The sequence below is a fragment of the Hemibagrus wyckioides genome, linkage group LG22, assembly GCF_019097595.1.
Source record: "Hemibagrus wyckioides isolate EC202008001 linkage group LG22, SWU_Hwy_1.0, whole genome shotgun sequence".
In the NCBI taxonomy this organism is placed as follows: Eukaryota; Metazoa; Chordata; class Actinopteri; order Siluriformes; family Bagridae; genus Hemibagrus; species Hemibagrus wyckioides.
Window position 1 is genome coordinate 5,538,670 of NC_080731.1, and position 64,234 is coordinate 5,602,903.

A 64,234-nucleotide genomic window follows, 5' to 3' on the forward strand; every position below is an offset into this window, starting at 1 on the left:
ACATGTTGTCTGCCCATAGATACATAGGTAGAGCTGCATGCTGCCCTCTGCAGGACTGGAGGAGAAGTCCTCATGAAGCACCACAGGATTCCTTTTTATTTTTGAGGGGGTTTATACACTTACATGGGACTGTGATCTCTCAGATGTGGTCCAATTTTCTTTTTCTTTCTCCTTCTTCTTCTTCTTTTTAGAAGTACGGCTTTTTTCTTTGGAGTCGCACATAATACAGGATAATATGGTTTGAAATAGACCACAACATTTCCTTCGTGAAATAGATAAGAACACGCTAGGGTTTTATTTTTGTGACTGAAGACAGCTGAGCTTTGTAGATAACATGTTGAAACTTTATACTGACACATTTTCTATGCATAGGTTTTGTGGATTTTGTGTGTTTGCTTTTCTTAGAATTAAAAAAATCTTTATTTTGTCATCCCATCAGACCAGCCATTGTGTACTGTCCAACCCTAATGAGATGTTTTAGACAATATGATGTGACTCCATTGCTGACTGATTGACCTCATTTCTCTAAATACCCTTTTCATCATTCACTTTACCTATACTACTTTCTCAACCCTTCCATTTTTATATTATTAAAGGCACGTGTAAACTTTAGAAACGTGCTTTATTATGAATTCCTTTCAGAGAATTTAAGTTATGTTCAGTGTGCTGACTGGTCAGGGTGTGAGAAATGTCATGGCAGCAGTTTTTACAAACAGAGAGCTGAAGGTTTTGCCTGAAAATCTGAACTAGTATAGAACATGACATACTGGTGATATTTTGTCATGTAAGTATGCAAATAATACACAGTATGCAAATGAAGCCCATGCCACAGAAATTTACAAGCAAAAAGGGGGCAGACACATGCAGGGTTTCTTTGTGTAATTTCCTTTATTGTTTACCGATATATATTTAAGTTAATAATAAATATCTTCGCTTTGTTATTTTTACAGTACAAAAGGCAGACGGAAGTATTATTTACTTTCATATTCAGTGTTCATAAATTGCCGTGTGTGTGTGTGTGTTTGCAATAATACATGCAAAACCATGTAATATGGACTCAAATGGTTTTTTATGCACTAATTACATGACAGCAAAGTACATACTGTAATCACAAGATGGTCTTTTCCAGCCATCTAACCCTGCTGAAGTGTAAATATATTTAAACCCATTAATATAAAGACAACTGCGAAAGACTAATAGCAAAAGTGTGCGTCTCAATCAAGCTCCCTAGGTAGTGAATCAGTAAATCGTGTACCCGAGTTGAGGCACTGGAGTAACTTTCCATTTAGCAAGATTCTAAATTCATCTTAAAAACAGAACTCTCCTGCAAATTATATTTTCTATTAATGTCTATGTATTTTGTCACATCATATAAAGCACACCAGCCACTTTTTACTCTAACCATCCTGTCGTCTGTGTAAGTTTTGTTCTTCTATCCTTCATTCCATCCTATTATTAAATTCATGTCTTGCCTGAGCTCTACCATGACTAGTTTGTCTTTGCACAGATTAATCAGGGAGGCCTGGTGCCCGAGAAGTACTACGCACGGGATTTTATTAAGCTGCAGTACGACCAGTGTGTGTCTATCAGCCGTGGTTCCTCCCATCAGCTGGAGTATGAGATCCTCGCTCCAGGCTGTGTGCTTAGGTAACACACAACACTTTCTGTAATCTTCCTGTGAACAGTGGACCAGTATAATGGTGTTTAATGATAAGGAAGAAAAAATAATTATTTGTTATGTGTTATTTGATACCGTTTAAAAAAGACATAAGACATTGTTTTACAGTTGTTCATCCCAGGTTGCCAATAAATTACTGCAAAATCTACAGTAAATCTTTTACACTAATATTTTTTAGACATAACCGAGAAAGCAGTATTTCCATGGTGTTTTAATAAACAATTAAATGTTCTAAGAGTTTCCCTAATTTAGAGGGCTAAAAACCTTTGTTATCGCCACACAAGCATTACAGCACAGTGGAATTCTTTTCTTCGCATATCTCAGCTGAGGAAGTTGGAAGTTTATCCTCTTTTCCACAACCCAGAGCCTAAACCTCTTGAACCACCACTGCCCCTATTTTAATCATTTGTAAAGCTCTGGACAGTGGAAATTGGGATAAAAAACAGCCCATATTTTGCTGTTGAGTCAGATTCCTGATCTTGGCTAGCAGCACTAGAAGTGGTCTTCTGTTATTGTAGCCAAATAAGATTCTGAGTTAAGTTAATATAGCCTTCCTGGCAGCATGAAACAAAAAAATTGGCTGTTCTCCTCTGATCTCCCTCATTATCATGTGACACCAACAAGTCATGAGATCCCTTTTTTCCCCCCATTCTGATGTTTAATATGAACATTGAAGCCCTCATCCTGTTTCTGCATGATTGGCTGATTGGAAAAAATACATGAATGAGCATGAAATTGTTGTCAGCTGATTCATTTTTTGATATTCCCCTCTTTGTTCAGGTGGCAGTTCTCCTGTGAAGGTGGTGATGTAGGATTTGGCGTCTTCATGAAGAAGAAGCTTGGTGAATGGATGAAGGCAGGCCAGATGCAGGAAGTCATGGCCAGTCAGCGCTACAACGCACACCTCGTACCCGAGGACGGATCTCTCACCTGCGCTGAGCCTGGAGTGTGTAAGTGTGCAATAAATTCATTGCGCAAATTTTATAGAAAGTTTGACCTCACTTGAACCTTTCCAGAAATAAGCGGATGTAGAAATCACAGACTGCTATAAACCGGTTAGTTTTTTTCCACACAAATGTTTCTATCTTCAAAGTAAATATTGATATCACACCTATTCCTGCTCTCTGAGACGCTCCAAGTGTTTGTTCATTAGCAGCTAAAATCTTCAACCACTAAAATTCTGTGTAAGGTTATCCAACAGAGAGGGACACATGTCTCACACTGAAAGCCAACAGAGACCTGACTCGTTTTATTATATATCCCATTTCCTTTCCTCTGGCAGAAGGAAACCTGAATGTATCGCAAATTACAAAAATCAGTCTAAATTTCAAAGTGTTAATTCTTCTGCTAATGTAATGAAATTAAACCTATATTTACCAATTTTTTTATTTTTTTCTTCTCCAGACGTTCTACGATTTGACAACACCTACAGCATCTTCCAGTCCAAAAAAGTCAGCTTCTCTGTAGAAGTCCTCTTGCCCAGCAACGATAGCCAATCACAGCCTGACTCCAGCAGGTCTCCGGGACGGGATGTGCAGAAAGGTCAATAGTTTGTGATTCTCAACCTGCCTGTTTAGAAGCTGTCCAGCAGGGCAGACCACTACTTGAACACGGTATTTTCCAAAAAAGAAATGTTTTGGAACTGTTCTGTAAAAATGCTGCTTGTGGGAAGAGAAGAATGCCATCTTTCTATTTTTTTTTCTTCTTCTCCGGGTTGAACAGCTGCACAAGACATAGTATTAAAATTCCTTCAGTGTTTACCTTTTCCAGCAGGATCTAGCTCATCAGTTTGGTGTTGTCATGGAGGTTTCTGTACAGCTGAGCTGCAGAAATGGTTTGAAGTAGATACTTGCTTTGGCGCTTTACCCAGAGCTAATTAACTTACTTACACGAATATATCTGAAGAATCACAAAAGCACTTAGTATTATTATTATTTAAGGATTATATAAGCATTAATTGATGATATTGTACTGTGCAAAAGTCTTTCACACCCTTATATAAATAATACAAACTCAAGTTATAGATGTTTATTTTATGAGTTCTGCTTTACTGAATCAATACAAACCCATTTTAGATTTCCATACATGACAAAAACTGTTTATATGTCAGTAAAGAAAGCAACCTATAACATAACAGACCAGTTTTTAGACAGAAATCGTAATGAAGGCTCCTGCAAAAAACACAGGAGCTGTGGCATTATCATTTCCTTTAGAAAACAAAACTACACAAATTGTACCTAAGACTGTTTATCTTTACTTCAGTTCAAGGACTTCATCAGTGAACATTTGATAACTTCAACAAGACAAGCTTCATGTTAAAACTAGTATCAATTTGGCGGCTTAGTGGTTAGCACTGTTGCCTCACAGCAAGAAGGTCCTGGGGCCTATCTGTTTCTCCCCATGCCTGCGTGGGTTTCCTACACTTTCCTCCCACAGTCCAAAAACATGTACATTAGGTTGATTGGTAATCTTAAATTGCCCACAGGAGTGAGTGTGTGTGTGTGTGTGTGTGGTTGTCTGTGTATATGTGTGGCCCTGCAATGGACTGGCGACCTGTCCAGGGTGTACCCCTTCCTTCTCCCAATGTGTGCTAAGATCCCCGTGACCCTAATTAGGAATAAAGCGGGTATAGAAAATGGATTTTGACCATATAGTACACAGTTATAGAATGGAAATGATTTATAATCACACTCTCTGGTGTCACCCAGAAGATGATGAGGTTTCCATATGAGTCTGGTTCCTCACAAGGTTTCTTCCTCATATCGCCTCAGGGAGTCTTTCCTCACAGCCGTCACCCCTGACTTGCTCATTAGGGATCAATTTAAAACATATCATCCTATCTTATCCTGAGTTTAAACGTTTCAGTAAGGCGGCTTTGTGACAAAATCCAATAAAATTGTCTTTAGTTGAATATATATATTTTTAAAGAAGCAAAGGGTTATGTGAACTGTGCTTTATAGTATTTATTTAAGTTTTTCCAGGTTCCTCAGTGTGGATAAAAATCAGAAGGAACCCGGGAACAGGACATGTGTTCGAGAATAACGTCAGTAAAAATGATTAACCAGAGTCTGAATAACATGGATTTGAATTGATAATCACTTTCTTTTGGGTCAGATCATTCATCATCATATGGCGGAAAACAATTTCAATTTCATTCATACATTTCGTTTCTAACCTCTCCGAAAAGAATCACAATGAATGTCGAACGCATTTCAGTGTAAACTTCTCTATGGAAACTAATTTAATAACACTTTCTCAAAGCTTTATTTATACCATAAAAGCCTCTACAGAGTATATGTGTTTGAGTGCAAAAGCTCTCAGACCCTTCAGACAAAATAAAGACAAGGGAATGCTAATTATAACAGCAAGGCATTCAGAGATTTATTTATTCATCATTACAGGGAACAAAAATAGTAAAATAGTGCATGTGAATAGTGGAAAAAAGGATGGTGTTAGTTTAAAGGTCTGCGTCCCATTTTATTAAATCTACTGTAAAACATTCTGTAATAGTTTGTGATTTGTATTTATTTTAATTTCTGACATTTGTTCCAGTTTTGTCTTATTGTTGCAAGACATTTTTCTGAATGAATCAAACGCTTGCACTCCGATGTTGTTTAATAAATCTCTTATATCAGCAAACCTAATATTCACAATTTAATTTATTGTAATGTTCTCTGTATACGGCTGGTGTAATTGGTTATTAAATTATTTTTAGGAGGGATCTGTTGTTTGACCTCAGGAGCTGGTCCTTGTCATTGCATGCATATAATGAGAACACTTATTTTTGAATGAGTTTTTTACTAATGATAGCGTTTCACTGGAATAAGTGGTTGAGTAATGGGACCAGTGATATCAGATCAGTGCCTTTTCTTCTGTAAAACTGTAATGTGTCCAGTGTGTGTGTGTGTGTGTAATTGTGTTCAAGTAATTAGCTGATTAAACTGATATTTCCGTTATGGCAATGGGAGTGTCTGTGTTTCACTTTTTGACAAAGAAATGTTATAGTCACAATATGAAGTAGCTGACTGATGGTATGGGTGGGAATTTGGAAAAGGAGGACTAGACATAGGCATGGGATGATGATGATGATGATGATGATGATGATGATATTGAGGAGTGGACAGAAGACATAAGAAGACAATAGATTGGGCCCATAAAATCAGCTTGCTTTACGCATAAACATAAAATGATTTCAATACGAAGAAGGCGAAGAAGAAAAAAAGAAGAAGAAGAACAATAACCATAGGATTATTTAAAATAAATAAATAAAAATAAATGACAAAAATCCCTGCAATCTCAGAAATATTTTTATTTTAGTGCCAAGTCGAAGGTAAAACGTGCAGTTGGCGCCCTCTGGCGGATATTCACTCCAACTACATGAAGGTTTCCATTATACAGAGTTACCTCATTGCCCAACACAAGAGGGAGCCATAATAATACTCTAAACCGATAACATTCAGCCGTTCATAGATGAGCAAACACCGGAACATGTAAATACATTATGGCAAGAAATACAAACGTGTAGGGAGTACAGCAAGGACCTGCACATCGAAATGAATTATTATCTTGCAGTCTGCCTTAAAAGCAGCGCACCTTACAAACACAAGGGAGGCTCACCCTGGGCTACCGTGTGACGTTCCCGCCGCTGATTGGTGGTATGTTAATCAGGGGGCGGGAGTGGCGAAATGAGTAGGTGACGTCAAGCGTGAGCTCCCAGAGAGAGAGAGCGCATAACAAACATGGCGACAGGATGGTACGGAGGAAAGGGGATTACGCTGACTTTTATTCTGTTGCTGTGGCCCGGAGAGTGCCCGAACGCGGCGGAAACGGCGGCCGAGGCCGGAAGCGAGAGCCGTGTCCTCGGCATGCGCTTGGTGAGAAGCGACAAGCCCGCGGCGACCACCGACGACGGGATCGTCCAGGTGACGGAGGAGAGCAACATCTTGCTCAGGTTGTACGGATTGCACATCAGCAATGACACCTTGTCGCAGGTGAAGTTCATGGAGGTCGGAGACGACGGCGATGAGCGAGAGAGATTTAACAGGACTTGCGACGAGTTCACCAAAGACATCCTCAACAAAGGCGGCGTGAGCGTCAACGGTCAGGGGACCTCGGGGGTCTTGAGCGTAAAGATCAAGCTGCTGAGGAAAAGTGAGGCGCAGAGGGATTACGCGCTGTGCATCAGGAACGACCAGGACTCCACGTGGTACCTGCTGGGAGAGAACGATGGCAGGATACGTGTGGTGGAGGAGAAGAAGTCCCTGCTTCCCCTGTGGCTTCAGGTGATCGTGATCTGCTGCCTTCTGGTCCTGTCCGGCATGTTCAGCGGTCTGAACCTGGGTCTCATGGCTCTGGATCCCATGGAGCTGCGCATCGTCCAGAGCTGTGGCACGGACAAGGAGAAGAAGTACGCACGGAAGATCGAGCCCATCCGAAGGAAAGGTAACTACCTGTTGTGCTCGCTCCTTCTTGGGAACGTCCTGGTCAACACCACTCTCACCATCCTTCTGGACGATCTCATAGGGTCAGGCATCGGCGCTGTAGTGGCTTCCACTATTGGCATTGTCATTTTCGGTGAGATTGTTCCTCAAGCGATGTGTTCTCGCCATGGCCTGGCAGTCGGTGCCAACACCATCCTGCTGACCAAATTCTTCATGCTGGTCACCTTCCCGCTCTCGTATCCCATCAGCAAACTCCTGGACTGCATTTTAGGTCAGGAGATCGGCACCGTGTACAACCGGGAGAAGCTTGTCGAGATGTTGAAGGTCACCGAGCCGTATAACGACCTGGTCAAAGAGGAGCTGAACATGATCCAGGGTGCGCTGGAGCTCAGGACCAAAACAGTCGAGGACGTTATGACGCCGCTTTCGAACTGTTTCATGATTCACAGTGATGCCGTGTTGGACTTCAACACCATGTCGGAGATCATGGAGAGCGGGTATACGCGCATCCCTGTCTATGAGGAGGAGCGCACTAATATCGTGGACATACTGTTCGTGAAGGACTTGGCCTTCGTGGATCCGGATGACTGCACCACATTGAAGACCATCACCAAGTTTTATAACCATCCCGTCCACTTTGTGTTTCATGACACCAAGCTGGATTCCATGCTGGAGGAATTTAAGAAAGGTGTGTTTCCATTCTTCAGGTTAGGTTTTGCTTCATTTAGAGACCCTTTTAAAGGTGTATTTGGGGAAAATCACCGGTAGGTAACCTTTTATATTCCTCTTTTCCCCTGACTGCACACTTCTCTGGTCTCCTGTTCACAATTCTTAACAAAACTTTCCAAAAGTTTCTTCGCGAGAGTCGGAAGCCCTTCAGTGTTGAAAGTTTGGACTTTCTTATTCATCACATTGCTTTTGAAAAACACACACACATCCAACCTACTCCCCTACTCACTGGATCCTGTAAGTCTTATTACCCCACTAATTTAAGTATTATTTCCTCTCACTAATTATAATCCTTGTCCCACAACATCCCCCAAATTCTGTGTGTCTTATATTTCTATAAACAGACCCTGTCTTTGCACAGTCATACATGGCTCAGAAAAGAAAGACCTCTCTAACATTTATCTAAGGCCTCAGGCTGACATTGAGTAACTTCTGGCCTTGTACATAACACATACTTATATTATTAGGAACATCTGTACATCTGCTTGTTCATGCTGTTAACAAATCAGCCAATAAGATATATATTATGGATCGCTAGTTATCAGGAAAAACATCACCTGATCTATTGTCCAGTTTCACTGTAGCCTCAGATTTCTGCTCTACATTGACAGGAGTTGAACCTGATACGGTCCACAAAACGACATTGTTTTGTTTTGACGTGTCGTGATGTCCGAGACGCTTTTCCGCTCGATACGTTTGTAAAGAGTGGATATTTAAGTTTCTATCAGCTCAAGCCTGTTTGGCTGGACTCCTGTGATCTCGCTCATCGACTGTACACAGGACCTCTGCCTAGTGTCTGTTTGTTTTTTTTGGTTTGTTTGTTTTCACACCATTCGAGGGTAGACTCTAGAGACTTGTTGTGTGTGAAAATCTCAGCCGTTTGTGAAAATCTCCAACCGGCTCGTCTGACGCCTGCCACCATGCCTCGGTTAGAGTCAGAGAGATCACACTGAACATGAACTTGAAGCTTTGGCGTGTATCTGCATGATTTTATATGTTGCGCTGGTTCTACATGATTGGGCTGACTGCATGACATGCATGAATGTGCAGGTGTTTCTATTAAAGTGGCCGGCGAGCATATGTTTTACGTGATAATTTTGTACTTTATATTTCTGCAGCCCTGACAGCTTACTCAATCGGTTACATTTTATAGTCTTAGATTATAGAGAGTAGGTTTCAGGACTAGGTTCAGGATTCACCTTCATGCTTCGGTAAATATTCTCACCTGGATTTTGTAGAGATCCGAACATCCCATGAACTTCACCTGAGGTTTAAAGTTGTTGCATGCGACTCAAATTTGTTGTGTCGCTAACATCGCCGAATAGTGAGTCCTGGAAACTGTCCTGTTGTGTTTGTCATGCTTTCTAATACAATCAGAGCAGATTGTAAGGGACTTTTATTTTTCCTAAAACAAAACTCTGTATTGTTTGTTCATGTAGTATGTATGTTCGAAGTTATCATACACACAAGTGGAGTCAAGACGAGGCTTTTTTTCTTCTAGATGGATTTATTATTGTGTATAAAAGCCATGAGAACCGTGTAGGAATAATGGAACCTTCATATTCCTTTAGTGCACTAACAAACTTCACAAACTAGCTCTTTACACTTGGCTTTGGTTTTATCCTAACCAAATTGAACCAAAGAACAGGACTGGCTAGGTTTCCCTAGTTGACTGGGTTATCAGTGTAGGATTTGTCCTCCACAAATGTGTATAGTGATTATTAGAAAGCCTCGTCTTGTGAAACACAAGTGACAGCAGGAGCTGATACAGCAATATAGAGGGTTTTTTTCTTCCTGTTATGTTTGGAGTGTATGTGTAGCACAGTCAGTCGTGTGTTTTGTTATGCCACAGATCCTCAGACTTCTGGGCCTTTAAAATGATCACTGAGCAAAAGAAGTGTACCTGGGTTTAATCAGTTTAGGGTGAAGCAGAATATTTAAGCAGTCGTCTTTCCCTGAGGTCCTGGACCTGGATTTCTGATTTCTTTAAACCTGCTTTGAGATCTAAATAACATTGAAGTGAATTGACGTATTCACACGCTTCCTTATTAGTCCAAAAAAAGCTCCATCGTTTTTATTTTTATTTATGTATTTTTTCAGCACTTGTATCGCTGTCAGCTCCTGTAACGGCTCTTATGCTTGAATTGGATTCTGCCCGAGTCCTAAGTCTCTTTGGATGTTAGTGATTGGCAAAAGAATAAATGTAATGTTATATAAATTTTTACTAAAAAGGCAGTCACGCGAGAGCGAAATAAAAAAAAAAAAAAGGCAGGAAAGCGTCAGGAGCTTCAGCTTTGTGTGGGGGCTTGAGCTTGTTGTTGTGCTCCTAGGCGACAGTGTCAGGTCCTTCTGACTGTGCTTGGACCGGAAGAGCCTTTTTAGACCTAAACTCTTTGTCCTGAGGAAAACTTTAACTGTTAGGACAGTAATAGTAGAAATATTTTGAATAATTATCTCACGACAAGTTGATACACTACAACCTTTTGTGTCCCGGCATCATATTTGTTTTTATAAGACAGCATGTCCATTTAGCCCAAATCGCTGTATAGACACTTTCCTCATTTCTCTCTGTCTCTAGCGCTTATGTAAGAGTTCGCCTTTTCCTGTTTGGCTGTTGGCCAAGTAATGTGCAGTGACAAGCGAAATTGAAGCATTCGCAAGCGTTGTTGCCAAACACTTACAGCAGCCGTCATGTGACGAATGCTTTTAGCTGTTGTTTGGAGTCTTGAAAGCTGCACCTTTATTTTTAATCACCTCGCCCCGGGGGGATCTGACTGATCTGGTCTTAAGCAGTGTGTGAGGAAGTGACCTTCCACCATGGAACGAGTTCACATGGCATCATGAAGCAGTTTCCGGGTCACTTGCAGTGTCTTGAGCGTGTGCTTGTGCTGATTAAGATCTCGGTGTGGTGAAGGAGAAATCTGACGCTGTATCAAAATACATTATGTTTCTAGCAGGCTCAATAATTCCAACAGGACTCTATTGTTCTGCATGTCCTCACCCATCGTCCGGTTTTACCTGATGCCGTCTTGTCCACACCCAGGAATGTGCAAGTCACCGTCTCAATCATCGCGAATGCAATAAAGTATGTGTTTGTTTTATTCTCTGGGCAAATCTAATGACAAAATAAGAGGCATCATAGCAAGGTGTGTCTTGGAGATTGACAGAGAAAACTGCTTGGACCTTATCACACCGTGTTACCGTTCTCTTCCTCATCATCCTCAACTCATCCCAGGCTCCATTTGTAATCATATCTTAATTTCATCTTAACTGCCCCACAGTTGGCCAACAGCAATGATCCAGTACAGACATTTGTTGTTTCAACTCTGCTAAGTGGATTCCTTTTGCTCCATGTTTAGTCCCGTCATGCCATAAGCCTCTCAGAGTGTAATAGGATCAGTCTCTCTCTCTCTCTCTCTCTCTCTGTGGGTTTAAGTCACTGTCTGATAGCAGTGTTTTCTCAAACACGCTGCTCTTCCTCTTTCTTCTTTCCTGTGCTGACTGTGCACTGAGCTTGATCGTGTCTAAACTGTGTAACAGGAAAGACGTGTAGAGAGACGGCAGAAAGCTGAAAGATTGACAGCTGTCTAACAAATAAAGTGCTGGAAAATTTTGGGCATGTCCTCTGCTTGTCCTTGTTTAACCCTGTCACCAACAGATCTTGTGTCGCGTCTTCACACACACACACACACACACTGCATCATTTATCAGCATGCTGTCAGGAGACACACGTGATTTTAGCGTGCTGCTAATCCTTGAACTGTGTCAAATGCATACATACGGGTTGGAGGAAAAGAAGAACACAAACAAAAATGGCTCAATGACTGGATTAATAAAAAATAAAAAATCCAGACTTGCTTTTCTGATTAGAAATTTAGTTATATTAGATTTTACACAATAGCAAATCTGTAATGCAACACTCGGCTGTCGAAATATCGGACAATCACTAGTTCATGTTCTTATTTCCTAGGCTAATTTTTTTGGCATCGGTGTAAAATCCCAATTAAAAGACAAAATATAAAGGATTTCCTAATAATGTGTTTGTTCACTATGTGAGGTGTAACATAAAAGCAGTTCTACCTGGTGCCTTGCAATGCCTTGTGTTTTGCTTATATTTTAATATCCTCTGGACTCAAAAGTGGGTTAAAGTGCCACACTCGGCTCGGCTTCGATCGCTCAGCACGAGAACTTCAATCCAACAAACTTGTTGTATCTCTGTAACTTGTTTTCACTCAGTGACGCAAGCCTTTATATACATACATTTCTTCAAAAACATCAGCTTTTTCCCCCTCGCCTGCTTTTCTGTCTAGATTCTGCTATTCGACGTGGTCTCCGGTGTAAAGGTTTGGCATGTCATCTTTTTCTGAGATGCTTTTCAGCTCAGCACGGTTGTACAGAGTGCTTATTTGAGTTACTGTATACTTCTTTTTGAGCCAGTTCTGTTCAGTCCTTGGTCTCATCTTCGAGGTGTCTGCATACATAGAACAAGGAGATTTTTTTTTGCGTGTGTGTGTAACACATACCCATGAGTCATGGTATTACACAAATTGCTTTTGCAGATTGCTTTGTGCTCGTAGGAAGGCGGAGATTGAGCTACCTGCTCTACCATCCTGCTTCCACGCAGTGATATGTCTGGGTGATGGAGCTGCAGATGTGCGGCCATACTGGAAGTATTTCCATGTCAGTGGGTAACTCATGTATAACAGTCATTTTTTTTTTGTTTAGAATTTTTGTTTCATTGGCATCATAGTCAACAACAAATCCGAAATGTCCCCACACCACAGATTTGAAAGACGACGCTGCTTCCTCGTATTTCTGTCTCACTTCACCGCTCACCAGGGTTAGACTAAATCTGACACCAGGATCGCAAGCATGGTTACCGCCCCTAACTTTAGCGCTCACTGATTGGATATTTACTCGCGGGGAGGCGTGTCTCTTAGCGCGTAGACATACAGTACAGGCAAACAAATAGGCGGTTCAGAGAGTAATAAAACGCATAGTTAACCACATATTGAACCGTGGAGGTCGTACCGAACGGTTCAATATTATATTGAGTATTGTAGCATTCCTAGTGTCCATTGAGGTGGGCATTAAAAAAAATGAAAAAATAAAGAAATCAATTTTTAGTTTTTTCTTATTTGTTTTCTGCTTTCTTTTATATTTTTGATTTATTCACATTTTCTTTTTACATTTTTGTTCATTTTTTTCTCTGTTTTTGTGTTTTTCTTTTTGTGTAATTTTATTTGTAGTATTCTCTCTTTCTATTATTATTTCTGATTTTTTCTTAATTTCTTTTTCCTGTTTTCTATCCTTTCATTTATTTATTTATTCATTCATTCATTTATTTGATTATTTTAATCTTTTTCTTTCTAGCATTTTAAGTTTCACCTTTTATTAAGTGGTCTTTTTCTTTCTTTTTTTTTGCTCAGGGAAATGGAATCAGGTCTGAAGGTGTTAATTCATTTTGTAATTATGAATAGCTGTTCCCAGGAACACAGGACTAGTGGCAGGTTGAATAAGTATGTTACAGGACATTGTGCACACACACTTTCACACAGGCGTGTCTTTGGGAGGTTGGACAACACTGGAGAATCCGGTGGAAACCCACACGGACACGGGTAGAACATGAGAACCTGGACACGGAGAGTAACCGGAGCTCAGGACCGACCCGGGGAGCTGTGATGACTCTTATAACGTAGATTATATTTGTTATAATCTCTCTTCATGCCTAGTCACATGATTGACTTCGACACATAGCACCTTTCCTATTCTGTAGGAAACCCATTCTATTTTGTCCATATGTTGTTTTTTTTACAGACACGATTGACCAGATCTGAATTACGGAGGCTTTTGTACACTGGAAATGCAGCCACGTGTTCTGATATTAAATTATAATAAGTGACCTTCTAAATGATACGCCATTTAAAGATCACTGGAAAGTAATATGAGTCCACTGGTGAATTTCTCAAAACCTTTAGAAATTTCTTTTTATTAACAAGCCATTATGTTCTTTTGCTTTTCTATCCTGCATTAGGATTTGGTCAGGATTTGCATTTCTTGATGACAAAATAGTCCCATTTTTCATTCGGTATGAAAATCACTAGGTTTAGTCTATTTCCATAACATTCATTTCTCATCAGAAATGTTTGGACCTGACTTTTTCCCTACCGTGCATCAGTTTAGGATTATCCGAATCGTGACTCATCTAAAAATCGGGTGGTTTTTCTCTCCCCCATACCTCGTTCAGACAGATTCAAGAGTGTGTGTTGTGCCTTTAAGAAATTGTTTCGAAAATGAAGTAATTTATTAAATGCTAGCTAACTGGATCTTCAGGTTTACCATTTGACCTTCTCACTGCTTTTTAGCGAGTTTAATGAAACAGTGCGGGTTTGCTTGTTTGATTTGCTTCAGTGAGATAACGCATCTAATCCTAATAAAGAGCCAGCTGTCTGCATACGTGCCTAAACACTGAAGAGGATGTGGGTGATGCCTCCTCTCTCTTGCATGTGCAGAGGACATGTAAACTTCATGAAGGCAGACTGCCACTGGAAATATTAAATTATGTAATGCTCGAGCTTACAATTGCTCTATACGTGTGTGAGAAATGTGATTTTAGTGTGTGATTAAGCCCTGAACACACACTGGTCAACGTGTTTGGGTTATGCAGCTGTATAAAGGGTGATGATCTTCAGGTTAATTATGAGCAGTGGAATTCTAATGCACTGAGGCAGGGGAAGTGTGTAAAAGAGCTTATATTCACTTCCCCTGTCCTAGAATATGCAGTCTCTTCTTTTCTGACTCGTGCAGTCACCTTCCATTCTAGTGCATACACACTCTTACATTCTGTTGCATACACACTCTTCCGTTCTAATGCATACACACTCTTCCATTCCACCTAATACACACACTTCCATTCCACCTCATACACACACTTCCGTTCTAGTGCATACACGCTCTTCCGTTCTAGTGCATACACACTCTTGCATTCCATTGCATACACACGCTTACATTTTATTGCATACACACTATTCCATTCTAGTGCATACACACACTTCCATTCTAGTACATAGGCACTCTTCTATTCTGCCTCATACACACACTACTCCATTCTAGTGCATATACACTCTTACGTTCTACAGCATGCATACTTTATCCTGTAAAATAGTGTGCATGCTTTTTCTGCACTGGAGCATGCACACTTCAGGTTTATCAAAGCATGCACACTTCTCTTGTACAGGAGCATGCACACTTTAGATTCCTGTAGCACGCAGACGTCTCCTGTACTAGAGCATACTCCTTTGCACATACCTCCATCAGCATCTTCTACCCTGGAGTATACACTTTTCCCATTCAATCACATGAGAAGTGTTCATTCAGTCATATAGAAAAATTATGCATGCTTTGTGGCAGGGAAAACTGGGCCAAACTTGCATAGGGGTAATTTTGAGGACATTTTGAAGTTCTGAAGATGTGACATTCTTTAGTAGGTTAGGTGCGCATGCTCAGGTATGGGGATGGTGTGTATGCTCCAGTATGGGGATGGTGTTCATGCTCCACTATGGGGATGGTGTGCGTGCTCCACTATGGGGATGGTGTGCGTGCTCCAGCATGGGGATGGTGTGCGTGCTCCAGCATGGGGATGGTGTGCGTGCTCCAGCATGGGGATGGTGTGCGTGCTCCAGCATGGGGAAGGTGTGCGTGCTCCAGCATGGGGAAGGTGTGCGTGCTCCAGCATGGGGAAGGTGTGCGTGCTCCAGCATGGGGAAGGTGTGCGTGCTCCAGCATGGGGATGGTGTGCGTGCTCCAGCATGGGGAAGGTGTGCGTGCTCCAGCATGGGGATGGTGTGCGTGCTCCAGCATGGGGAAGGTGTGCGTGCTCCAGCATGGGGATGGTGTGCGTGCTCCAGCATGGGGAAGGTGTGCGTGCTCCAGCATGGGGAAGGTGTGCGTGCTCCAGCATGGGGAAGGTGTGCGTGCTCCAGCATGGGGAAGGTGTGCGTGCTCCAGCATGGGGAAGGTGTGCGTGCTCCAGCATGGGGAAGGTGTGCGTGCTCCAGCATGGGGAAGGTGTGCGTGCTCCAGCATGGGGAAGGTGTGCGTGCTCCAGCATGGGGAAGGTGTGCGTGCTCCAGCATGGGGAAGGTGTGCGTGCTCCAGCATGGGGAAGGTGTGCGTGCTCCAGCATGGGGATGGTGTGCGTGCTCCAGCATGGGGAAGGTGTGCGTGCTCCAGCATGGGGAAGGTGTGCGTGCTCCAGCATGGGGAAGGTGTGCGTGCTCCAGCATGGGGAAGGTGTGCGTGCTCCAGCATGGGGATGGTGTGCGTGCTCCAGCATGGGGATGGTGTGCGTGCTCCAGCATGGGGAAGGTGTGCGTGCTCCAGCATGGGGAAGGTGTGCGTGCTCCAGCATGGGGAAGGTGTGCGTGCTCCAGCATGGGGAAGGTGTGCGTGCTCCAGCATGGGGAAGGTGTGCGTGCTCCAGCATGGGGAAGGTGTGCGTGCTCCAGCATGGGGATGGTGTGCGTGCTCCAGCATGGGGATGGTGTGCGTGCTCCAGCATGGGGATGGTGTGCATGCTATAGTGCAGAGAAAGTGTGTGTGTGTAGAAGGGAATTTTTCCTGCTCTGCTGCAGGAAAGGATGGAGAAAGAAAGGCCAGCATTGCCCCAGAGGCTACGCTGAGTCGGTGAGTAGTGTGTGTGTGCACGTGAGCTCAGCCATGTCCTCACATCAGTTGCTTCCAAACGGCTGACTCATCCGATTTACAAAAGAGCGAGTGTGTGTAGATGAACTAATGGCTTTGGAATGAGCTATACAGTGGTTGGAAGTCAGCTTGAGCTCACAGCCATGCGGTCATGACGTTACTTTATCTTTTGTAATGGGGCATTAATGAGGGCTATTGCTACACCTAGCGTGTAAGCCCGCTTCACCACAAACACCATTGTGAAACATTTTAGTCACCCAAAACTCGCAGCTAAGATTTTCTGTATTCGTATTTGGAAACAGTAGTCTTATATACTTTTGAAAAGCATCTTTAAAGGGTATTTTTTTTAATCATACCAGATGCTGATCTACCTGCCATAATAAACTGGTGAGGGATTCACGGTTATTAGTTTGCCTATAGAAGCTGCATAGAGATGTCTATTTGCATAGAGTGCATACATTTTAAAAAAAATAAATAAATGCCCCAGGTTGGCATGCTGGACAGTGCTAATTTTTAAAAGTCTTCGGCTGTTCTTTAACGCAGGTTGTGGTGTCCGTCTCACAGCTTTGTGACAGCTTTCACTCTGCATGTGTTTAAATGTTAATCAATGGAGCTCTGAAAACAAGTTAAATTTTAAGAGCAGGTTGAAGCTCTAAACACTGCTTTATACACACACACACACACGCACACACATACTCAACACTAATCTAATTTAGTTAATTTAGGCTAATAAACTGTGAGTGAACGCAATGCCAAAGCATGTTTGTCATAATCTCATTATCCAAAACGGGCGATTCTCAGAGGCTGGTCAGTGTGAACTGAATACATGAATGAATTTTGGGTCTGTTATGAAACAATTGGCCTGCAGATTGAATAAAAATTACAGCTCAGGTTCTTAAATGTTGTTCTTTGGTGCTGAGGGTGCTGAACTCTTGTTTATGCAACACATGATGCTGAATTTTATTTTTGATCTATATTTCTTGGAAAACTGAAAATCTTTAGCTAACTGGTAAACCTTTCACTACTTCCGGCCTTCTGACTACTCTGGTTAAATAACGGTTAAAAAAAAAAAGGGTAGTCCAGATGTTTTTAGACAGAGTGAGATGAAGAAGCAGCTCCGCCCCCTTAATGAGTTAACGTTGACTCGCTTCTACGGACAACTTTCTTTTTTCTTTTTCTTTTGTTTGAATCAGGAAATTCACTTCTGTCTTCATAAAACTAAATCGGTGCCTCCGGAACGTTCCTAACTTTTCTTCTGATCAGTAGAGTTCACTACAGCAAACTCCAAGAGTTCCCTGTCTTAAAAAAAATGTCTATTCTGCAACAGGAACTAGAAAAGCTTAGCAAAGTTCTTGGGTTCCTGGAAATGTTCCTGTGTTGCTAACGGCTGCAAAATTTCATTTAGAATTTCTACGTTTCAAAAACGTGACCAAGAAACCAAGAATAGCCAAAATGTTGGCTCGTGGGAGTAAACATGGACTTGCAAGTTGAGCATGAGCTAATTGTTGCGAAAGTGCAGTGAAGGATGATGGCAGGTTCTGCCTCCTGAAGTCTTATATAGATTAACATTTCGCTAAACATTTAAGGGAGTGGACTTTGTTAGAGAGGATTCGGTCAATGTATCACAGTGACTCTAGCTGTATCAGTTTAAGGCTTTAAATATCTGCCATTTCATATATTTGTATTTGGTTTGAAGTGGAAGAGGTCTAAACTGGAAGTGGGTTCTTTTAAGCGGTGGAGGTGTTTCAAATATCGTGACAGATATACTGCCTGAACAAGTAGTCTATGATTTGGGGAATTTATATAGAATTATCACTAAACTTCAGATAAACTAAACTGTTTAGATTTTGGATTCGATCCAAACAGTGTCAAAGTCACAGCGAGGTCAAATGTCTGAAATTGTTTTTCATGAACAGCTTCCTTCCTGTGCGTCATGCTTACTTACACTTCATGTCCAGGAATTTAAGACTATTGGAATATTTGTAGGATTTATTTACTGATTATTGAACTGATTCAATCTGGAACCAAACAAAGACAAGGTCTCAGCAAGGCCAAATAGTTTTTCTTTCTTACATTGAAGTATATTTAAAGGGTGTTTCTGTCATACAAATAAGCAACAAGAAGGACTAGACTTGTTGGTGGCTGGTCAAAAAACACTGACCAAATAAATGGTGGTTGGGGGAAGAAGAAACCCAGAGGTAGAAAATGCCAGCACTGTCAGCATGCTCTTTAAATTCTGTCATTTCCTAGGAGCCAGTTACTAAGGATGTATGAACAGACAATTATGTTTGTCCTAATTTGAATCTCAGTGTGTGGGGGAAAAAATAGTTCTCAGTCCCGGATAATTTCTCATCCCAGGTCTGATGCCCAGCTCTTGATCCTTTCTGCAAAACTTACTAGAGCTTCCGTTCGTATCTGGATTCATATCCGTTTAAAACTTTATCTTTCGGAATATGTATTTAGTTTCATCCTGACATTCATGTGCGTTGAGCGATCATAGAACGTAAATACACGTTATCACTGCTAGGAGTCTGGTGACCGGCCATACTATATGGTTTAGAGACAGTGTTACTGAGAAAGAGACAGGAGTCAGAGCTGGAGGTAGCAGAGCTGAGGAGGTTGAGGTTCTCTTCGAGAGTGACACGGTTGGACAGGATTAGGAACAAGATCATCAGAGGGACGGCTGGACGTTTGGGGGACAAAGTTAGGGAGGCCAGATTAAGATGTTCAGAGGAGGGTGAGTGAGTATATTGGTAGGAGAATGTTGGACATGGAGCTGTCAGGCAGGAGGCAAAGAGGAAGGTCAAAGAGGAGCTCAATCACAAACTTCTGGACGTAGCATGTGGAATTTTTATGTTGATAGTGTGATTATTTTATTCCATTGTTCATTAGCAGGTACTGTATTGAGACCGTGACAAAGAGTGCCTTCTTGGCCATGTTGGTTTGTTTGGTTATCTCCTACAGGCCTTTTTTTGTGTGTGTGTTTGTTTTATAACCACATTTCATCTAAGACACTTACGGATAGTCAAATCCTCAGCACTATTACATGAATGTGACAAAGTGAACTGGCAAAACCAGCCTCGTCCGGTCTTCTGTTTTTTTGCGAGCTCAGTCAACACAGATGTGGCTGAAGCCTGATCCCGTATAAGCTCTCTTCCTCTTCGATTGTGTATTCGGAGCATCTGTGTGTGTTGTCGTTGTGTTACTCCAGGACGCACTTATTCCCAATAAGCTGAACCCATGCATATTCTGTTTTGTCAGGTGCTCACAGATCATTAAAGCGATCAAAGCAGTCTGACAAATGACTTTAATAAACACGATTTAATGAATGTGTCAAAAGACAGAAAAACAGGAAATTTGAGATGCTTGTAGGTAATTGGTAGCAGCAGACCACACACTGCTTTAATACCTTTTAATGCTATTGTAGCCTACTGCAGCAACATCAGTGCTCTTTACTCTCCGGCTTAATGTCTTTAAGCTGGCCGTATTGCAGAACATTGAATATTAAGGTGGATATAAATATCCTTGCGTCAAAAAGGGTGGGCTAACGTCTGCTTTCCACACAGCATGTATTATTTTTAAACTTGGGTATCATGATAAACAACAAACAACGGTCCAGTGAAATCTGAATAGTGCTTGAATATAGCATAATGTAACAACCATCACTTGCAATGAAGTCATTTAAAAACAATTGATTAGCTAATAGATTACAGCGCATTTTTGTCACAATACTGTAACAAATACACAGTCCACCATTTTGTTATTTCTAATACCAGGTCAGCCGTAATGTGTCTGAGTATCTGTGCTGAATTCGGGTTCATTTCTAGGGATGTATGGGTGGAGCGAGAAGCTTCTGGAAAACAGCTTGTGACCTCCAGTTTTATTATGACACAATATAACGTTTCAGAATATTTTTTATTTATTCACCACAGTAATATTTTACTATTGCTTATATGTAGCTTGCTTTTACAGTTCTTATCCATGATTCACAGAAAATCTGCCATCTTTATCTTTTCATATTAGGAAAGTCTCAAAAATATATTGTCGCTATTTACTACGTCTATAACATCATTTACAAAAAGTTATATAGTACATTTATTATTAGGTAACACAAATAAGACCCTTCTAATGTCTGTTTATTTATTTTTCAATATTGTCTCACTATACCTTTTGGCTTTGAAGTGGACACCAACTCTCTAAATCTCTTCTTCTCATTAGTTTACTAGATAAATAAGCAACACCATAACGATATTATTCAGTCGATCAGTGGATGCTTTCAGATTCTGAATTACTCTTTTATTAATAGACCCCCTTGAATAAACTCTGACTTGGACTATTTCCATGCATTAACTCTGACTGGCTCTGATTTAGGATTCTGTTTACTTTTTCTGGCCCGTAAATTGTCTCCAGCCGAAGCAAAGCAGCTTAGCCATGTGTCTTTATTTTAAAAGGTAACCCGTGAAGGGCATGTAGTTTCAGCAAGGGCAGAGCGGTTGTTTTTTGGAAGAAGAGGAAAGCTTGTCAAAGTTTTCATTGCGATGGCAATTCGCCACACAAACAGCATAAACACTACGAACCTCTCCTTAATGTTTAACCCACGTACACACCTAAGACTTTGACTACAATCTGAGTAGGTTAATTTGCTTAATTTCTTGTGACATTGTGTCATTGTGTTTTTCCCCCCAGGTAAGTCTCACTTGGCCATCGTCCAGAAGGTGAACAATGAAGGTGAGGGCGATCCGTTCTACGAGGTGCTGGGATTGGTGACGTTGGAGGACGTCATCGAAGAGATCATCAAATCAGAGATTCTGGATGAGTCTGATCTTTACAGTAAGTAACCATGATGAGAAAGCAAAATGAAATATCTTAGTGTTTCGACACGCAGCCTGATCTACTTGTACGATTGCTTGCAACACATTCGACACGCGCTCTTTACCTGCTTAGTCATGATGAATGTACAATGTCTCCTTTGCATTTTCATGATGATGTTTACTCACTGTATATATATGGGAGTTTTGTGGTAATCATTTACGCAAGTGTTTCTTTGTGTGTCATTCTAGCTGACAATCGGACCAGAAAGAAGGTGGCGCCCAATAAAAACAAGCGTGACTTCTCTGCCTTTAAGCATGAGAGCGAATCTAAAGTTAAAATCTCTCCTCAGCTACTATTGGCTGCCCACCGATTCCTTGCCACAGGTAACCACATAACATTTATCTCATAATTACAGACAAATAAAGAGATAAAAATGCAGATGGTTGAATGACGATTGTCTTATTTCTAAGTAAATTATTATCCTGGGGATAATAGGAGGGAATAATGTTGCTTTGATGTAATAGATTAATTGTTAAACAATTAGAGCTGTTTTTGTTACACATAAAGAACATCTATTTAAGCATGGTGTTGAATTTTTGCTCGTATTACAGCGACACCACGATTTATTTGCTCATTTGTGTGTTTCTGCAATGTCACTATCGCAAAGGCTAAAATCACAGACCTGATACCTGACCTCAAGCGCAAATAAACACCCTGAACTTGTTATTACTCAGAAAATAGTTTCCAGGAGGCACTTGAACTCAGCAGGACTGTGGTATTTGTGGTCATCCCTTATGAGATCCTCCCATGCAGCGACGTCCTGCTGAGGTTCAGATGGTTAGTGGGTTGCTGCTGGTAACAAGCCCCCTATTAGATGGAGTCATGGTGCTGAGAAAAGTGTATGAGCGCAGGCAGGTGGGAGGCAGCGTGGGTACGAAACTGTTTCTGTGGTCAGGAGAGGGGTTAGGAGTGTGAGGTCACCTTCCTGTTTTAGTGAAAAGCAGGTTAAAAAAAAAAAAAAAAAAAAAAGATCATGTAATGCAAGAATGCACATGATATTAAGCTTGACCTGTACAGGGAAGCTGTTGAGTCATAGTGAACGGAAAATTGTGAGATAAAATCCCATCTGTGCAGCTGAACAAAACACTTAAGTTGTAGCTACACGCCTGGATTACAATGGGTTCTGTTCTAATGGATTTCAGCTAAACTTCATTGAATTTTACTTTACATTTTTCTCTTTCACCATGTCTGTACAGAAGTAAACCTATTCAGCCAGTCTCAGATCTCTGAGAAAGTCCTGCTGAGGATCTTAAGGCACCCCGACGTCATTCAGGATATCAAATTCAACGAGAATGACAAGCGATCGCCTCATCATTACCTGTACCAGCGTGGCAAAGCTGTCGATTACTTCATCCTTATACTGCAGGTATTTTCACCATTACTGACTAATTTACTCAATGCTCAGTGGGGATTCTGAGTTTCTGACAGGGAGTGTATTAAAGGTGAGGTTAGGAGACACTTTTCTTATAACATTCTCCTCACACTGAGGTGAAGATCTGGTTTCGGTGCCATGCCAGACATTATAAATAGGCAGACAGCATTTAACCAATCAGAACAATGATGTGTCTCTACTTCCGTGTCACAAAGTTATCACTCCTCTGTGATTTAATTATAGTTCACTAAGCATTGGTTTGATGTTTAAGAGAGGCACTGTATTTTATTACGTTTTGCATTGAAGACACTATTATGAAATGTCTGAAATTTAACGAAATAGATTTCAACTTAAAACTAGAATGAAATCAGAAATGGCTCTCATACGATGCTCATATCAACAAGTCGCTCATAGGGTTAGAATTTCCTGGTTACACTTCTTGACTATATAGTACACAGTTATAGAAGGGAAATGATTTATGTCACAATGTTTATTATTAAAAAATAGCCTGTAAATAAAATGTAATTGAATTGCATTGTGTTTGTAGACAACTACCAAGTGCTTTAGAAACACGCTGACTTTAATGAACCACCTTTACATGCTTTGAATTACTGATCTGTGGTCTGCAGTAGTTTACAGAAAGCTCTGATCACACAGGAACCAGACAAAGGTTAGGTATTTAGATATTTTACATAGCATTAGTTCAATCATTCAGAAGACCTCACACACATCATGTCCAAGCTGACGTGGACACGAGGATCTTCCCGAGCCTGTTAAGATTGTACACAGGATTGCAAACAGTAGGATTCGGTAAGCAGATAGATGGTTTAATGTTACGCTTTGGCTCAGCATTCAGAAGGAAACACACTGAGATCTCTCTTAATCAGCAGATGGAGCTAGCAGATGGACAGTGGGAGCTTCAATTTCTTTGCCGCAATAATTGAGGCCTACAATGATTTTTCCACCGCTTTATTTAGTTTGAGATATAAGGAATGGGCTAAGGAATCTATAGTACAGGCTCCATTTTGTCGGATAAGTTCATTTAAGAGCCGCAGCGTACGCGAGTGGAATTTGTAATGAGGTGAATTGTAGACGTTGTGGCATCCCTTCGGCGCAGGTTACTAAAGTTAAACGCAATTAAAACGAACCGCGGGCAAAATGATTCATGTGTATAAGTAAGGAGGGTCAGATGGTGCAACCATTAGGAGGCTGTGTGATCTGTAGGGAGCGTTTGCCCTCTCTTCCTGAGTCCTAGACTACATGGGCAGAGGACAGTTGGGCATTTCCTCTATTTAATGATCCCCACTAGGCACAGAACAGCTGTGGGTTAGATGGGTCGGCTGTCGAGCCATGCTGACATTGCCTATAGGCACGGCTCTTTTCTAAGTGATCCCACTTATGCAGTCAGAGTAACGAGTGGAGCTCGGAGCCAGCAGTCAGCACATGGCAGTCTATTAAAAAGAATTATTTTTTTTCGTGGAGCTCATTTGGACAAGCAATCTTTAGATGACAAGCAAGATAAACAAGTAGAATTATTTAAGCATCGGAGGTGTTCTTGTGTCATAAATTATAAGAGCCAATCAGGTTGGAGTATGCAAATCTAAGACGTTCAACATTTTCATGGTGCTTCTAGTTTTGGAAACAGATCCAATTTGCATAACAAAAAAATCTGGAGTTCTTAGAAATAAGTGTTTATGTAATAAATACTTTATATATGTTTTAAAAGTGGCCTCTTGATGCATTAATATAGGTCTGTGCTGTCTATTTATATGTCTTTTTGTATCAGTAGCTTTAAAGTAAAGCTCTCGCGCTCTCTCTCTCACACACACACACACACACACATTCATCCACAGCTTTGTTGTGTCAATAGTATAAATACTCATTAGCCCCCAAGCCCCATCCCCCATAAGTGGTCATAGTGGTCTGCTCTTGGCAGAAAATTACAGGCCTCACAGATGGAGCGATCCATTTAGACTCAAGACAAGGGGGGCGGGGGTTGTTTACATGTAAACGTTCGAAACCCATGCGTCCCACAAAGAACTACTGAAATCCCACCACTACAGCGTTAGTTAAAATCTGAACCAGACTTAAGAAATGAATAAAGGTGTGTGTGTGTGTGTGTGTGTGTGTGTGTGTGTGTGTGTGTAGGACCTGGCTGCTCTTTGGTGTGTGAAGTAATCTTTGTACTTAAGTGACATATTTACACCGTAACAGTCCAAACGTTCCTCCTGACTCCCTCTCTGTTGATCATTTCCCATCCAGAGTAAGTGCATATGTTATTACAGACAGAGTTAATAGGCGTGTTGGGTGATACACATACAGCTTACTTAAGTTGTTTTCCATCGACCATATGCGGTTATTATTTTAATGAGTATAATTCCTGTTTTGTGTCCCTGTTCTAATTGACACTATTTTGTCAAGGGAGTTTAAGAAGCACAATTAGCTTCCTCGCTTGCCTTTTTTCTCACCCGAGTGCTGAGAGTGTGACCTTTATGAAAGATTAATGCTTTTGTTTTTGAAGCCGTGTTGATTGTGTCACAAGTCATCAAACTGCAGCTCTCTCATCTTGCCTGTTTTTTTCTGTTTCAACTTATGACAAAGTGTAGCACCTCTTCCGAAACGAATCTTGTCGCACCAGGAGCAAAGCGATCCAAGCAGCGTCTATTTTTGGCTCCACAGGCTTTAATACTTCCTCTGACCTCTTCCTCTGACACGCTGAATCAGAGAACGAACATAAATAAAGCACGGCAAACGGACAGGGCTGTTATCACTTGCGCCAAGCTGCATTTCTGGGTAATTATTTTCCTGTTAGTCATTTTTACTGTATTTTAAGGGAAAAAAGACGCATCGTGGAGGTGAAATGAAAAGGAGGTAAACCTGAAAATGAAGCATTGATGAGAAATGAAGGACTTGATGTTGAAAGATGAAAGATGGATCAGGATTAGGGCTGAGGATCCTAGCAGCAGCAGTTCACAGCGGTGCTCCTTAGGAGTTTTAATAAGCTGCTGTAGTGACCTTTACTGGCATTCAGAGAGACGGTGAGAGACTCACTAACACTTGGTGTCTTGCCCTAGTAGGATAATTGGCACATTAATACTTAATAATACTTAATATATAATATCGTATATAAAGGTGAAGGACAAATCCAAAACACACACACACACACACACACATATATTCAGGTTGTCTCTGTGTGTCACAAGTGGCAGTTTAGCTTCCTGTTTGTATGAATGATAGGCAGTTGACATGCAGTTATTTTCAGGAACACTGCTGGCTCGAGTTGTCACACCACCACACACACACACACACTCACTCACTCACTGTATTATTCATACAGTTAGAATGTCAAAGTCTATACGATTTGCAGAGAGCTTCTAGCTCTGTCTTCGATCTTCGCTGAGGTGTGCATGAGATTTCTTTAATTAATTAATTCTTGAATAAATTAATTCTACTTTCTAATCACAAGAATTTGACTCTATTCAGATTATGCCATTAAATTGTTTTCCATTTAGTTTCATGTTAGAATTAACTTTTTTATTTTTTTTTATTTTATCAGAAGCCAAAAAATGGAATTTGCTCTTGTTTGGTTGTGTCAGAAGTTCAGTATTGAATGTTTTTGTCATGTCTCACTCCACAGTGGTGCTTAATATGAAGCTCATGTGAAAGCAGACACTCGGAGACTCCTGACTCATTTTATATCAGACTCACAGCCAGAAATAAATCATCCATTTGTTTATACTGACTGGAAATGTCAGGCAGGCAATTTCCATTTCAGATAGTGTGATAAAAAGGGTTAAATCTCTTCACTTTCACTGCAGCCACTAAATCATTCAGCAGAGATATATGTTCAATATGTGCAGTGCTGATAAATATTGAATATGCTGGATACTTATTATTGTAATTATTTATTTATACCAAATAAGAAAATAATCTTTAAAAAAAAGGCAAATCAAAACCAGAGAGAAACCATAAATCACTTTTTCTTCTACCTGTGCCCCCCCCAATTTTATTTTATTTTATTTTATTTTATTTTATATTTTATTTATTTATTTATTTTTTTATTGTATTTTATTTTATTTGTAATTAATTATTTAATTAATTAATTTGTTTATTTATTATATTTTCTTTTTTTTATATTATGAGGTCATGATTGATCCCAAAGCTGCGTCAGGGTTCTTGTTAAACTTGCTTGTTAAAAGCTGTCAAGAAAACTGGTGCTAAACCTTTGACATAACATGATGCAATTCTTGCCTGGCCTTTAAAAAATGTGGATAAAAATCCAACGTTAAAAACAATTTAAAAAATCTTAATAATAGAATTGAAAGTGCTGGAGAGCTGTGCAATTTTTTTTTTTTATAGAATTAAAAGGTGAAAAATGTTGTCTTTTAATTGGTCTGATTCATTTGTTCCTCCTAACTATGTGATTTATCCTGGTTAGAGATGTAACTGATCCTGAGTATGATTAATGCGTGAGCTAGGAACATATGTCTTTGATGGGATGCGGGTCCATCACAGCGCACATTGCATGCACACCTTCATGCACTAATTCACACCTAGGAGCGATTTAGCATATCCAGCATGTTTTTGTAAGGTGGGAGGAAACCAGAGAACCTGGATGAAACCTGAGTGGATGCTGTGAGAACATGAGTCCACACTTCCGCACAGCCAGTAACCTGAGCTCAGGGGTTGTGAGGTGGAGACTCTACCCAGTTGCACCGCTGTACTGCATGGTTAATTTAATCATATCCTAAAATGTCTGTGGAACCAAGACCTAAGCAAAAGTTGAGTCAGTTTTGGTCTTGGTTTTGGTCTGGTCTTGCTCTGTGTGCTTATTTCCGACAGGGATGATCTTCTGGCCTTTACTGCTACAGAAAATGTGAGTCAAAGTGAGAGGAAAGTTTTCACAATATCTTGTTCTGTGCTCACCAGTGTTGTTCCTGATGATAGTTTTGCCTAGAAATGTCCTGCTGAGACTCATCCTTCTGATAAATGATTCTCACACAGAAAACTGAGGACTCAATACATTACACATTTGAATTGACACAAGCCAGAAGACGTGTGATGCAAGAACTCTGCAAGCTCTGGCATTAAGGGCGTTCCCGAAGGTGGAGTCGATCTGCTTGTCTATGTCAGTGTAATGACATGGATGATTTATGTGTAATAAACAGGCCATGGGTGGGGAGGGTTACGTTATACAGAATACCTTTGCTCTGAAACAGTGGGCTAGCGATTACACTGAGTGAGAGAGAGAGTGTGAGGGAGAAAGAGAGAGAGTGAATGAGAGAGAGTGAGTGAGTGTGTGTGTGGGGGAGAAAGAAAGAGTGAATGAATGAGAGCGTGAGTGTGCTTTTGTGTGTTTGTGAGAGAGAGAGAATGAGAGTGTGAATGAATGATGAATGTGTGTGAGTGTGTGTAAGAGAGAGTATGTGTAACTGTGTGCAAGCGTGTGTGAGAGAGAAAAAGAAAGTCTTTGTCAGAGAGAGAGTGTGTGTGTGGTGTGTGTGTGTGTGTGAGAGAGAGAGAGTGAGTGAATGAGTGTGTGGGGGAGAAAGAGAGAGAGTGAATGAATGAGAGTGAGTGTGCTTTTGTGTGTTTGTGAGAGAGAGAGAGAGTGAGAGTGAGTGTGTGAATGAATGAATGTGTGTGTGTAAGAGAGAGTATGTGTAACTGTGTGTGTGTGTGCAAGCGTGTGTGAGACAGAGAAAAAGAAAGAGTCTGTGTCAGAGAGAGAGAGTGTGTGTGTGGTGTGAGAGAGAGAGAGAGAGAGAGAGAGTGTGTGTGTGTCTGTGTGTGAGAGACAGAGAGAGCAGATTCAGTCACAGTGAGGATTAATTGTGCTATGATGATGCTGCAGTTCTCACATTCCCAGCTAAAGCTCCCTTCTTATTGAATCAAATACACACACACACACACACACACACACACACACACCTGTTTTTCGCCACAGGCCCGTTTCTGTGCTTGTCCATCCACCCATCTTTCTCTTCTGTCCACTAATCTGTCTATCTTTAGCCATCACTTAATGCTGCCTTCACAAGCTCTTCAGATTGTCCTGTTTCCCTCTTCAAAGTTTTTATTACATTATCACCAAAAATGGACAAAATGCAACCAAAGCTTAGAGATTTAAGCGTCATAATTTGGTGTATGGCCTAAACAGAGGGAACGTAATTGGGCAACCAAAAGAAAAGTTGTATTTGTTCTTTTGCATAATAAAAGAGTGAAGTTTGACTCTCAGAATTATTGGAAACTTGTATTTACAGTAATTCCAGTAGTACTTGAAAACAGCACAAGCGCATGTTATCGTATTTGATATTCAAGTCAAGTTTTTTTTGATCATCATTTTGATCCTATAAAGCTGGTGCAGTTACATAGTGAAAGACATTAAGCTACATAAAACAAGCAGAAACTAGGGACTAGTATAATCACACCGTTCCACATGAAGTACATGTGTGCAAACTTGTTTAGACAGTGCAAAACAAATAGCACAATACATACAATAGAAAGCACTACAAGGCAGATAATACACTACACTACAGTAAAGTAGCACACAAAGAGCAGCGCAGATTAATATACCGTCCCACAGAGTGTACGTGAGCATGCTCATAGTTATTACATACACTATATTGCCAAAAGTTTTGGGACGTCTGCCTTTACATGCACGTGAATGTAATATGGATTCACCCTCCTTTGCAGCTATAATAACTTCAACTCTTCTGGAAAGGTTTAGGAGTATGTTTATGGCAATTTTTGACCACTCCTCTATAAGCACCTGGGTGAGGTCAGGCACTGATGTTGGACGAGAAGGCCTGGCTCGCAGTCTCCACTCTAATTCATCCCAAAGGTGTTCTGTCGGATTGAGGTCAGGACTCTGTCCAGGAAGGTCATGTTCCTCCACACCAAACTCGCTCATCCATGTCTTTATGGACCTTGCTTTGTGCACTGGTGTGCAGTCATGTTGGAACAGGAAGGGGTCATCCCCAAACTGTTCCCACAATGTTGGGAGCATGAAATTGTCCAAAATGTCTTGGTATGCTGAAGCTTTAAGAGTAAGCCAAGCTCAACCCCTGAAAAACTACACCTGAATTCAATGATTTTGAGGGATGTCCCAAAACTTTTGGCAATATAGTGTATTTATGTAAAATATTAATTTCTAGATGTCTTGGATGTTGATGTGTGGTTTGTTCTATAGCAACACAAACCTGTGTGTGTGTGTCTACAGGGTCGTGTGGAGGTGGAGGCTGGTAATGAGAATATGAAGTTTGAGACGGGGCCTTTCTCCTACTATGGTGTCATGGCACTTAACGCCACATTAGGTAAGTGGGACTGATACACACACACACACACGCACACACTTTTCTTTCAAGCCTCAAATACTCCTGAGTGATTCCCACCTCTCTGGAGTTAAGTGGAACATTAGAAGATTTTATCACATAAACACGTGACAGTATTACCAAGTTCCACCTAAAACACTCATTTTGTGTCATAATCCATATTTAATCCACCCAAAAGGGCCACCCATCATGATCAGACCATGGGAAGCATGCATGCGTCATGGATCTGAATCATCTATGATGTGTTACTGCCACCTAGTGGTCGAAGTTAACACTAGCATTCCAGCCTTTAAAACACTTCCAAGAAAACGCAGTGTAGTTTTTTTCCATTGCTTTTGTTTGTCTCTTTGTAACTGTCTTCTCTCACATTCTGTTTTCCATCTTCACATGGAAACTTTCTCAGAACCGCGCCATCGTGTCTTACAGCTCCTCCTTTCCGCACTCCCTCAGGGAAAGTTTCTCGTCTGCGCCACCTCTCTCTAATGAGGTGTTCTATCTTCTCCCGTTTTCCAGGTAAAACCTCCGGCGTGTGAGTTCTCTAACTGCGCACTGGGATTATTAACGGGTGTGGTAGCAGCCATGCATCTATTAGACCCTTTTTATTCCTAATCCTAAATTAAGATTACTAAAAAGGGTGATGGAGATGATCCTTGAACAGCATGAAGCGTGTTCACAACTAATTTTGAAGTTCGATGAAGTGCACATGTATATCACGTCCTTCCTTTGGTCATTCAGCGCTTTGTGTTGCCTAAAGCATTGTCCATTTTGTCCGTTCGATGTCAATTTTATGCTCCTAGGCACATTCTGTATTTGTTAAAATGTCACTGCAAAGACATTTGAAGTGTGTGAAGCATTATGGACATTTTTGGCTGATCATAAATGACTCGAAGTACATAGAAAGATTTAATAATGATTAGGACCAGAATAATTAGGAATTTTTCGATCAAAACTCTCGGTACTTTTTATAGTACTTTTATAAATACAAATTTGATAAATTTGTACAATAAATGGACGTAGCTGTACAAGAAAAAATAAATAGACAAAATATAGAAGAAATATATAAAAATATAGCGTGCATGTTCTACACTATGACTGATATGCATGGAATATTGCTGTCTATAAGTGCTCATTTGCAGTATTTAGTGCATATTTGTAAAGTTTTCTGTGCAGAAAGTCCATTTAAGGGACTGGATGTTGTGAGCCAAGTCCAGATAAGGTCAAGCTCTAAGTCTTGTCCCGGTTGAGGGTCCGAATAGTCTGTGGTTAGAAGCTCCTCCTCATTCCCTTTGTGTCTGCCTTGAAGGAGCAGAAGCGCTTCCCAGAGTCATAAAACTAAATAATATTTTTTTATATTTATATATTTTTCTATCACAATAAGAGCATGAAGTGACCTAGACAAAACAGTTTGCTTGTTCAGGTTCTTCCCAAACATTTTTTTGCCTGACTGCGAGGATGGATAAATATAGAATAAATTACTCTTACCAACCTAACCTTGATTATTTTTCACTAACTGTATGTCGTTTTTAGGAACAAGTTACTTCCTCTTTCATTTGCATTATAGCAGTTACAGCCATCATTCCCTCACCAGCCTCTCTTCTTCTTCTTTCACTCGAACCGCAGCTTGTGATGTTACAAAAAAACTGAAACGTCCTTAAGACTTTCTCATGGCTAAAAAAACTTGACAGAGACCAAATGGGAAAGGATTGCACAGCCGTGAAACTGGAGACTCTTTCCATAAACATTAAAATAAACAAACCTTTATAAAAACACCATATCCATGACTATTATTTTTCATTTTTAAATTACACGGTTGTTTATATATTAGCTTCTTATTAGTCATAGATTATGTAAATGTATAGCCGTACACGTGTTATTACTATAGAAACGTACTATATAAAAATAAATCTGTTATTTATATTAAACCTTCATTGTCAAAGCTGCTGTTATAGAAATTGAACCCTCTGACCAATCAGATTCAAGAATTCAGCTTCAGTGTGTTATAAGGAAAGATGGCAAACAAGCAATACATAATCGTATTTATGGATTTCCATTAACTCCCACTCTCGTATTAAAACATTTAAAATATTCACAGTGGGGCTAACTTTTTCCTTATCATAACTTTATGATCATGTAGAGCAGGGGTCCCCAAACTACGGCCGCCGTTAAACACCATTAACATTCAACATAATGTACCATTGCAAACAAACAGGTGACGCACGAGCCAGCAAGAAAGCTCAAAGCAACAACAAATTGGCCAAACAGTTGGGAAAGAGAAAACCTGATTCAGAATGTAGGGTATTTAACCAAAAGTAGACAAGGTTTTTGTTCATTGCAAAGAAGTGGCTGTCAAGAAACAGTGTCTGAGTTCAAAGAACAGAATCCCCTCCGACACTGTGAAACCCACCACAATGACAAATATGCTAGCTTGCAAGGCCAAATGAGAGCGGACAAAGTGTCGAAAAGTAATGATCATTTGTCTGTATGGTGCATAACAAAATAATAAACTATTCTAGCATTAGGAGGCATAATAAATACATTTTAAATCATTATAAAATCTCCACAATAATACGGGCCATGTAATTTTTTGGTACAGACCAACCCGGCCCCCCATTAAAGAAAGGAAAAATGAAAAACAGGAAAAAGTCTGGGGACCCCTGATGTACAGTAAATAAGACTAATGAGGGGACATTCGTAGCGGTTGTTTGTGTCAGCATTCCGCCAGTAGAGGGAGCTAGCTGACTGTTATGAAGATATCCTCACAGTAATCCTGCGTTTGTGGTGTCTCTTAAATGATAATATGCTCATTGTAATAGCATCATGACTCAATCCTGGACACCTCTGTGAAAACATATCTTCTTTTTACCGTGTTAAAGCACAGAAAGCTTATGAAATACTACTTTAAGCACACTTTTACACGCCTGAGTGGTTACTGGTTCTGTACCACAGCGATTAGCTTTAGCAATGAGTTGGCTAAAGAGAGAGACACTTCCTTCATATCTCCTTGACTCCAGACACAATCAGACCATATTTACAAGATAATGCATTGTCGTGCTGTCACCAAGAAAAATCACAGAATTCATATTGAACATTTAGGTGAAGGAGCGTATATTCCTGCTGCTGCTGCTGTTGTTGACAGTTGAAAGGTTGTAAGATTTCATTGTTGTAATACTGTAAGAAGCCACAGAGTGTCCTGTTTTACCTACCTCCAAAGCCCACATAGCAGACTGGTCTGGGCCAGATCTGGCATTAAGCCGGCACTGCTGGCTGAGTTCTGGCATGGCAAGTGGTATGTCAAGCAGATGCGGACCGGGTCTGGCAGTGATGTCACTGTTTATATGATGGCATGCCAGACGTGGCCCGGTTATGGTTTGGTTTATATGGTGTGGCCCAGTCCTAGCGTTGTGCTGGCCCATGTTTGGCCCACCTCTGGCAAACCAGATGTGGGCCACCAAAGGGCCGTCATTCTTTGTGGTATGTGGGCTAGGTGTAAGTGCATTGTGTGGGCCAGATCTGGGCCAGACCTATTTTGCTATCTGGGAGTAGGCTGACACGTTATTAAAAGAACAATAAGTAAATAAACAAGCTTGTCAGTAGACAAAATCGAGCAGCGTCGGCAGCAAGCTAGCCGGCTAATGTTAGTTATAACTGTAATGTTTGTGATTATCTTCTCAAAAGAATAGAGAGTATGGTTAGTGATACCGATTTAACCAAATTGACTGCATATGAACTGAATATAAAGCCAGGTATGCTGGTATAAACTTCCTGTGAAAGTAGAAAGCGGTGCTTTGCGTTGCACATAGTGTGAGTGGCCATGTTGATTCGACATTGCTACGTAAACAGGGAAGGAAGTGGTAGTTGAGAAGACTGATGTGGTGTTGACTTCACCTCATGTTTTGTTCTGGATTATCCAGTTTCCTCCCACCTCACAAATTTATACCAGTTTATTGAACTGGTTCCACTAAATCACCTCACGGTGTGAATGTGTGTGCGCGCATGTGATGCAGTTCAAATGTTCAAAATGTATTAAAATAATATAGATTTTTATAGGTTCAGACCTGAGTCAAGATAACATCCTCTTTATTTCTCACAAGGTTGCAGGAAACCTGGAGTCTAGTTGGGAGACACCTTGGATGTGGTGTTAACTAACTGTAGTGCACAATCTCACACATGCACACACCCACACACTGATTCACAGTTTAGAGATGCCAGGACTGGGTGAGATATTCAGAGGAAACTTCTGAAGAATAGGGAGAACATTCAAACTTCACCCACATACAGGGTAGAGAAGGGAACTGAACCACCAAAATTCTGTGAATTATTCCAACATTTACCCACAACTACTAAACCATTGGGGAACATTTAACCTACACTTTTCTCCCCTTGTCAGTGCCCTGGCAAACTTCAAAATGGCTTGTAGTTGTCCTTACCCAGCATGCAACTGTGTTGGAAGCGCTGACCTGCATGAGCCACATATGAAATAAGTTTTGTTGCTCTTCTGATTACCATGAACATGCTGTTCTCTATATATCTCTATGCTCACAATATAGACTGATAAACTGATATATTCGCTCTTCTAGGATTTCAGGTGTCTCTGTATGTGTTTACTCTGAATTCTCTCGCTCTGTCTCTGTAATGGCTCTCGGCTTAATATATGGTGGTGTGAGCATACGTTTTTGTATGAGCGAGTAAACTTGTGCACCATATACACTTAACTTGTATCCTACTAAGCCTGTGTGTGAAATGAATAAGGATGGGAATTTCATTATATAGTATATTACATAGTTCGTTTCGTATGTGTGTGTGTGTGTTTCAGAGTTTCGTTCACCGTCTCACATCAGCGGACTAAACCGTTCGTCGTCTCTTAACTACACGGATCGCTCTGAGTCCCTGTCCATCAGTGGCAGCAACACGCAGCTGAACAGCTCCTTATCTGCACAGTACGTCCCCGACTTCAACGTACGTGCGCTGACGGACCTGCAGATCGTCAAGGTGAGCACAGATATTTTGTTTCGAATTCTTCACATTTATGACATCCAGCAGACGTTCTAATCCAGATCGATTTACAGAAATTCCTCTAGTCTCTATCGATGAATACGCTGATACAGGATCATTAGGTCACAGACTTAGGAATACCATAACATTAGTTGGGATTTTGCCAGCAGCTCAGGACCATAGATTTATTCAGGACAGGATGGCATTGACACAGCCTCAAACTACATGATTTAATAGTCTGTTATTTAGTGACCTTTCAGACAAACTCTGAAATAGTATTTCTGTTAGTGCTAGTTTCAGTTCCCACTTTCGACTACTAGGTCAGTGTGGCAGTGAGCCTGTGTTGCCTAGCAACATCTGGAAAGGCCAATGGATCATCGCCTTATATCCCTCGAATACCTTTTTTTTTCTTTCTTTTTTTTAAATTTTTGTCACCCAAAAGAGTTGAGCTGAATCTGAAAGTTATGGACGGAGTTCTTAAGAAATACTTTATCAATGCTGACATTTGTTAAGAAGGTGGTTTATATTGTGGGCCACTGCTACAAACCTGTGATTTGGTAAAAAAAATTATTAGCTATACTAAACATTAAACTGTTTGTTTCTGTAAGGAATTTGTGCTTACATACACTATATTGCCAAAAGTATTCGCTCACCTGCCTTGACTCGCATATGAACTTAAGTGACATCCCATTCCTAACCCATAGGGTTCAATATGACGTCGGTCCACCCTTTGCAGCTATAACAGCTTCAACTCTTCTGGGAAGGCTGTCCACAAGGTTTAGGAGTGTGTTTATGGGAATTTTTGACCATTCTTCTAGAAGCGCATTTGTGAGGTCACACACTGATGTTGGACGAGAAGGCCTGGCTCTCAGTCTCCGCTCTAATTCATCCCAAAGGTGTTCTATCGGGTTGAGGTCAGGACTCTGTGCAGGCCAGTCAAGTTCCTCCACACCAGACTCTGTCATCCATGTCTTTATGGACCTTGCTTTGTGCACTGGTGCACAGTCATGTTGGAAGAGGAAGGGGCCAGCTCCAAACTGTTCCCACAAAGTTGGGAGCATGGAATTGTCCAAAATGTCTTGGTATGCTGAAGCATTCAGAGTTCCTTTCACTGGAACTAAGGGGCCAAGCCCAGCTCCTGAAAAACAACCCCACACCATAATCCCCCCTCCACCAAACTTTACACTTGGCACAATGCAGTCAGACAAGTACCGTTCTCCTGGCAACCGCCAAACCCAGACTCGTCCATCAGATTGCCAGATGGAGAAGCGCGATTCGTCACTCCAGAGAACGCGTCTCCACTGCTCTAGAGTCCAGTGGCGGCGTGCTTTACACCACTGCATCCGACGCTTTGCATTGCACTTGGTGATGTATGGCTTGGATGCAGCTGCTCGGCCATGGAAACCCATTCCATGAAGCTCTCTGCGCACTGTTCTTGAGCTAATCTGAAGGCCACATGAAGTTTGGAGGTCTGTAGCGATTGACTCTGCAGAAAGTTGGCGATCTCTTCGCACTATGCGCCTCAGCATCCGCTGACCCCGCTCCGTCAGTTTACGTGGCCTACCACTTCGTGGCTGAGTTGCTGTCGTTCCCAAACACTTCCACGTTCTTATAATACAGCTGACAGTTGACTGTGGAATATTTAGGAGCGAGGAAATTTCACGACTGGATTTGTTGCACAGGTGGCATCCTATCACAGTTCCACGCTGGAATTCACTGAGCTCCTGAGAGCGACCCATTCTTTCACAAATGTTTGTAAAAACAGTCTGCATGCCTAGGTGCTTGATTTTATACACCTGTGGCCATGGAAGTGATTGGAACACCTGATTCTGATTATTTGGATGGGTGAGCGAATACTTTTGGCAATATAGTGTATGTCTCATGAATAGTTAAGTTTCAGCATGTAAATCGAATAAAAAAAAAAAAAAGCACGAGATTTCGCAAGTTTTTCGAATCTGAATCACTTACTGAACACTAAATATTTAGACCAGTGCTTAATTTGTGGATGAATAATTTCAAACAACAAAACCAGCAGTCTCTCGCCGCTGTGACCAACACCAACCACACAACTTCAGTTTTCCCGGAACATGACATCAAACGGTGTCATGACATATAAACGGTGATAGCGCAATCATAAATGCCCCAAGTCGAAGTCATTTAACTCTTGAAAATCTATTTCGTGCTCGACTCCATGGGCAGGTCTATTGCGTTTTGCTTCATTGTAAGCTGTTCGAAATACTGTAGAAGTATTAATCTGTTCAGCCTGTACATCAACAACTCTATAATTGTGTACTGACTGGCTCTTCTGGCTTTCTGCTACCATATGCGATTTAGTACGACTGTGCTCAATGTCATTTATCTGATCAGTGGAAGTTTCTGTCACCGACGGCGTGGTTGCGTCCTCCGTTATTTCTGACCGGTGTAACTCGCTTTGCTTCTGTCTCCCGCTATCTTCATCCAGGTGTGCAGTTCCATCTTCTCGGTATCTCTTTTGATCAGGCACACCATCAGCTTTTCTTGTGGATTTAAAAAAAATGAAAATATTTGACGGCCTCTTTGACATTTCTAAAATATCATATTTATTTAGGTAGACCAATAAACCATTTTTTCTTTCCGCAGCTCACTGCGCGCGAAACAATAATCACCAACCAGTTAGAGTAATTGTAAACTTAAGAAAGCTGATTGGTCAAAAACATATTTTGAGGACCAATAGCTAAACATTACCTCTAAGTGTATTTGCATAAACCCACTCAGCCTTGCTCGCTGTGTTTCACTCAGTCATTCACACACGCGCGCGTGCACACACACAGATACACACACACACACACACATATGCTATTAGGTCACCAGGCACAAGTTAATGCCGGATCGATTAAAATAAATACCGGAACGCAAAACACAAAAATCGGACATTTTCCGGGACAGGATCCGACAGGATCTGGCTCAAATTAAGCACTGCTTTAGACAATTCTGGAGTTTTATCTGATGTTAGAAACTTGGTGTTTTTTCCCGTAAACCATCATCAGATCTCTTGGCTTAATGGCCATGTGCATGACGAATACAAATGAGTAAAATATCATAAGACGGATATTACCATTTGCTAGAAGTTGATTTGCTGCCTAGCAGTTTTTGTCAGTATGCTGATCTACCCTGCCATTAGCCAAGAAACCTTAGGTGAAATGAACTAAATGTACTGTAGCATGCTTAGACAAAGTTTCATAGGGAGGTAAAGGAGACATTTCATTTTAAGCAACTCGCTCATGGTTCACACCGCAGCCTGGGACACGTCCATAATGAGATCTACACTGACAGATATAGTTGTCATAGATAGATACTTTATTCATTCCAAAGGGAAATTCACAGTGTAGTCATGTAGCATGAGACGGTCAATACAGATGATGAAATGGAATGATTGATGATATTTTTTGAGCACAGAGTGCGTCAAGATCATAAGTTCATTCTATAAAAAAAAATATCACAGAAAAATCGACTACCGCGTTTGTAAAGGATTTTGAAAGATTTTTCTTTTTCAGATAAAGACTAAATCTGTGACCCACATAATTTCCATGTAAAAACTGGATGCAATACAATCTGCTGAAGTTGTATTTCTGTTTAATTTGATTTACTTAACTTTTTTTGTTTCATTTGATTCATTTAGCATTTTTAGACTGAAAGGATTATTTCCTACACATGAGAGACTCACACACAGTCCTTTAGCGATGATCTGTAAATCTACGCCTCAGTAAACATGTCTTATTTTTCTGTTAGTCATGAAGAAAACCTGAGTATCCCTGATGATACTGACAGATTTTAGACCCGAGATTCAAAACCCGACTGTTTTACAGTTAAGAAAGTAAGAAAGTTAATAAAAAAATTTATGTTAAATGCTTTCTCTCTCTCTCTCTCTCTCTCAGATCACTCGGTCTCAGTACCAGAACGGTCTGATGGCCGTTTTTGAAATCAAACGTTTTTCAAATCAAAGGATTTTGAAAGATTTTTCTGGATGCAATACAATCTGCTGAAGCTGTATTTCTTGGATCAAATGTACTTCCATGTTACAAAATTTATCTGGAATTGATGGACTTTAACAAATAGTGTTTTCTCTCCCACATTTTAACATCACGTCTTTGAGTGAGCTGAATCAGCTCAGATTGCTTTTCTTGGCAAAACAACAGTTGTTGCACAGCTGTCTGGCTGGATGATGCTGACTTAGGTTATGAAGATGTGGGTGGGTTTTTTGTATGATTTAAACACCTGGGTAATCAATCCAATGGAATTTGGCTGCGCCTAAAAAGATACGTGACAACGAGACGTTTGTCTTCGCTTTTTTACCTCATCTCGGACAGTGTCTACGTCATGCCTGTTGAGCAAGTTTTGATTCATTCAAGTTTTGCTTTGAGAACAGATTTCACTCTGTAAATCTCGGCACTTCATTATTTTGTTTTCTGAAGATTTATAATGATTTACTGATATCAGTGAATCTGATACGATATGAGCGTAGCCCGTTACAGAGATATGATGAATACAAAGCATGGTGGCTTAGTGGTTAGTGCTGTTGCCTCACGGCAAAAAGGTCCTGGGTTTGAATCCGGGGTTCGAACAGGTGGAGTTTGCATGTTCTACCCGTACCTGTGTGGGTTTACTCTGCGTACTTTGGTTTCCTCCCACAGTCCAAAAGCATGTACATTAGGTTGATTGGTAATTCTAAATTGCCCATAGGAGTGAGTGCGAGTGTGTGTGGTCTTATTTCATTTAATTCATTTTTATTTCATTCACTTCAGCAGTCTTATTTCTCATTTTCATTTCATGTGATTCACTTCAGCAGTCTTTTCATTTAATTCATTTTCATTTCATTTGATTCACTTCAGCAGTCTCATTTCATTTAATTCATTTTCGTTTCATTTGATTCACTTCAGCAGTCTTATTTCATTTAATTCATTTTCATTTAATTTGATTCACTTCAGCAGTCTTATTTCATTTGATTCATTTTTATTTCATTTGATTCACTTCAGCATTATTTCATTTAATTTATTTTCGTTTCATTTGATTCACTTCAGCAGTCTTATTTCATTTGATTAATTTTTATTTCATTTGATTCACTTCAGCAGTCTTATTTCATTTAATTTATTTTTGTTTCATTTGATTCACTTCAGCAGTCTCATTTCATTTAATTCATTTTCATTTCATTTGATTCACTTCAGCAGTCTTATTTCTCATTTTCGTTTCATTTGATTCACTTCAGCAGTCTTATTTCATTTCATTCATGTTCGATCCATTTGATTCACTTCAGCAGTCTCATTTCATTTCATTCATTTTCGTTTCATTTGATTCACTTCAGCAGTCTTATTTCATTTCATTCATGTTCGATCCATTTGATTCACTTCAGCAGTCTCATTTCATTTGATTCATTTTCATTTCATTTGATTCATTTTCGATCCATTTGATTCACTTCAGCAGTCTCATTTCATTTGACTCATTTTTGTTCCATTTGATTCAATTCAGCAGTCTTATTTCATTTGATTCATGTTTGCAGTTGCGTTTCATTTGATTCGCTTCAGCAGTGACATTTCATTTGATGTATATCAACTGTTTTGTTTAATTTGATTTACTTAACTTTTTTTGTTTCATTTGATTCATTTAGCATTTTTAGACTGAAAGGATTATTTCCTACACATGAGAGACTCACACACAGTCCTTTAGCGATGATCTGTAAATCTGCACCTCAGTAAACATGTCTTATTTTTCTGTTAGTCATGAAGAAAACCTGAGTATCCCTGATGACACAGATTTTAGACCTGAGATTCAAAACCTGACTGTTTTACAGTTAAGAAAGAGCGAAAGCAGCTGAGTTAGTAGGCAATTTTACTATTTTAAAATTTATGTTAAATGCTTTCTCTCTCTCTCTCTCTCTCTCTCTCTCTCTCTCTCTCAGATCACTCGGTCTCAGTACCAGAACGGTCTGATGGCGTCTCGCTTGGACAATTCCCCCCAGTCTCCCGACAGCGGGCAGATGCGCCCGGACAACAACACGCCTGTGGTGTCTCAATCTCCATCCGACAACACGCTCACACTCCCCATGACGGACACGCCGCCGGACGAGCACACTTCACTCCTGAACGAGCAGAACTGCCTGTCAACTCGCCAGTCCAATCACAGCACACACAGCGAGATCTGACACTCGCGCACAACTTTCTAACAGCATGCTTAGAGACTACCATCAAACACACTAATTTATACACACACACACACAGACTGTTTTTCCAGCCTGATTAGCGAAACCGGCAGTCGCCTGAAACACATACCCATACACCCATATAATCCATTTAAAATACTGATATCCTTCGGTTGTACAAAGTTGCCAAAATAAAGGGCAAGAACTGGATGGAGGAAGAGAAAAAAACGGCGTGATTGCACTGAGAAGTTTTGTCTGGATGAAGCGCCTGGACTGAGTAGTTTTGGAGCAAACAATCCATCTGGGCATTTTAAAGACTGATTTTTTAATTTTTATTTTTAAAGAAAGATTTGTTTCGAAATGAAAAGTTTTATTGTCTGGTTTTTCAAAGCAACATGGGAGCAGTTGAGGAGAAAAGCAGTTGACATCAAATGTGAAATAAGAGGTCCAGCTAGACCGTAGATTACAGGAATATTCCAGCGTTTCTTCAGATTAATCTCTATCCACTGCATGTCTGGCATACGTGTGAGGAGTCTCAATGCGGAAAACCTTTATTTATATAAAGTTGTAAAAATTAAGCTCTAAATTGATTGTTTTTGGTTTACGTTTTAAAACAGTTTTGGATAAGCGAGAAGGGGTTATGTGTCGACAAAGTAGATTAATATCCTCCCTAAAAGTCAACACTTTCTCTAATGTTCTTTTTATTATTTTTTTTAAGTACCAGGAAATGAGTTAAAATTCTTGACTGCAGTAATCTGGCCTGTGCTACAGATGTCTGAGGAAAAGATTAAGTAGAAAGCACTGAGGCTTGAGGCTATTTTCTAGAGTCATGTGTTGTCATGCTCCGAGTTGTGTGCGTGCGTGCGTGTGTGTGTGTGTGTGTGTGTGTGTGTGTGTGTGTGTGTGTTCATGCTCTGAATGAAGAATCTTCAATCTTAATCTCACCAAAATCCAAGATGTATCTCAGGGAAGACACTAAAGCACCACATCTATAATCTATATGTTAAATGATTCTCTGTTTTTCATCATAGAACAAGTGACCAAAAAAAAAAAAGAAAAAATAGAGAGAAACTAAAGCATGTGGAAATTTCATCTCGTATCGAGTCCATGTATTCGCCTACTGTAAGTGAAGGGTTTTTTTTTTTTTTTTTTTTAAATGGTTTTCGCTTATGTCTAAAGTGAATCACTGTCAAAATCGTGAGTCTAAACGCTGACTCCATAATTGTTTGGGTTTTGTGTTATTTCTTATTTTTGAAAGTGAGCAATGCTGTGTCAGAGAAAATGATATTCTATCCAGTTTCAGTCTTGCAAAAATGAGCTTTAAGAATGGTTCAGTTTTTGAACTTGAAAATAACCCTACCAGACACACTCATATACATACATACACACACACACACACATACACACACATGCACACATGTATACTGTATTTATTTGACGTATAAATTCAAGTTGTATATTTTCTTGTGAAATGTACATTTTGTCTTCTTTTATTTTTCTAATTGTGTTTTATGGTTCTTGCCTTCAGAACATATATTTCAGATCAACAGCATGTCTCGGTACTGATTTATCACATTGTGTCACATTTCTGGTCCATTTAAAAGACAATCCGTAGTCCCATCCAAGCCAAAAAAAAAAATTTTATTTATACAAAATTGGCTCCCAAGAGTCCTGGGTATAATTATATGGGTTTTTGTTTTTTGATGATGTTAGCTTTTCTTGTTTTGTTTGTGTTTAAGATCTGGTTCTTTTTTTTTTCCACTGTGAGGATTTTATTTTGCTTTATACCAAATCTGGAAAAAATAACACATCTTTAACAACCTGTATGCAGGGCAACAGTGTTAGCCAAATAAATATCAGAAAACTGATATCTTCTTCATGATCTTTGATATCTGTTCATCAGAAAAAGAGAGAGAGAGAGAGAGAGAGACAGCCATTCGATTTTCACTGCTTCATGGGTTTTGTGGGTTTTAAGCCACGATTGTGAAAGATGCTGCTAGATTTCTAGGTTGTTGTCTGTTGTCTGTTTTGATGTTTGTTCTCACGAGGTTGATATATGATGATTTATTAAATTAGTTTTCAAGAATTGTGAAATACTTTATTACACTCTTAATCCTTCAGGATTTTTACTCTTGCAGCTCAGTACTAAATGATTTAGCTATGGTTTAACTTAGTTTAGCTAAGTGTCGAGTGAGCTGGACCAATAGACAAATAACACAATCATTTATCTTATTTCAAGACATTTATTTATTGTATCAACATAGATAGATAGATAGATTTTCATTTATGTATGCAAGTGCCTTGCATAAGTATTTACCTTGGAGATTTCAACATTAAGTGTAAAAACATTTTTAATCAACAGTTTCTGAAATTCATGAACCTACAGGAAATTCTCAGTAAATGTGAAGTGTGCGTAGGGGTGCCATTTTCACCCATCCATCCATCCATCCATCCATCCATCCTCTGTACCACTTATGCTACAGAGGGTCACTGGGAGTCTATCCCAGGAAACACGGCACATCCTGCATGTGGTGCCAATCCATCGCAAGGCACATATAATTTAACAGATGGCGATCTGTTGACAACACATTTCTTTCTACTCTGAGAGGAAACACCAAAAGTACAGGAAGAACAGACAAGGCTAGAATCAAGCCCGTAACCCCAGAGGGGCGAGTTGAAACGTGCTAACCACCAAGCAACCATGTGTGTATTTAGTTACTCACTGGCCAGCCAAAACATTATGACCACCTGACTAATTTTGTGTTGGTCCTCCTTTTGCTGCCAAAACAGCCCTGACCTGTCGTGGCATGGACTCCACTAGATCCCTGAAGGTGTGCTGTGGTATCTAGCTACAAGATGTTAGCAGCAGATCCTATAATTCCTGTAAGTTGTGAGGTGGGGCCTCCATGGATCGGACTTGTTCGTTCAGCACATCCCACAGATGCTCAATTGAATTGAGATCTGGGGAATTTGGAGGCCAAGTCAACCTCAAACTCGTTGTTGTGCTCATCAAACTATTCCTCAACCATTTCTTTTCCTTATTTTCACATTTCTTTGAAGTTGAATTTATTTATATAAAATAGTTGACGCTATATTGAATTTATACATCGTGTGTTCGTGTGCGATTGAATAGGAATTTATTTATTTATTTGTTTGTTTATTTGTAAATATCGCTTCTTGGGGAAGTTTTTTTGTTTTCCTACCTATATTCCGGCCAATTCATTCTCCTTCTCTAGGATTGGCTAGTGGTGTCGTGCTTTTGCGCTGGGATTGGTTAGTAGTTTTTAAGTCACGCGCAGCGTTCTGCACCGTCCAATCAGCGGGCCGTTTCAGAAGTCGCTGTTTTGTCGCTAAACAGGTGGGTTAAAAATAACGACTTTTCAAATCTTTGAACTGACCAATCGGGTTGAAGTGGGCGTTAACCCCGCAAAATTCAACTGTCGGTGTTTTGGTGTCTGCGTGCAGGCGATTAGTTGCTGATCAACAATAGATAAATAAAACATTAACGGATTTAATCGAAGAGAATGGAAATAAAAAATGAAGACCCGGCAAAAGTTTCGCGAACAGGTAGATTTTAAACTCCTTTTTAAAACGGATTAACTGTTTGTAACAAACTTTACTGTTGTTCTTGTTTGTTTTGACCGCCTCATGGTAGCCGTTATAAAATACATAATGTTCCATTTCCGGTCAGCACCATTCGTGGTTTGTTGTGATATTGGCGAGTTCAAATGTAGTCTTATTGTAATAAATGTTTTATAACGTCCGAATTAACTAGTAACATGTTAAAAGGTGGACTGAAAGAATGAGTGAGCCCAGAGGGTCCAGTCAAACGTGCTAACCACTAAGCGATCATATGTACATTTAGCTATTCACTGACCAGCCATAACATTATGACCACCTGCCTAATATTGTGTTGGTCCCCCTTTTGCTGCCAAAACAGCCCTGATCTGTCGAGGCATGGACTCCACTAGATGGAGTGCTAGAAGGTGTGCTGTGGGATCTGACACCAAGATGTTAGCAGCAGATCCTTTATGTCCTGTAAATGGATCGGACTTTTTTGTCCAGTAAATCCCACAGATGCTCGACTGGACTGAGATCTGGGGGATTTGGAGGGCCAGTCAACACCTCGAACCCCCATCAACACCCCGAATTGACTAGCTAACATGTTAAAAGTTGGACTGAAAGAGTGAGTTGGCTCTCGGTTTTGCTTTGTCCTGCAACCAACAGCTGTTTTACTGAATTATATCTACATTAAAAACAAGGTGTCTGTAGATTAGCTAGCTGTGTGTAATGTATGAAACACACGTTTCAGATTTCAAACTAACACTTCGTTTATTTGTGCAAAACAAAGAATACAACATGAGGTGTATGCTTATGTAGAATAGTGCAGGATTTCTCAAGCATTTTGCATCCAGGAACCCCTTTAATGGTCAAAAAAATCCTCCACAAGCTGTTATAAATCCAGCATTGATCACCATTTTGCGAAATTGTGCCTTAATATACCCGTCTACAGGAATAAGAGTGAACACATGACATTTCATGAATGTTAGTCATCATTTAGATGATTGGTTGGAAATATAGGGCGTTTAATGAATGCATTGTGCTTTAATGTGTTTGTGGGATTTAGAAGTTTTATGGCATGAATACACTGACCAGGCATAACATTATGACCGCCTGCCTAATATTTTGTTGGTCCCTCTTTTACTGCCAAAACAGCCCTGACCCTTCATGCACTGTGTATTCGGACACATTTCTATTAGAACCAGCATTAACTTCTTCAGCAGTTTGAACAACAGTAGCTCGTCTGGCTCAGGGGCAGTGGTGGCTCAAGTGGTTAAGGCTCTGGGTCGTTGACCAGAAGATCAGGGGTTCAAGCCCCAGCACCGCCAAGTTGCTACTGTTGGGCCCTTGAGCAAGGCCCTTAACCCTCTCTGCTCCAGGGGCGCCGTATCATGGCTGACCCTGCGCTCTGACCCCAACCTCCAAGGATGGGATATGCGAAGAAAGAATTTCACTGTGCTGTAATGTATATGTGACAAATAAAGGCTGTTTCGTTTTTGTTTCACACGGGCCAGCCTTCGCTCCCCACGTGCATCAGTGAGGCTTGCCCACCCATGACCCTGTCACCGGTTCACCACTGTTCCCTCCCTGGACCACTTTTGATAGATACTGACCACTGCAGCCCGGGAACACCCCACAAGAGCTGCAGTGTTGGAGATGCTCTGATCCAGTAGTCTAGCCATCACAATTTGGTCCTTGTCAAACTCACTCAAATCCTTACGCTTGTCCATTTTTCCTGATTCTAACATCAACTTTGGGTCTTTGAATTCCTTTTTTCTTTTCTGTTGTTTTCTCCGGGAAGGCAGTCATAAAGTGACATAGTGTTGCATTAAAATGGGGTCGAATTGGTTCTAACTGCAGTTTTAACTTGATTTGTGCTGTTAATGTGGTGTGATTCGCTGTGGCGACCCCTGAAGGGAAAAGCCGAAAGAAGAAGAAGAATGTGGTGTGGATTTCTTTAATACGGGTTAAGAAAACACAATGTGTGACATGAGAAAATATTCTTGAAAATATGAAAATGTTCTTTCATGTAGCGTCTTGCTTTATGTTATCAGAGTCTGCTGTGACTCATTTTTTCCACTGTAACCCAGAGCACATGAGTCAGATGTAAAACATTAATTATTATTATTATAATTATTATTATTATTATTTCTGGACTTTTGTATCACATATGTTGTTTGTAATACACACATTTTACAGTAGAATCAGAATTAAGCAGACTATAAGTTTAGGAACTAAATTTACAGAAATAAAAAACATCTAAAATTCGTATTTGCCTGCTTTAGACTGAATTGGGGTCGTGTTAGCCCAAAACTCCTGCCTTTACTGTATGCTGTCGTTATATACACTATATTGCCAAAAGTATTCGCTCACCTGCCTTGACTCGCATATGAACTTAAGTGACATCCCATTCCTAATCCATAGGGTTCAATATGACGTCGGTCCACCCTTTGCAGCTATAACAGCTTCAACTCTTCTGGGAAGGCTGTCCACAAGGTTTAGGAGTGTGTTTATGGGAATTTTTGACCATTCTTCCAGAAGCGCATTTGTGAGGTCACACACTGATGTTGGACGAGAAGGCCTGGCTCTCAGTCTCCGCTCTAATTCATCCCAAAGGTGTTCTATCGGGTTGAGGTCAGGACTCTGTGCAGGCCAGTCAAGTTCATCCACACCAGACTCTGTCATCCATGTCTTTATGGACCTTGCTTTGGTCACTGGTGCACAGTCATGTTGGAAGAGGAAGGGGCCAGCTCCAAACTGTTCCCACAAAGTTGGGAGCATGGAATTGTCCAAAATGTCTTGGTATGCTGAAGCATTCAGAGTTCCTTTCACTGGAACTAAGGGGCCAAGCCCAGCTCCTGAAAAACAACCCCACACCATAATCCCCCCTCCACCAAACTTTACACTTGGCACAATGCAGTCAGACAAGTACCGTTCTCCTGGCAACCGCCAAACCCAGACTCGTCCATCAGATTGCCAGATGGAGAAGCGCGATTCGTCACTCCAGAGAACGCGTCTCCACTGCTCTAGAGTCCAGTGGCGGCGTGCTTTACACCACTGCATCCGACGCTTTGCATTGCACTTGGTGATGTATGGCTTGGATGCAGCTGCTCGGCCATGGAAACCCATTCCATGAAGCTCTCTGCGCACTGTTCTTGAGCTAATCTGAAGGCCACATGAAGTTTGGAGGTCTGTAGCGATTGACTCTGCAGAAAGTTGGCGACCTCTTCGCACTATGCGCCTCAGCATCCGCTGACCCCGCTCCGTCAGTTTACGTGGCCTACCACTTCGTGGCTGAGTTGCTGTCGTTCCCAAACACTTCCACGTTCTTATAATACAGCTGACAGTTGACTGTGGAATATTTAGGAGTGAGAGAATTTCACGACTGGATTTGTTGCACAGGTGGCATCCTATCACAGTTCCACGCTGGAATTCACTGAGCTCCTGAGAGCGACCCATTCTTTCACAAATGTTTGTAAAAACAGTCTGCATGCCTAGGTGCTTGATTTTATACACCTGTGGCCATGGAAGTGATTGGAACACCTGATTCTGATTATTTGGATGGGTGAGCGAATACTTTTGGCAATATAGTGTATATATATATATATATATATGTCGTCATGTGCATAAAGAGTGCTTTAAGCATCTATATACAGTGAAATTCACACAGCCAAAATGAATAGTAGCTCTTATGTAGTAAAAGTAGCAAGTAAAATTTTAGAAGTAAAAGGAATATGCTGTCATAAAGTGACATAATGGGAGATATTGCATTAATGTATTCTAGCAAGTAAATATACTGATATTCTTTAAACTATGTAACAGTATGCGGTCAGAAAGTTTAGTATAAGTAGTCCATTAGAAACGTAATATATTTGATAGGTGGTTATTAGGTGACAGAACAGTTTAGACACGTGTCATCAGTAGATACTTAACATATGCTTGTTGAGTGAGCCTTGAAATATGATGAAATAGATGAAATGTTGTGTATGACCTAATGGTGTGTCAATTTACAGAGATACGCAAGCAGAAACTCGCAGAATACCTTGCAGCGAAAGGCAGGTTAAAGCCACCTAATCCCAAGTAAGTCATTCTGTTTATATGATTTTATTCCTGAAATTGTGACGCTTTGGTAGGCACAGTGACAAGCCACTGATTTTCTCATGTTTTTTCTTTCCCTTTAAAGGCCTTACCTAAAGAACAGTGCTGTTCTGACGAATCCCCCAGGAGCTGCGCAGAAATCTCGTACTGTAAGTTTACACATCACGGTCATACAGGAACTGGGTTCTCACACATTCTAGAAAATTGATGCCGCAAACACTGTGCCATATTTTGTCATCGTCTCCACTGCCAAGTGATCTATATGTGCTGAATTCGGTTCAGTTCAGTACAGACCTGACTGTACAAACGCCAGTTTCACACACTCGTCCTGGATATAGAAATACCCTTTATTTGTCACATATACATTACTGCACAGTGAAATTCTTTCTTCGCATTTCCCATCCTTGGAGGTTGGGCTCAGAGCGCAGGGTCAGCCATGATACAGCACCCCTGGAGCGAGAGGGTTAAGTAACAGTGGCAACTTATTAGTGCTCGGGGATTGAATCCCCGATCTTCCGGTCAACGACCCAGAGCCTTAACCACTTGAGCCACCACTCACTGTGGATATGTTCCACATTCCATTAGACCGCATGATACGCCGATCTTCAAACGTTTATAATAAGGAACGGAAACATTCTGAAAACCTCGGGCTTTCACTTATTTCAATTCAGAAGTGATTAGCTATTTGACAGGCCTACCATTAAATTTGTGAAAGAACATAAACTGTATTAAAGGTATCAATGTTTCTGGTAAATCTCATTGCTTTTGCGTTAAAACAGTTAAAAGTTGTTTCTTATCTTTTTAGTAACGATTGTTGCATCGATTTATTTCACTCGTTGCGGTGAGCGCTTAAATTGAACGTTACAAATCACCAGAACGTTACGTCCCATCCGAAGGTGTAGATATCCCTGGATTTGGATTTTTTGTTACCCTGCTTTGTTGTATTGCTGTGTGCTAGAAAAGCCAGTCATGTTAAATATGATATAATGGATGAGTAAACTTTAAGGGTGATGTCGTGTCAAAATCAGCCAGGCGCCTAGAACATTTTTTCCGCTCATTTTGTTAGTATGTGCATATCCAGTTATTTCCATCATTCGTGTATTACATACATGCTCCAGCTAGTTTAAAAATGTTCATGCAATTAGATGATGAAATTCCCACTATCACTTCATTGCCCGTGGCTGCGTTCAGCGCAATACCAACTGGTGAATACCAGTTTTCTGACATCATTTACAAATAAATCTCTTTGTGTAGAGATTGTAAATGAGGCCTGTTGCTTGCATCATGGCAGTACACATGGAACTGAAGCAAGTTGGTTAGATTGCTCCCTTACAGCTATTTGGAAAGATAGAGTTATTGTAATTTGAATGGTTTTGAATTTGCATTTTCTTTTGTCCAAACATACATTCATGATTCTGGTTAGATAGAAATTCAAGGATGTTTAGTGATTACCATGTATTATTGTTGCTAAATTTATACAGTCACAACTGCATGATGTACACAAACACACACACACACACACACACATACTTTTAATGTTTTTGTATGATGAGAAAAAGCAGAATGTTTCAGAAAGTTCCTAGATACTGGTTCTAGTAACTCAAGAAACTTATTATTTTCTTCTGGAAAAAAAGGAATCTCCAAAAATAATACGGCTGACAGAACTGATGGACACACTACATTTAGAAAAAAAGACTCTAAAAAATTTGGTCACCATTTATGTCTTTTCTGCAAACCTGTGTTTAATATGCTTCTGATGCCTACATTACCTGCTTTTATAGCTGGTCAGCACTTGTCTGTAGGGTTTTTGGAAGTGATGTGTTTCCCCTTTAGTTATTTCTGATGTTCTTTCATGCATATCTGTTAGAATGTAAGTTCCACTTATTTGCAGGTGTTTTATTTGTCTACATTTAAAAATATTCGTATTCCTAATAAAAATATGTAAACAGGTAAACAAGTAAACAGATTTTTTAGAGTGCAAAACCACTTTAAGAAGCTATTTCACAAGCTATTTGACAGAGCATTATTTTTCCTCCTTTTTTTCCTCCAAGGTCATAAAAGGAAAGGAGAATACAGCCCCCAGTGTTACGGGTGCCAAAAAAGACATACCAAAAGAGAATGTACTGGCTGTTCTTACACGTCTCCCCCTAAGAGCCACCATTTCCCAAACAGCCTCTCAGCAGGCGAGAACATACTGCAAAACAGCTTGCGCAGTTAGAAATGCCTCTATCAGAGAACAGCAAATAAAACCAGCTCTATACAGAAATGTCACAGCTCAAAAGCAAAACAAGACTGTTAAGAAGGGTCAAGTGTCTGTGTCCAGCCAAGCACAAGCTCTTCCCACGTCTACATTGAATGCACGTGCAAGCATCGTCAAAACAGACCTTCAGATAAGGAGTTTGGTCACTGGTTCAGAAAAGGTGGCTCAGAAATCTCAGATCAGTTGTCCCACAGTGAAAGAGCGCCGAAGCAACACTGTTCCAAGCTATAGAGACTCTAAATCTTTAATTAGTAAACAGGCCACAGTGACCCTGAAGCCAGCTGGGGGAACTAGCAATTTCAGTAAAACAAAAACTGATTTGAAGAAAACACTGAACAGATGTCCCGTAGCAGACAGATCAGCCAAGACACAAATAATTTCCCAAGATACACGATTACCAAACAAGGTGGGAAATAAACCAGGGCTTTCTCACACCCAGACAAGTCTTGCAGTTCCATCCAAGCAAGGATCCTCTCTCTTGTCGACTTTTAAAATCGAAAACGCTTCAAAATCAACCAGCGAGACTGTGACTGGTGTTACGAAAGCAGCGCCACATCAGCAGCAGCGGCGTACCACATTTAAACTTCTCTCCAAGCCCAGGGTTCAAGCCCCAGTACCACAGAGTCTTCCACGCCCACCCAAGCCGTCCAGCCTGACCAATGGGTCGAAGGTGCAGCCAAAGACTCCCAAGTCAACATTCAATCCTGGGACAAATGGCGTCAGGACGGTCCCCCTGGACAATAGTAATAAACCAACCACTGCTCAAGAAGAGAGACTGTGAGTCGCTATGAAACGTTTTATATTGACTAAAATAAGACTGGGCAATATGGAAGTAATATGTTACTTTCACTATACTCAATTTATATCACAATATTGAAGGTTAATAACAGTGAGAGCTAGCCCAGAAAGACGATAAAATATGCCTTTATTTGCCCTCTACAGAATAGAAAAACAGGAACTTCTGCGGTTTTTGTATCTGATCAACACTTTATCGCATCACTTTGCAGTTACATGAAAGCTAATTACAAACAAATGGATTGTTAGTAGGCATATGTAAATAATCTTTTCTTCCTCTAATGAATGCAGTTGATAAAATTCCATTCAATACTATTAAGGGAGTTTTCTTCCTTAATTGTTTCTTTTGAACACAGCAAATAAGGCCAAATGTTTCTTTCTCAGAGCCAGGGTTCAGTCAAATAGAATGTAAATAATTTGTGTATTGTGAAAAAGCCGATGAACTGGAATATAAGATTGAAAGACAAGATTAGAATTGAACTCCAGTAGGAATTTAGTTAGGAATTAACACACAGTTTAAAGGCTCAGTAACATGAGCTGATATCTTTTTTTTATTAAACATTATTGCTGGCCACCACCTGCTTAAACGGTGTAGGTTTTGTGGTTTGGGATTATTTCTGGGAAATATTATCACCACGTCTCCCCATGTACTGTGTAGACAAGCCCTTATTATATTCTTTTCTTCCCACTACAGTGAAAGGTCAGACATCCTTATATTGGGTTTCTGTTTTTAAACATCCTATTAGACTCTGAGAATGTGAGAATTTATCACTATGTCAGTATAATAGTGTCATATTGCCCAGTCCTGTCCAAAATCACATGTTCCTATTTCATTATTTCGGTTTTTGCTTTTTGTTTTTTGCATTGAATATAATATATCCATGGTATTAAGTAAATTAAGGTGGTCCATTGGACAACCATAAGTAACAATATTTTTCCAAACTACAGCCGTAAACTTAAAGAGTGGCGAGAGGCAAAAGGCATCACGTATAAACGTCCGCCGATGCCTGTACAGCCAGCGAGGAGGAAGACGACCGCTCTGCCTCCTCAGGGATACTGGAGTAGAATAGAACAAGAGGACGAGGTCCATGGCTTTGTCTGTGCTGTTGACCAGTCTCTGAACGACTGCATCAAACTTCTTCAGCAGGTAACATGATCACGGTGCTATCAATATAAGAAATATGTCTGGCTCAAAATTCTAAAAAGCAGCAGAAGTCCAGTGTCTTATTCTGCTTTCTCTGACTCAGACACATGTTTATGATTCTGAACTAATTGCTTCCTGTGTAACACATTGCGCATTTTCTTTTTCTCATCTTCGTGGACCAAGTGAGTAATAAAACATGACGGGACATGCTGTCATCGTGGAAGATAAACATTGATGTGGTGGTCTCATACTACTGCTATTTCGCCACTATTCCTGTTTTTAACCTATTGATGAATGGCGCAAGAGTCACTTGCATTAGATGTGCTATAATTATAATATATATAATTACCTTTACCACCACTCTTATTTTTCTACCTGTTTTGAAGTTAATGAGACAAAACAAATCAGCTTGTCATGTTGCCCAGAAAACAATGAGTTTTGCAAAGCACTGACAATTAACTGATTAATTAAATTGACTGATTCATATAGAAAGTTATTATTTCTACTTCATACTAAGTGCTTTGAGCTGTGATACAATATTATACAGACAATAGAACAGGGCTGTGGTGTAATAAAAAATTCTTGACTGTATTTTAAATGTGCTTTAGGCCAATATTTATGCAGCCAATAAAAATGGATGGAGGATTAACAGGAAAGGGTTATGGGATATAACTCAGGCTTATGGAATGTGTTTTAAAAACTAGTTAATATTCCATGTCATCTAAAGTATGACTGAACAGACATATTTTAGTATTTAATAGTTAATTTAATAGTACACTGCTCACATTTGACTAAGGCTTTTGTGTTTGTATTGCACATACTGGTATTTGCTCAATTTAACCCTCCAAGCTCTTGCTTTATTGACATTCCTGGGCAAGCCGAGGTTTCTTAATCATTTTTTTCCCCCGCATAGCAGCTCACATGTTGATAGAGATCAACATATATACAATAAAGGCCAAATAAATATCTGCTACTCTCAGTGTTAAAGCAGTTATGTATAAACACACAGCGGTCAGGCATAACATTATGACAGTAAAGTAAATAAGACTGATGATCTCCTCATCATGGCACCTGTTAGTGGGTGGGATACATTAGGCAGCAAGTGAACTTTTTGTCCTCAAACTTGATGTGTTAGAAGCAGGAAAAATAAGCAAGCATAAGGATTTGAGCCAGGACCAAATTGTGATAACTAGATGACTGAATTACAGCATCTACAAAATCTCTGCTGGGAAACCTTGGGTCCTGCCATCCATGTGGATGTTACTTTGACACACACCACCTACCTAAGCATTGTTACAGACCATGTACACCCTTTTATAGAAACAGTATTCCCTGATAGCTGTGGCCTCTTTCAGCAGGATAATGCGCCGTGCCACAAAGCAGAAATGGTTCAGGAATGGTTTGATGAGCACAACAACCAGTTTGAGGTGATGACTTGGCCTCCCAAGGATCTCAATCCAGTTGAGCATCTGTGGGATGTGCTGCATAAACAAGTCTATTCCATGGAGCCCCCACCTCGCAACTTACAGGAATTAAAGGATCTGCTGCTAACATCTTGTTACCAGATACCACAGCACACCGGCAGGGATCTAGTGGAGTCCATGACTCGATGGGTCAGGGCTGTTTTAGCAGCAAAAGGGAGACGAACACAATATTAGGCAGGTGGTCATGATGTTACTGTATGGCTTTTCGGTGTACATACATACATATATGAGAGAGAGATATTCATGGTTCCAGGCATGTTATATATTGAGGAATCCGTCTCAAACTACTGCGAGAGAAGCACAAGATAATGCTTTGTGAATGTTTCCACATTCCACAGGAATAAATATTGCTTGCATAATAGGTAAAGTCACCTTTTCTTTTAGTTTTAAGACATGCTCTGCCATTTCCATCAATTGTTAATTGTAATAGACTCTGTGCACGACCCACTGCCTACATATTTACACTAAAAGCTTCCGTTTTAGTGTTCTATGGTAAAAGCGTGGTCTTTCTGTCAATTTTTTGATTAACTAGCGATTACAAATTTTTATTTATATATATGTATATATGTATATATATATATATATATATATATATATATATATATATATATATATATATATATATATATATATATAGAGAGAGAGAGAGAGAGAGAATGAGAGAGAGAGAGAGAGAGAGAGAGCACTCTAAAAAAAATAGGAGACCACTGCAAAATGATCAGTTTCTTATGGTTTTTTTTTCCAGGTACATGTATTGGTGAGATGAACAGTTTTGTTTAATTTTTTGTGAACTGCTGACAATATTTTTCCTACATTCAAAATATAACTATTGTTATTTAGAGTGTATATTTAAAGGAAATGACAACACATCAAAATAACCCATGATCATGCAGTATTTGCAGAGCTTTAATAACTCAAATAAAACAAAATGCAAATGATTTGTAAACAAATTGTGTTAATGCTTTGGCTAAATAACATTAAGAAATCAGTATTTGGTGGAATAACCCTGATTTGCATGCGTTTTGGCTCCATGATCTCCACCAGTTTCTCACATTGCTGTTGGGAAACTTTATACCACTCTTTTTGCAAAAAAGCAAACAGCTTTTTGCTTGATGGTTTGTGACCATCCATCTTCCTCTTCATGACATTCCAGAGGTTTTCCCAATTGGTGAACCCAATAGGGTTCAAATCTGGAGATTGGCCAGTGGTCTCTTATTTTTTTTTCCAGACCTGTGTATATATATATATATATATATATATATATATATATATATATATATATATATATATATATATATATATATATATATATATATATATCAACTATAGTAACATAACATTTTAGTATATTATGTTAAAATAGTACATATTGTAATATATTTTATTAATGAGTTCAAGAAGCTTTAAATGCCTTTGGTGTGAAGGTGCAACGTGCATCGCTATGTATCGCAGTGTCCCTCTTTCCATCACAGGGAGCATCAACCAGCTATACACAATTGCTTGCCTCCTTATGAACTACCACAATGACCCCTTGGTAAAAGCATGGGCATAGGATTAAAGACTAGACAAAACACTTGCCGTAGGGGACGGAGTAATCTGAATTTATTTGTAGATAATGTAAATATGTTGATTAATTGTAAACATTTTTAATAATGTGTCTGTAAATAAATAACTTTGATACAGCGTTTCTGTAAACATGTAAATATAAATATCTTTACTTTAATAAATTAAATTAAATTTCTAAACATTATAACATTCTAAACATCATAAAATATGAACAATAAATCCATCCTTTATTTCTCTAGTTTTGTCTCCCTACTCTCACACTATGTGGCTTCTCTGTCTTCCTCATAGATCTGAAACAAGTCGCCCTCATGCTGATCTCTCCTGTCAGAAACTGGAAAAAAATGACATTTATAGCTTTAAAGGGTCATACAGATCGTATTAACATAATAACATTAGTGAAACTATAAAAACAAAAGACTTTAAAAGGTTAAGTAAACAGAGCACAAAACACTGACTCTAAAAGTATGCACCGTCACAAACGAAACATTAGCTTATTAGACTGAGAATATGTACCTTCAAATAGGGGCGATATAACTCGAAACATACAGTTTGAAGCCCTTCTCCATTTGACTTGAAGGAGTGACCGGTGCTAATCTTACAATTCGATTGACATCATTCACTGTAATCCGTGGAAGTTCCCGCAAGCAGCGAGTGTAAAATGTAATAAAGGTAATAAACGCTTCCAGGCCAGCACCGGAAGTTGAGGAGCAACTGAGATTAAACACAGAAGTAGTCGTCCATGGAGTCTGACTGCTGTGCCCAATGTTTCGAAAATCAAATCTACAGATTTTCTTGATAATTGTCGCAGTCTTACTTTATTTCTTACTCATATAATATAAAAAATAATCACAAGCCCTCTCCATTATTTGTTTCCTAACAGGGGTGTCCTGTAGACCAGGTGCGAGATGTTTTGTCTCGGGTGCCAATGGCACAGAAATTTGCTAAATACTGGATCTGCCAAGTGCGCTTGATGGAGCAAGAGGGTAATCTTGATGTGCTGCCAGCATTTGAAGAGGCTGTTCGTCTAGTCAGAGAAGTAAGTACTTCCTGCATGCTCCTAAATTGTCGAACATGCACACCCATATCCCTTTCTCTTCCCTTTGTCCCTTTGAACGCCCACATCCCTTTCTCCTATTATTGTACACCTTTATCTGTCTCTGGTTATGGCATGAAGGAAGCCAAAGGAATGTCAGCAATTAAACTTTCAACATCTTGTTACAACAGATAAGCTTAACTGCTTACAGTGGAGTCTGATATTCAAAGCTTTTATATGACCTGGAGTTCATAAATGACCTTAAATCATGAACTGGGTGTAATAAAAAGCTTTATCAAGATATGGAGCAGTAGACAAGAACACACACACCTCAGTCATTTTCCTCATTCCAGTGGTTTGTTTTGGTGAAATTTGGGAAGGGGCACATGGACTATTGGAGCACTCGAAAAATGGATTTTTACAAAAGGTTATTAAAGGATATCAAACTGACGAAAAAAGAGAGAAATCATACCTTTAATTGAAGTACACATATTCAGGTACATGTGTCAAAAATATTGCTATAAAAACAGAACTGTTAATGCCTATATCCGATGATAGGGCAATAAATCAGATGTTTAAAAACTAGAGCTTTACGAACCTGCCTGGTAATGACAAGTGAATTTTTGCTCCTCATATAAAAGGAGGGTTCAGAGAGGCAAATATTTACCCAAGGATTGGTGGTTCGCTTAAGGTCAATACAAGCCTCTGAAATAAAAAAAAAAAGTTTTTGACAGCAAGCACTGAAGGTTATAAACAACAGAAGATACTCCCCACTCCAAAGTCTCAGTGAAATAGTGTGAGAACTCTTAGCATTATGGTCCATGAAGTATGCAGAGAATTTAAATGGAAACCAGGCATCAGGCATTAAAGTTAGGTTGCAAAACCTACCAGTAAATGACATTTTCTTCTATCAAAATACATCATGACGGGAGGTTTTTTGTTTTGTTTTGTTTTCTTCATTGCTTATTCAACTGAAATGTACGATTTCTAATTTAGACATTTGTTCATAATCTTATTCACCTGTCCTTACGGAGGATGCCGGTCATTCTGGAGCAGACTGTATGAGTTGTTATTGCTTCTAGATACAATTTATTTTATTCAGATAGCGGGTCGACTTGGCATATAACTATAATAATTAAACAATCAATCAACTGTCAACTATGATAAACTATATAAACTTTGTTAGTCATTGGTAATCTTACCATCCCAAGCTCCAGTACTTTTATCTGTTTCTTGGGGAAATAATCCATGCAGCATCAGCTCCTGTTTTTAGATTTAATACCTAGGAATATTGGACCAGTGAATTTGCATCATACAGATTTGAGGAATAAAATAATGCCAAGCCCGGTGAACACCTTTTATTGTAAGGGTTTAAATTTGATTCAATAACCCTATGTTTTTTTTTTTGCCCATCGGATCTGAACAAAAGTGCCTTATTCAGCTGGTTAATGATAACTTCTATTGCCTTTTTATTTGATTTTACAGCCTGTTGATGAACTGCGCTCTGTGGTTTTTGAGATCCTAAAGAAGAAAGAAGCAAAAGGTAAAATCCAAGTGTGTTAAACTAGGCGTTATTTTTAATAACCCTATATAGAAAGCTTAATCATCTTGCCAACATTTTTAGGTTCATCCTCAGAGAGAGAGAACGATGTAGGCATTGATGAAGATGGAGAACACAGTTACAGCTTGTGCACCCCTAAACCTGTCGGCGCACTGATCCGCGGAGAGAAAAGAGACTCGTCTGTAATAAAATACAAGATCACAGCCACTCCTGGGTATTTGATCATTTTCTGTTGTATACATGGGCATAGCTTAATAAACCAGATGCTGTCATTTATGGCTTGTGCACTGGTTTGGGTTTCTACCACGAGCTATTATAGGAATAAGGAATAAAAAACACTTACTGTTTTATAATCACAGCCTGCCTGTGGTGTTTCATTTTAAAAATACCACCTATTATTCAGTGGCTGAGTTAACCAGCACTGTTTAAGCAGTCAGAATCGAACCTTGTCGTGTATGACTTTTAACGTACACACAGTTGGGTCCAGCATAAGTTGTGCCTACGATCGTCTCCGAAAGTACTGCAAAGGCAAGGCGAGTTTTTCCAACACTGAAGTTTGATAGATTTTCATAGCTTCAAAATGGCTTGTGTTTCTGCCATAGGCAGCTCTCTGGTCTTCATGTTGGTGCAGCCTTCACTGATGAAACCCAGGGCTGATTCAAGATTAGACATTCAATCTAACAAGACATGCATGTGCAACAAGAAACACCTGTTAGTCAAGTGTTCTAATATTTTTGATCCTGTGAAAAATGGGTGGAGGCAAATAAAAAAGTGCTAGATTCTAGATCAGCACATCTAGATTTAAATATCAGGAATTAAATACAAAAAAATTCTGATCTCCTGTTTATCATTTGCTCTCATCTTTAGCGTATAGCAAAAATGACAAACTGGGCCTTAAGTTTCAAATGCTTTCAGAAGGGAATAATAATACATAGCCAGAAAATAAGAGGTTGATGAAATGTTTTCCTTTTGTTTAGTGGGAAAAGGAGCCAGCAGAAGCCAGGGTATGTTAATGGCCACGAAATCCGCTTCATCACTCCAGTGCGCCGTTCTCTGCGTATTGAGAAAACATCCTCCCGTTACCCAGCAGTCCTGCAGGAGTGCGACCCCTGTATCTCCTCTGTTCATGAACTCTTGGCCGAGGATGAAGGTCAGAATGGGGTCACACGTACAGCAGAAACACCGACCTCTCCGCTCTACGTGTATCGAGAGAATGAAGCCCTGAGGGAGCATGTGCAGATCCAACTGGTTTATGATGATACCGATGCATCATGAAGCCGTGGCAGAGAAAGTGCCGCTCCAACCGGTTTTATAACCGTTCTGATGCAATATGAAGCCGTGACGGAGAATGCTGCAAGTTCTACAATAAAATGATTACATGATTATCTAAGTAATACTGCTTTTTTTTTTTTTTTTTTTTTTTTTTTTAAACCAAGCACATCATCACTTTCACTGTATTGTGAAAGTGTTACATCCTTTTTTATTTTTTACAGTGTTGTGGGAAGAAAACCGGAAAGATATTACTCATAACTACATGCTTAGGCTGGTAGCACCCTAAGCATCATAAAGAAGACATTCTTAATGATTGTAAATCTTTTTTTAGAGACTGTATATGATATGGGATTAAATTGTGGCAAACCAGCATCTGTGGTGTTTTATTTATACCCAAATTTATTAACTTCTCTGCTGTTCTGTTTCGTTTTTCCGGTTTTTAACTCGTCATCAACAGCAACGTGGCAAATGTATCAGAGAATGATCATAAATCTATCAGAGAATGATCATAAATCTATCAGAGAATGATCATGCAATGATTTATCACGACTTGAAAGACAAGAGATAACAGTGTCGCACACCCACACAAGACAAACCTTGAGTCAGTAATAATTTGTCACTTCGTAAAGGTTTGAGGCACTCCTTGAAGTGTTATGATTTTCATGTGGGTGGCTATGACATGCTACATTTGATTTACATTTTAGAGGTGTATTTATAAGGTACACTTTATTTACAATTAAATACATTCTTGTGGTTCATGGATTGCTGGCATTAGTCCATTAAGGATACCAAACTGCTGTGATATTTATTAATAGTTGTATACTCGCAAAAAAGATACACAAAATCAATAAATGAATTTTTAAATCAATTAAGAGTGTAAGTATGTGTATATACATCTACTGTATATATACAGTGTCTCACAAAAGTGAGTACAGCCCTAAAACATTTTAGTATATCTTCTCAAAGGACAATAGTATAGAAATGAAACTTGGATATATTTTAGAGTAGTCAATGTCCAGCTTGTATAGCAGTATAGATTTAGTCCTGTGAAAATAACTCAATATACAGCCATTAATGTCAAAATAGCTGGCAACAAAAGTGCACCCTAAGTGATAACAGCTTTATATCGTTTAACCATGCAAAGTCACATGTCCTATTCATCATGTTCATGTTTTTGTCAGCTTGATAGGACCGTTCAAATTTGTGTATCTTTGGTGCTTTGAGTACAATTCACTCATACTGACCACTGGATGATCAACATGGCAAAGAACTCTTAGAGTTACTCTCCACAAAGATGTTAGGCTACAAGAAGATCGGTAACTCCCTGAAAATGAGTTACAGTACAGTGGCCAGGGTCATACAGAGGTTTTCCAAGACAGGTTCCACTCAGAACTGGCCTTGCAAGGGTCGACCAAAGAAGTTTTGAGTCCTCGTGCTGTGAGTCAGGTGCAGAAGCTGGCTTTAAAAAACAGACGCATGAGTGCTGCCAGCGTTGCTTTAGAGGTTGCAGAAGCAGGAGGTCAGCTTGTCAGTGCTCAGACACTGCACACTGCAACAAGTTGGTTTGCATGGCCGTCATCCCAGAAGGAAGCCCCTTCTGAAGCTGGCTCACAAGAAAGCCCGCAAAATAGTTTGCTGAAGACAACCTGTCCAAGAACATTAATTACTGGAACCTTGTCCTGTGGTCTGATGAGACTAATATAAACTTGTTTGGGTCAGATGGTGTCCAGCATGTGTGGCGACGCTCTGGTGACGAGTACCAAGAAAACTGTCTCTTGCCTACAGTTAAGCATGGTGGTTGTAGCATCATGGTCTGGGGCTGCATGAGTGCTGCTGGTACTGGGGGGCTGCGGTTCATTCAGGGGAAACATGGATTCCAGCCTGTACTGTGACATTCTGAAGCAGAACATGATGCCCTTCCTTCAAAAACTGGGCCAAACGGCAGTTTTCTAACATGATAATGACCCCAAACACACTGCCAAGATGACAACTGCCTTGCTGAGGAAGCTGAAGGTAAAGGTGATGGACTAGCCAAGTATGTCTCCAGACCTGAACCCTATTGAGCACCTGTCGGGGATCCTCAAGCGGAAGGTGGAGAAGTGCCATATGACTAACATCCAGCAGCTCAGTGATATCATTATGGAAGAGTGGAAGAGGATCACAGCAACAACATGTGCAGCTCTGGTGAACTCCATGCCCAGGAGGATTAAGGCTGTGCTAGATAACAATGGTGCTCTTGACACTTTGGACACAATTTTGACATGTTCACTTAGGGTGTACTCATTTACATTGCCAGTTATTTAGACAGTAAAGTCTGAGTTATTGTTAGAGGACAGTAAATCTGTACTGCTATACAAGTTGCACATTGACTACTCTAAAGTATATCCAAGTTTCATTTCTATACTATTATCCCTTGAGAACGTACAGTATAATAAAGTGGTTGCTGAAATGTGAGGGGTGTACTCACTTTTGTGAGATACTGTACACACATACAAAGATCACTCATCACAATTAATTTATTAATTTTTCCCAGGTAAATAAATGTGTGAAAAAACAGTCTTTAAACTTTTGTGATGGCTTTAATGACTTCCCCCAGGTTTAAGATATTTATTTGTTCACTAAGCCCTAGTAATCTCCTTCAAAACTAATACAGTTAGTTTTGAAGGAGAGCAGCTTTGAGCCGTTAAGCCATGGACCTCAACAGAGAATTAAGGAAGATCTCTGAAGATGTGCTGTTGTATCCGGCACAGAGAAGTTAGCAGCGGATACATTTGTTGTTGTAGCTGTGAAGGGGAACCTCCATGGATCGGACTTGTTTGTCTGGCACGTCCCACAAATGCTTGATGAGATTGAGATCTGGGGCCAAGTCAACATTTTGAACTTGACCCCGGATCTCACTAACTAACTCTTTGTGAAGTTAGTATGCAGTAATGTTCACTGTAGATGGGATATGTCAACATGAAAATCAGAACCCAAGGTTTCCCAGCAGATACATAGCATCACATTGCCTCTCCTGGCTTGCCTTCTTCCCATAGTTTTTTTTGGTGCCATCTCTTCCATAGGCAAGTACCATGATGTAATAGTAAATTTCATCAGAGCATGCCACCTTCGTCCATTGCGCCAGGGTCCAGTTCTGATGCTTACATGCCCATTGTATGAGCTTTCAGTGGTATACAGGATTCAGCATGGGCTCTCTGACAGCTACACAGCCTTATACACAACAAGCTGTGCCTTCTGACCCCTTTCTATTATATCCAGCATGAACTTTTCAGCTATTTGTGCTACAGAAACTCTTCTGTGGGATCAAACCATACAGGCTATATAAGTGAAACTTGTTTCAAGCCAACGTCTCAACCATCATTATTTAAAGAGGCTAGATATCTCAGGTTGCTATACTATTACTACAGAAGAGTGGCTTTTTCTTTTATCTCAGTGTACCACTAAAATTTTGTATGCAGAATTACAGATCTAGATTATTTTAAATATCTAGAATATTGCAAATATTGGTTATAACCTTTTGTCTGACAATTCATCTGACCAAAACAAATAACACATACATAATTTATTGTTTAAAACTCAAAAGTTTGAAAGGCCAGAGCAAAGAGTCAACATAGATTATATAGAACTAAATGATGCTTCATACTGAATGCGTCTTTGAATCTTTGGATTTAGATTAAGAATTCTAGAAACCTTTGAGCAGAACTGTCAACTTTCAATTATGGCCTTCCTGGAGAACATGTGTTTTAGAGATTTTAGGCATGCAGGGATTTTTATGTCTGTCGCCGCTGACCGAGGTGCTGAGCTTTGGTTCTTTAGCTGCAGTGGTTCCCTTATCTGAGGAACAAAGTGATGTAAGCATTAAGAAGTTTCCAATTCTAACTTACAACAATATGATATCTTTTCTGTCATTCAAAGTTGTTCTAACATATTTAGGGGGCATTAGCAGGAATTATGCCAAGATTGAGCCAAAAACAACCAGTGGGACTCTCCAATTAATTAAACCTTCACAGAGAAATGTAGCATACTGTAAGCAAAGAAATTTGTTGTGATATGGCATTCTGCTTTAAGGCAACCTGTATAATCCTGTAGCAAAGCGTGACTAAACAAGCATCATAAAGGTTATTCGTTCATTACAATTCATAAAAATAAAGCATTCAGATTTTATCAGAT

General features: G+C 40.0%; 3 protein-coding genes across 4 annotated transcripts in view; all 3 read left to right on the plus strand.

Annotated features, from left to right (window-relative positions):
* Positions 1-4,364, plus strand: part of sec14l8 (SEC14-like lipid binding 8) — a 20,131-nt gene extending 15,767 nt beyond the window's left edge. Inside the window, exons 10-12 of the mRNA XM_058375095.1 lie at positions 1,508-1,647; positions 2,459-2,628; positions 3,083-4,364. Of these exons, the coding sequence (XP_058231078.1) occupies positions 1,508-1,647; positions 2,459-2,628; positions 3,083-3,228 (456 nt within the window). The 3' untranslated portion in view covers positions 3,229-4,364. The remainder of the gene's footprint in view (positions 1-1,507; positions 1,648-2,458; positions 2,629-3,082) is intronic.
* A 2,013-nt stretch (positions 4,365-6,377) lies between these two features.
* On the plus strand, positions 6,378-43,158 carry LOC131343292 (metal transporter CNNM4). Of its 2 annotated transcripts, none has more exons than XM_058374855.1 (7): positions 6,378-7,807; positions 21,238-21,381; positions 21,612-21,746; positions 22,620-22,789; positions 30,015-30,108; positions 34,940-35,115; positions 39,033-39,155. In XM_058374855.1, exons 1-7 carry the CDS (start codon positions 6,418-6,420, stop codon positions 39,138-39,140), a joined length of 2,217 nt encoding a protein of 738 aa, XP_058230838.1. In that variant the 5' UTR covers positions 6,378-6,417; the 3' UTR covers positions 39,141-39,155. The 2 variants fall into 2 exon arrangements, with proteins under 2 accessions (XP_058230838.1, XP_058230837.1); XM_058374854.1 differs by lacking the exon at positions 39,033-39,155 and adding an exon at positions 41,051-43,158 and having other exon boundaries at positions 6,379-7,807.
* A 1,539-nt stretch (positions 43,159-44,697) lies between these two features.
* On the plus strand, positions 44,698-60,452 carry ckap2l (cytoskeleton associated protein 2-like). Its single transcript, XM_058374856.1, has 9 exons — positions 44,698-44,857; positions 48,865-48,931; positions 49,035-49,098; positions 51,001-51,986; positions 52,953-53,151; positions 57,079-57,234; positions 58,717-58,774; positions 58,856-59,006; positions 59,770-60,452. Exons 1-9 carry the CDS (start codon positions 44,815-44,817, stop codon positions 60,065-60,067), a joined length of 2,022 nt encoding a protein of 673 aa, XP_058230839.1. The 5' UTR covers positions 44,698-44,814; the 3' UTR covers positions 60,068-60,452.
* The last annotated feature ends 3,782 nt before the right edge of the window (positions 60,453-64,234 follow it).

Bases quoted from the DNA above. Each gene is read 5' to 3' on its own strand.
- ckap2l (XM_058374856.1), top strand. From the start codon at position 44,815: ATGGAAATAAAAAATGAAGACCCGGCAAAAGTTTCGCGAACAG. The intron at 44,858-48,864 runs GTAGATTTTAAA...GTCAATTTACAG, and splicing joins GGCAAAAGTTTCGCGAACAG to AGATACGCAAGCAGAAACTC. The intron at 51,987-52,952 runs GTGAGTCGCTAT...TCCAAACTACAG, and splicing joins ACTGCTCAAGAAGAGAGACT to CCGTAAACTTAAAGAGTGGC.
- LOC131343292 (XM_058374854.1), top strand. From the start codon at position 6,418: ATGGCGACAGGATGGTACGGAGGAAAGGGGATTACGCTGACTTTTATT. The intron at 21,382-21,611 runs GTAAGTAACCAT...GTGTCATTCTAG, and splicing joins GGATGAGTCTGATCTTTACA to CTGACAATCGGACCAGAAAG. The intron at 35,116-41,050 runs GTGAGCACAGAT...TCTCTCTCTCAG, and splicing joins CGGACCTGCAGATCGTCAAG to ATCACTCGGTCTCAGTACCA.